Source organism: Malurus melanocephalus, unplaced genomic scaffold (assembly GCF_030028575.1).
Source record: "Malurus melanocephalus ecotype Western Australia unplaced genomic scaffold, MMel_1.1 scaffold_177, whole genome shotgun sequence".
Lineage (NCBI taxonomy): Eukaryota > Metazoa > Chordata > Aves > Passeriformes > Maluridae > Malurus > Malurus melanocephalus.
Window position 1 is genome coordinate 513,296 of NW_026623409.1, and position 72,089 is coordinate 585,384.

The 72,089-nt window shown below is 42.3% G+C and overlaps 1 protein-coding gene across 1 annotated transcript; it reads right to left on the reverse strand.

The window, feature by feature from the left end:
• Positions 1 to 26,362: 26,362 nt before the first annotated feature.
• ABHD5 (abhydrolase domain containing 5, lysophosphatidic acid acyltransferase) lies at positions 26,363 to 54,912 on the reverse strand. The gene is made up of 7 exons (XM_057372685.1): positions 54,764 to 54,912; positions 41,157 to 41,242; positions 40,455 to 40,827; positions 36,839 to 36,993; positions 32,515 to 32,626; positions 31,783 to 31,969; positions 26,363 to 29,780 (listed from the first exon to the last, which is right to left on the reverse strand). Exons 1-7 carry the CDS (start codon positions 54,886 to 54,888, stop codon positions 29,691 to 29,693), a joined length of 1,128 nt encoding a protein of 375 aa, XP_057228668.1. The 5' UTR covers positions 54,889 to 54,912; the 3' UTR covers positions 26,363 to 29,690.
• Positions 54,913 to 72,089: the final 17,177 nt, after the last annotated feature.

Genomic DNA, 72,089 nt, shown 5'->3' on the forward strand with positions numbered 1-72,089 from the left:
AAAATGTCACAACAGAAATGTTAAAAAAGGAAGGCAGCAGAGAGCCCAGACCTTGAAATGCCCTTACATACCATGTGGGGTCAGTGCCTGAGCTCAAAATAAAAATTTCAGTAAAGTTGACCCAGAGATGGAAGTTGTCAGGAGGCGGGAAGAGAGAGGCTGAAGGAATGAGCAGCTGTTGGCTGTGGAAGAGAAGACAAGTCAGGGACCTGTTTATTGAAGGTGTCAGTGCTCTCTGTCTCCTSTGAGGYTATTAGCTCTGATCCACTCCTGACRTACAGTAGGTGCAATTTTATTGCCATTTGAGAGTAATTAATGCCCATTGCTCACTGTTTTAAGCAATTAGGTGAACACATTTGCTTTCATTTACCTCAGATGAAGTATGGTAGGTGAGAATAGTCCTTACAGCAATATTCACCAAGTTTCAYCAGCGTGCTTGTACTCCTGTCCTAATTCCTTCGGCAGGCACAGAGGAAAGAGTCTGGGAAAGGAAATCCCACATTACTATCAGGCCAGATACCAATGTTTTTGCAGACTGCCATTATTATTACTCAAATAAATTTTTTCTCCTTCACCATTGGTGCCAGCAGTGATGTTGATGCAGCAGCCTATGGAAAGGATGGGTTCAGGTCAGCAAAGAGGTTTTGTAAACATGCYGGCAAAAGGGTTTTCCCTCCTCCTCATGCACAAAACCACAGCTGAATCAGTAATTGACTCTTTTTTTAAAGCATCAYCTTACAGCAGCCCCCAGTTGTTACCCTGGCCTGTGAGCTGATCCCTCACAAGCCCTGCTGTCCCGTTCCATCAGAGCAACAGGCAGAGGCATGTTTGTTCCCTTCCCTCCCATCATTGAGATATCATTTACTATTAAGACACAGAGGACCAGAGACCTCAAAGGCGGCGAGGGAAGATTTTCAGCAGAGTGGCTGTCAGTTGYTTTGGTCTAATTAAATGGCTCCTGCCTCCTTGACTGGGTTCCAGTGCAGTGGAGCTTGACTTGTTAAGCATTAGGGAAGTGTCCTGACTGCTCGCTGTTACTGATGCCTCAGCTCCAAAGTGTGACAGYCTGGCTGGAATAAGCTGTAAAAGCCTGTCTGTCGCTGCTTTCCCACCCCTCTTGGTGGGCAGCTGGATGTCCCTGCTGGTGCCTTCACCTGGGAAAGCAGCAACCCACCCCATGGATAAGGGACACCACACTGGGCAGCTGGACAAGGGGCCCACGGAACCATGCCACCCTTGGACCCTCCTTAAGGCACCTTCCAGCTTCTCTGCTTGCTTTCCAGAGGGGACAGTGGGAATAGAATAGCGCTCTGGAGRTGAGGACTGACCTCAGTGTGGTGCCATGAGGTCCTCTCCATGTGACCCCGTGACTCTCAGGCAGGTGCTCTTCCCCTCCTCACCCAGAGACACCCTGYCCCTCCTGGGGCACTTCCCTGCCCTGCCAGTCTCCAAAATTCTAAATATCTGGAAACGGAGCCAAATGAGTCGCTCACGAGTAACTCACCAGTWCCCTCAGCCCATTTTTCTCATGCTAGGACAGTAAGGAACAGGTCACAGTTCGAATCAGTGTGTCTATTAGCCTCAGTCACTTGAACTATTTTCTATTACGGATTATTATTTGTGTCTCGTTAGCAAATTAGCTGGTGTTAATCATCAGAACACGTGCCACCCAATTGGCTGCTCACATCATACGTTCTTCCCTCCCTTCCCTGATTGGATGAATTAAATTTTATTAAACAGCAGCCTTCTTTCTCCCTTGCTTGCAGATGATGCATGAGCATTTGTAGCTACTTGGCAATTCTGTTGTGAGACAATAAAAGAGCTTTTCTAAATGCCAGGAGAGGAAATACAGTGTGAATACTCTTGCAAATATTTACTTGTGCTCTTATTTGCAATATTTTATTGTGTAATGGATTTAATGATGCTATTTATCAAATAATGATGATTGCTGTCTTTAATGAATTCAAATTTAGCTAAGCAATTTCCAGAAATATCTGASAAAATTAAGAGAAAATTCCAGTGTACTAAATGCAAGAGATAGGGGAAACCATTATAAATAATTACAGCTATACAGTGCTCAGATATTGCACAAATCTGTATTTCACAAGCACCTTAGAGGAAAAACAAGCAGAGAGTTACCTYAGATGCCATCCCAAATTAGAAAATGCTGTATCTCCACCTCTTTAATTTGGCAGCACCCAGCCAGGACACAGTGGACCRGCCTTTTCACTGCAGCAAAGACAGCCACATCCAAATATCTGTCGCTTCAAGACAGAGCTTGATGGAAGCTGTGTTTTAGAAACCAGGGATGCTTTCAGGCTTTGGGGTGGTTTTGCAAGCAGGGCTCCCTCATTCCAGCAGCCTTCACAGCTCTGCCCTGGCCCCAATGCCACCCCTTTTTGCCTCATGGGAAAAGAGAAAAGAGGTTCCAGCAGCAGCAGGGATGTCCAAGAGTCCCTCAGGCTTAGTGCATTGGTCGTGGAGCTGTGGYTGATGTTTATTCTGCCCAGACCAAGGAATTGGATGTGGAGACACTATCTTTCCCTGCCTCTTTTCTGCTGTTCATTACACCTTTCCAGCACCCACAGAGAGAATTTCTTGCCATCTGATGCATCTTTATTGGAAAACAAGAACTACAGAAAATGTTGAATTTCATAATTATTAAAGAAAACATGGAAGAGTKTAGAGAAACCTTCCTGAGGTGAGCATCAGCTGTGCTTGTCGTGATTTTCTTTGAAAGATTTTCAAGGATGTGTTCCTGAAATACTGAAGACAAGGTCAGTCTCCAAGTACAATCTCTTTCCCTGGAAGATGAGAACTGGACATCTTCCTGTGTCAAAAACTTGAAAGGCTCTATCCATATAYGTATTGTGTCACTGAGCTGACAGTGGTGGGCTGCAAAAGTCCCTCTAAATCTACAGGATCTAGGCTGGGCATGTGAAAAAGAAGCAATGARGACACATTCTTAGCCTAGCCTGAAGGAAAGCCCAGCGAACGCCAGGGAATGGAATGGGACCATCTCCAAAACACCTGAGTTTCTCTGAAATCAAGCTCACTCTTTCCTCATCTGATGAAAATGGAGGCACTGCCTTATTTCACATTGCTATTTTGACTTGTTTGAATATGCAATGCCAGCCTGTATTTCCAAGACATACAGTAAATATAGATTCTTGGAAAGCCAAGATCCTCTTTACTAGTAGCAAAGCACCCAAATCTTCAAAGCGAGAAATATTTCCTCCAGCTGTCCATGCATGAAGTTGATTTATGACTAGTTTTCTGTTCAAACCACTGTAATTTTGTGAAATGATAGCAGTATTGATTCCGGCAAGAGTTTCACTTTGCTGAAACTACCAGGCCAGAGGGACTAAATGGAGCCTTGGAGCGAATAATATAGCTTTCCACTTTATCAATTTCATCTGTTTTGCTCTCTACCTTCACTTAACAACCTACATCTCTTCTTTCCTTCCTTCTTTTCCCTTTAAGGCACTGGTCTTTTGCTCTGGTTCACAGCTATAAATGATTGAATGTATTTTCTTTACCTGGGAACTCTGAGCAGCATCAAAATACAATCTGAGCAATGAATAGACTGCTTGACATCTCCAAGTGGTTCACATTGCTGTGTGGGAAGCTGATTCCTGGCTCAGAAATTCACTGAACTATGGASGTGAAAGAAGAAAATTATGTTTCAATATTTTTCAATGAAAGAAAATATTTCTAGTTTAGTTTTTATCAAAATAATAAGCAATCATAAATATTGAGAAGAAAAATTAAATTCTTCAGTCTGGGCTAGATTCTGCTCTCAGTTACACTGAGATGAATGAAGATAAACTTTACTGGAGACAATGAAAATATCTTGGCATAAAACTGGTCTGAAGACCWGTTCCACAGATAGGCAAATCCTCACCTATGTAGGAGAAAACACTAAGGGGAGTTGGATGGCATTTCTGGACCTGCAACCTCAACAGTGACCTAATTTAGAGAATAAGKAAGAATTGCAGATGAGTTCCATATACATTCCATCCACACTCCCTGTGTGCAGGTGTGGCTGTKCTTCCATTTCTACTGTCAGAGTGAAAAAACCCAGAAAATACAAATGCTTCAGCGGCACTATTAATTCAGCCATAGGCACAGCGTATATGTCAGCATAAATCTTCAGTAGCCTCGCCAGCTACTGAAACTGCTGCTTCTGCATTTGCTTTCTCTGTACTCACTGACTTAAAGAAATTTCAGAAAACCAGAGGGCTTTAAAGGTGTTAGGAACAAACACCACTCAGGAAAATTAAGAAAAAGATAAATATTCTATTTGTCTTGGCATGCACACAACATAGATTTATTTTTGCAAATGGACCATCCAAACTCTGTAAGTACATAGGAGGTTTCACGGTTTTGAGGCAAGTGTTCAGGAAAAAAAAAACAAAAAAAAACAAACCACCAGAAAATAATGTAAACAGGTTCTAGCACGATCAAATAACACTTTGGATTCAATCACAGAAAACATGGTTTAAAGCAAAGCTGAGRCATCCTGCATTTCTCCCAAACACTGCACACAGCTCGTGGCTCCAGCACGGAGCATGCGGGGTCAGGTTTGGAGGTGGAGGTGGAGGTGGGTTGCTGCCTCTGTGTTGGTGCTAAACAACCCCGTGGCAGCCATAAAAAACTACTGTCTGCAGCCCATCCCCATGGCCCCAGGGAGAGGAAATGGCTCAGCAGCTCCTGATGTGGAGAAAAAAGAGCACATCGTGATGCAGAAGGGAGAATGCTCCAGCTTGAGAACCAAGCCAAGCATGAAATTAATATTTCCTCTATAGTAAAAAAAAAAAAAAAAAAAGTAAAAGGGAAAAAAAAAAAAAGCCTGTAACATAGGAATAAATGTAAACTTGAAAGCCTGGGGACAGACTTTGAATCTCCTTGTGGAAGGAGAATGCTCTGGCTGGTTCGCTTCTCTCCCTGCTGATTAACACAGCGCTGAAGAGATCCAGGATGTGCCACASAGTTAGATTGTGCTACCCAACCTGCTGCTCAGGGAAATCCCTGAAGGTCTTGTACTCTCAGCCCCCTTGGGAAAACTTCACCCATGAGACATGAGTAGTGCCTGTGCAAGTCCTCAAACCCCCAAAAATGGACCCTTGCTGGACCACCAGCTGCCWTAAAGCACTGCAGAAAGGTGGTGGGGTTTCAGAGGGGCTTTTTCTTGGAGAAAATGGAAAATAGTCTTGTGCAGGGTTGTGCATCAATAGATACTTTTGCTTCCATGGTGGGATTTCATTAAATTTATTGCACTTTTTCATCTCTCCACTTCCTTTAAGAAACCACTCCAAAAGGTCTCATGTTTGGAACCATCAGCAGTGTGACTGACCAAAACCAGGATGTGAAACCAAAGCCTGGACTACCCAAGAGGCATACCCATAGGATTTCATCAAAACTGCATCTCGATTTGCCCACAAGAAAGTTGCTCAGGAAATTTTTATTTTATTTGTATTTTTCCTCACCTTCTTTTTTTTTTTTCTATTTTTTTTTTGACATCCACATCTCAGCACTGCCTTGCCCTTTCCTCCTCTCAGGGGTTTCCTGGGGAGGAGCTCTGCCTGCCCTGAGCCCAGCAAAAGGGTTGTCAAGGCTTGAAACAGGCTGCCCAGGGAAGTGGAGGTATTTAAAAGCCGTGTAGATGTGGCACTTGGGGACATGGACCTGGCAATGTCTGGTTAAGAATTGGACTCAATGGTCTTAAACATCTCTTCCAACCTAACCAATTCCATGAGAAAGAGCAAAATTATGGAAAAGGTAGCAAACTCTTTAGCACAAAGTAAAAAGCTAAATAAATTCCTATGGCTTTTCTGGGTTTGAAAAGCTTGTCTTTGGGAAATCTGCTTGAAACGAGGCTTCACCCGCTCTGTTCTTCTGCTTTTGCTGGGTTGAGCTGTCACTGTGTCACCGGTCTGACGTGCATCAATGTTACTTTTCAGTGCATTGTCTTTTTTTTTTTTTTCTGCCTTATGTCTAAGGTTTTGGTCACTTGAACACACCAAAGCACAGTTCTGCTTTGAAAAGCCACAATCTCCTCCAAAGTCATCAGCTGCTCCTCCTCTCAGCTAGAAAYCCAATATGCCTGTTTAAAAGGCAAAATAATTCAGTTTTTCCCCCTGCAACTGCTATTTCTGAGACAGCCTGGCCAGTGCTGCAGGAGATGAACTCTGGTGGCTCTGCAGTGCGAAGTTTTCCAAAGGAAAAGGGTCTGGAAGGAGGAAACAGCTGGGGTAAGGAGCCACTTGTCGTGCTTGGGACCCCACCACGCTTTGATCCTTTTCTCTGGCAGACTGCCGCCCTCCTCCTGCCCTTGGTGCACCCACACRCCTTTAAATTCCACGAAAGCTCTTTGGTTTTGGAGAAAACAATAATTAGAAAGGAAAAGAAAAAAAAAAAAAGAAAAGAAAAAGAAAAAGCAGAGGAAAAATTCCTCCTTGATTGCCGAGGCGCTGATGGCAGGACCCCTCCTTCCCTGCTGAACCACTTAATCAGGGCTGGCCCCCGGCAGCAGCAGGTGCCCACCGAGGCGACCTCGGGAAATCTCCTCATCACCGGCAAATGGCCCTGATGATGGCWCAGCAGGGGCCCAGCGAGGCCGGCTCTCACCGAGGGCAGAGGAGCCTCACTCGCACCGCTGGAGCATCCTTTCTCCAGTGCTGGAATTGCGGAGCCTCCTCTGCCGCTGCCCCAGGGCTCCGGCTGCTGGATGCGCAGCAGTGATGGCACAGCCCACCCAGTGCCTCGGGTTTGAGATGGAGGACTTAGAGCTCCTCGGGGAAAAAAGGGGATTTCTGAGGAAAGGAGGCATCAAGGGGCCACCTGTGACACAAGCTGACCATTTTCCTGGTGTTGCACCTTCCTGCTGACAGCCACGTGTCTGTAAGCCCGGCAGACACTCTCTGCTCATCCTCTGGGAAGTTGTGCTTTCATGTATCGTGCCCATGTAAGGCCTTATTCCAAAGCTGATCAAATCTTTCTATGTTATGGTAGAAACCATAGTTTTGGCATAACCTTAGTGCTTTTCCCTTGGCTTCTGTGCCTACCATGAACACCAATGCCTTCCCATGACCCACAGCCCTCTGCCCCGGGCATCAGCAGTGTTGTGTGGCTGCCCTACCAACTTTACTCCAGGTGACGTGATTACAGCCCCCCCTCTCCTCTGGATAAATGTCTTCAGTTGCTCAGCAACCTCCACACCAGGATTAAATTAACTTTGATTACAATTACAGACAGCACAAATCAGCCTGCACCATCAGAAGAAAGCAGAGCATGGGCTGKTTTTTTTCCTCTGGAGGATTTTCTTCTCAAATGTTGCTGGGGGGGAGAGCTGGAATTGCATCTCACCTCTTCTCCTTCTTTGCTTTGTGTTGAACACAGATGCATCCCAACCCTGATACTCTAAATGTGCAGTGGGATTGAGCACAAAAAAATTCATTTACATGCCTGAAAATATTTCCCTGCTTTGGGAAGGAAAGCAGAGAGGAGACCCTGGTGCTGAAGGCAGCTTTGCTCTTATGCTGAGGCCCCAAAACCTCCTCTGGTCACATAAGAGCTTGGATGTAGATAAAATTAAGGTTTGCTTTTTAGATGACTTAGTAGACGTGCATTTTTTTTTTTTTTATTCTCCCTGGGCAAAGAGGAAGGAGAAGGCAGGGCACAGCAGAAGCTTTTGCTCCTCTCTGTGGTTCCCTGGCCAGGAGACTTCTGCCAATGCAGTAGGTAAGGACATTGTCTGCTGCAGGAATTGGCCAGCAACAAATGACTGTTCCCAAGTGGGAGTGGGGAAGGAAGTGTGGAGGCTCATTACATTTAATGTAATTACTCTGGACTTAGAGCAGGGTATGCGACAAAGGAATTTGGCCTTCTCTKTTTTTTCCTCCCTCCCTGCCTCAATATTCAGCGATATGAGATCCTGGTCATGCCAGTGCATGATCCAAAGAGGCTCTTCACAGCTCTCCTTAAACAGGGRCACCCCTGGCCTTGCACAGGTAGAAGTAGCATGGCAGAATAATTTATAAATAGGCCCAGAATTTGGCCAATTTGCTGCTGTGCAGAGTCTGATGCAAGTGCTCTGCTCTGGCATCCTTTACCCACTGCCCTCCCCTCTCTGCTGGGGAAGAGTCAAAGCTGCTCCTTGGCTTCTGCCCATCCCCTGCACAGCAGACACCGGCCAGCAGTGGGTTCCCTTTGCCGGGGACTCACCACTGCACCACAGCTGGAGAAGCACTGGCCAGGATCACCAGAGGTGGGTGAGGCTTTGATCCATCCACTCCACCCTCCTCAGCTCTCATTTTTGCCTTCCTTGTTTAGCACTGGGGGAGATGGAGGTGGCCCAAAAGCTGCGGCAGTGCAATTCTGCTCCCTCAGGAGCACTCCTCTTCTCAGCTCACTGGGATTGCACTCCTGTCCTGGCACAGATCTCCTGGGTCCCAAGGCTTTTCCATGCATCCAGGCTGGAGCAATGTCCTGCTGAGTTACCCAGGCTGTGGCAGCGGGCAGCCCTTGCACTCTGGGAATGTGCCCGGTCATGGCCCGTCACTGCTGTCTTTCAAAAGTGTCTGCTTTTTCTCTCTCCTGAATGTCCTGATATTTCCTGACACTTTCACCTTCCTCTTCCTTGTGTGCACCCAGGGGAAGGTGTCTTTGACTCACACTCCCGTTTGACCGTGACGCATTTCAGCCCTGCTGCAGCCTGCTCTGACCACTCGCCGGAGTGCAGCGCGTCAGACGCGCCAGAGGTTGCCAGGATTTATCTCTCCAACCGCATTTCTGATGAGGAACCTTTGCATAGTCCGCCTTTCACAGACTTGGTCAAAGAGATCCCTTTGATCCTGTGATTATCTAGGAGTTGCAGGTCCATGCTCATCTTTTCCTAGTCAGGCTGGACTTTCAAATGCCTTAAATGTGGCTCACATCTGTCCCTTCTAGGAAAAGAAAGCTTGAGCTATTGCTTGGTATGTTCGTCTCGAGGGCTCCTGTGACACCCTCAAATTCTTTCTTCAGCAGCGGTGATGGAGGTATCCAAAACCAGACACCCAGGTGTTCTCACTGCCCCTACTGCTCTTCTCAACACCRTTCCTGACCATGGAACCCAAACACAACAACCTACAGCCTCTGGCAAAGGTGCTGTCTGTCCTCTGTTTCCCTTTCAGGAACAAGTGCCCACAGCATCCATTTTTCCTATGCAGATAAATGCCAGTTTCAGCATACGAAGAACTTTAGGTCCATTTAAATACTTATTTGCTAACACAAAAGCAAGTACCCCTGTAATTTAATATGCTTCTGGAAGTAATTGGATAGAAGTCCTTTGTTTCTTTTCCTCCTGTCATCTTGCATTTGTTTAATTTGGCTGTCGTGACATGAAGTGACAGATCCCATGCTCCGTTTTTACAGATAGCAAAATTCTGGAATTCTTCTTTCTGCACTGTTAGAAATTTATGTATTCTCCCCCTTCACTCGTACATCACTATTGTGTCAGATTACTGGCCCCCTTAAGAATAAATGCATTTTAATACAGCTGACCCAGAAACCTCCCAGAGGGGAGATAAAGCGTAGCTTTGAGAACYGGCTGAATTTGCTGTAACTTAGGGAGGAATCAGAGAAGGGTCCAAAGTGGGCAGTGGCCCAGTGCCATGCTTATTTCCCATWAAATGTCCACATTTCCTGCTGCTCGCAGCATTCTGGTCCCAGGGTTGCATCCGCTCCTCCGCTTGGGAAGGAGTTGCTCACACAGAGTTTTCAGTAATGCTTTCCCAGAGATGCGGATTCGAGGGAAGATCAGGCTTTATTCCTGTGCAGGGAAGGCAACAGGGCTGTCCCAGAGATGGGACAGGGATCCTGATGTCACRCACAGCAGGGCAGCAACATCCAAGSACAGGTATTGCTCAGGCACAGCAGCTGCAAGGGTGAGAAGGCAGGGGTCGGAAAGGAGCATTGCAAATAACACCTCGCAGTGCATTTGTCTGGCTGGCAGTGTTCCTGGCACTTCTCTTTAAATAGTATTTCTCAGAAGAAAGGAGAAACAGCAGGAAATTGCAGATTCAACCTTGTGCATGTAAATGCAAAGCTGCAGAGCGCAGGAGAAGAAAATACCATCTTTCCTTTTCTAGAAGTTTTTAGACATTTTTCTCAAATTTCATACAGTGACTCTTGCTCCCTGTCCACTTAGCAAGATATTTAAATGATTTCTGTAAAATGCATTTAAAGCCTGAAGGGCATGCTCAATTCTGAAGACCACAGGCCACTTCCATTCCTCTTGCTTTGAGGTTTCTGAGTCGAATGTTTGGGTCCCTGTGGGCATCTTCAGTTCAAAGGAAATGTCTTCAGATTATAGCCATGGCAAATTGTGTATGGGGGGTGGGAATTTGCGTCACCTTGGATGACTCCAGTTACCCATCATGTTATTCCAACACCTCCCCCACTTGCCAGAACCTACAAGTGACCAAACACAGACCTTTCTGGCAAAACCCCTCGTAACTTATCAGCTGTGTGTTGCACGTTATCCTCAGCAGTTTATAAAGGCCTTGCTGCCATTAACCCGCAGGGTTTCGCTCTGCAGTGGCCCTGGTGAGGACCTTTCCCCATGGGAGTGGCAGATATGGGTGGGTGCTCCACACAGGAACCTGCCCATGCATTCAGTTTGCCACCACAGGCTGTGGGGAGCCTGGGTTTGTGTCTGCAGAAGGGAAGGAACGTCCTGCTGATGGAATTCCCACCCAGCACCGCTGAGGCCATGGGGAAAGTACTTCAAGCCAGCAATGTGTTTTGCACCCACCCTCGAAAGGATCAAACCCTCCCATTTTGCACACACCCAGGAGGAACGAGCCTTTCTGCTGTTTTATTACTGATGTTCAGGGCGTAGGGATGAATCRGAAAGTGGCTGAGTTCATTAGCTTAATCTTTCAGGGAAGCAAAGATTGGGTAGGCTCTTCTAATCCTCCTTTCCCTTCCCTGAGAGGGGTATAAAAGCCAGGAGGAGAAAACAGCTGAGGTTTCATATCTCAGGTTGATTTTGCAGCATGGACAAAAAAAGAAAGCAAGCTACTCCTCTTGTTTGGAACTGAAGAACATTTGCTCTGGAAGCCCTTGAAAGAAAATAAAYACCGTGCAATATGGTGTTGTTTGTACAATCGGTTTTCTGTGAAAAACTTCACTTTAAATAGTTACAAAGATCTGGATAGCGGTGATCACGTATGTGAATTCAGGGATTGTGCAGTAGCCAGGATAATATTTCTACAAATGCCTCGTTAGAGAACAGAGCAGGTGACACAGAAAGATGCATTTCTGAGAGCTGTTCTACTTCAATACAAAAAGACTCACACTCAGGCACATATATATTTATTTATTTAACAACCTGGCTTTAAGACTCGTGATGAGATTAATTTGGCGTGGTAATTGTATATGCTTGAAAACTACGCAGCAATTATGCTTGAAGTTACCAAGAAATTCTATGATGAATTTCCTTAGGATTTTAATTCCGAAAGAGGTAAGGACAAGGTTAACAGAGGCCTAGTTTGAAGAGAGTTGAGCACCAGATAATTATCCTTCAGTGCTGTATAGCATGAATAGCACATGGCATGTGCTGTTGCCATGAATCTTCAGACCTGTTGCAACATAATTATTTCTGTTTTCCAGAATATGAAATTAATTCCGCATCACGGTTTGGGATTCCCTTTTCAAATCCGTGGGTATTTTTTGTCTGTGATCCAGAGAGGGGACCTGGCTGTGCCTTAGGTCACTGCAGGTGACTTACCTTTCCTTACACACCAAGWCACACATTAAGGTGCCAGGTATCAGTCACCCATTTTGGAAATTTTTATGGAAAAGGATTAAAAATGTCTGTTTTCAGAAAACAAAACATTTCAGTTCTTAAAAAAACATGGTGTAAGGGGCTGTTGCCCTCCTGCGTCAGCTGAGCTGAGGGGAACATGGAGGATTGGCACACAGAAGAACACTTTTTTCATCTATAAACATCTACTGTGTGCATTAAAACCAAAGAAGCTATAAATTTCCTCAAACCCTCAGGGTGTACGAGGCTGTGGTCCTGGTAGGAGCTGTATGGGGCAGGGAGTTCTCAGCTCTAGAGGGAGCCAGGCGAGGGTTTCAGCAGCCAGGCTTGGCAGGCTGTGTGCAGCGGGTGGGTGGATGTCCTCAGGCAGTGTCAGTGCCCTGCTGAGCAGGCAGGGCTGGCATTGTCCTCACAGCAAATGACAGGAGGCAGAGCCTGGCTTGTCCCCTGCAGCATCCCCCAATCTTCAGCCCKGTTTGCCCAGTCCAAGGGTTCCATCTCCAGTGCCCAGACAGTGGGATTGAGCGGGGGACAGGTGGGGTCGAACGAAATCTCTGCAGCACTTGAGTTCACAAGTAAATATCTGATTAGAGAAATGTTTGACTTCAATAATAAATGAGCAGAATATCAAGAGACACGAGCACTGGCAAAGTGCATCTACGGCAAGGGCTTTACAGCRGGGGCATTTTTTGGCCCTCCTAAGGTCCTCACGTAAGTGGAAAAACCATGCGTGCAGCTGCTGAGGGTAGGGCATGACTTTCCTTGCTCTTGCTCTAACAATTTGGAGGCACCCATCGGCAAACCCACCCTCATCAATTCTGCATCTTCCTGAAAATGTACTTTTAAGCACCTTAATTGCATTTCAGAGATAACCCTGCAGGCAAAGTGACAGGAAGAGAAACCATATGGAGCAGTTTGGCGGTCAGGCTCTTTGTTTTAAATCAATCAAACATCTGCGGCTAATGTAGCTTTGGGCTGCTCCTCAGGAAACATTAGCCCTATTAGTCTGGGCTGGCAGGAACACAAAATAATATATTTATGGACAAAGCACATGTGCATTACTGTTGGAGAGCAAGCGGAGGAGGAGGAGGAGGAGGAGGAGGAGAAGATCTGTGGTCAGCACTTTGCCTTCTCAGGAGGTCAGTTCCAACAAGCAAAGAGAGGGAACAGAGGGTCCTGTCTCCTTGCTCCAGCCCCATGCCACCCACCTCCCTGCCTAGGAGCAGCCTYGAGGCCTGCTGCCACAATCCCAGAGGGGAAAGACCACCAAAAGAAGCTGCTCTTCATGCCCTCAGTCATGGTTCACCATTTCCCAGGCAACTGAGGTATGTGCAGAAGGACTAGAGAGGTGCTGTCAGGTGGGACGTGTGTCCTGGGGCCTCTCCTTTGCTGGTGCACCTACRAATGTGTCTGTATTTGTCTGCTTAGCAATGTAAATGAAAAAGGAGCAAGAGCTTTGKGATTGCTTCGTAGCCAGTCACTGCCCCTGTATGTGAGGGAATTTGCACTAGAGAAACCTTAAAAGGTGTGAAAATTCTGTATATGATTTTAATCAACTCTCTAAACCCGCTTTTAGGGTTCTTTGTTTCTATTTGCTGCAGGAAAAACAAAAAACCTATGACCCTAACAGGGTAAGTCAGAGCAGCCATGTTTAGGGGAAAGTGCATCACTGACATGTTTTGGTACTGGCAAAACGAAACGTTGTGAATCCTGAAAGCACAAATTGTTGAATTCAAGAAAAAAAAAAAACGAACTTACTCAGAACAAGGAGTTGTGTATTTGTTAGGCTGAGACAAGCCTTAATGACCGAGACCTGCCCCTTAATGACGCTGTGAAGTAACCGCACAACTATGACAATTAAGTTTTCGTTCCAGCACTAGAKGAACCTGTTTTCTAAAATATAGTCTAATTAATCCTCTTCTATTTTTCTCTGATGCTAACAACACTGGGTAGAGTCGTATATGAGGATGCCTTAACTGTGACTTTMCAGCTTTTTAGATGTTTTATCCCAAATTTGCACCTCTACAGACTACAGTGGCAGGGACTGTGGAGAGGAGAATAGCAGAATGTACAATCTGGATGTTATTTTTTTTAATCATGCATCCACGTAAGCGTTTATTGCTAGCGTGTGTGTATCTGTCTGAGGAGTTTCCTCTTTAGCCCAGGCTGAAAATATCAGACTGGTGCAGTGACTGTGAATTGCAAAGAGAACACTGTTACATTCAGGAAATGTAACTACTCTAATCTGGAGAATACCAGCTCTATTTCCATATCTGGTTTTTCATGAGCATGCTCATTTGTAAGCTCTGGCTTTCTTGCAGAGATGCAGAGAAGCGAGGATGGTTTTGTGAAGCAGAGCTGCTGAAGAGTGTACCCGCACACCCTGCAGACCTCCCCGCTGCCTCAGCAGCTCGTGTCCCTCATGTGCCCCTCATCGTCCTCCTGTCCCCATCCTCTCCACACACCTCACAGCCCCAGTGCTTTTCCAAAATGTGTGCCAGCTCCCAGTGCTTTCAGCTGCACTAAGACCATTCCTGCCCCGTAAACATCCCTGTTTATGAGCAGATACCTACTTCCACCTTCTTCTTCTCTACAGGGATGTATGAATTCTGCTAACTCATCAGCCCTGTTCTCCCAGGAAGGATCTCCATCTCCTACAAAATGGGACAATCCCTGGGACAGCCACTACCGCCTTTTCCTTTCCCAAAGAGTGGTAAAATTTCAGTGCCCAAAGGCAGGAGAAGGATTTACCTTTCTTCGAGGGCCCATGAAAGCAACCTGTGTGAAACACTTTGCCTCTAAGGGAAGGCTGGAGAAACATCTACACATTTCCTCTGGCACATTCATGAGATGGCACAAATCTTCAGAATTGCTGCTAGATTTGTCAAAGGACAATTTTCCAAAGTACTTGTATCTCAGGCAGGTTTTCCAATTTATTTGCAAATTATTTGAAAATCCATCTACTCAAAAGAGTAAGTGTTGTAACTGTGCCAGAGACCCACTGCATCCGCACAAGTTCCTTACCACCTTCTCCGAGTGCCAAGAAACATCGCCATTCTCAGTAGCAGCCCCATCGTGCAAAGCACACMAGGCTGGTTTGAATTCTCCCAGCATCACAAGCWAAATGTTTCCTTGAATCATCCAAASCTGRGGGGCTTYRGGRGGAAATCAAAAGGTAGATCAGCCACAAGTAGAAGGAAACTGCTGCTGGTGGAGCTTCTCAATGTGGCTAAGGCTCTCCAGGGAGAGTGGGAAGATTAATTAGTAGGTGTTTTTGGAAGGGAAAAATGATAGAAGAGAGTTTGCTTTGAAAAGATTGTGTACTCCACCCGAAAGCAACACATCATGGTGGGGGAAATACAGGAGGTAGCTGAGGTCTTGCAGCAGAATTCTGGGCATCAGCTGCACCGTGATCCCCTCAGTGGCTCAGCAGAGCAGGGACCTGTGCTCTGTGGGTCACAGAACAGGATGGGGCCCCAGGCAGCACATGAGGTTCAAATGGACCGAATTTCCACAGCTTTCACAGAGGATATTACAATTAGGAGTCATCCTAATCCATGCAGCCAAAGACAATCATCATACATAATATATTTGTCATCATCAGCTATGACAGGGGGAAAGTTTTTGTTTCTTAAAACAGACCTTGTTCGAACTCCTTATCCAGAAAAAGGGTGTGGGAACTTCTCATCAGAAAGGACAGGAACTCAGAGTAAGGATGACAGTCCTCACTCCCAAGGAAAATGCCATTCCGCCTTGTCCTATCACTACAGGCCCTTGTAAAAAGTCCCTATGAAGCTCTCTTATAAGGTACAGAAAGGCTAGGAGGTCTCCTCAGAGCCTCCTTCAGGATGAGCAATCCCAGCTCTCTCCACAGGAGAGGTGCTCGAGGCCATCATCTTCATGGCCTCCTCTGGACTCACCCAGCAGGTTCGTGTCCCTCCTGAGCTGAGGACCCGAATGGATGCAGCACTCCATGTGGGGTCTCACCAGAGCAGAGTAAAGGGACTCACCAAAGAATCACCTCCTGCTTTCGATGCAGCCCAAGATGCAGTTGGCTTTCAGGGCTTTCAAGCTCATGTTGTCAGGTCATGTCTCATCATTCATCCACCACCACTGCCAAGTTCTCCTGAGCATCATCYTTGYTCATGCCCCAGCCTGTGTTGGCAGTGGGTGCAGGGTACCGAGTGATCTTTGGCCTGTGGCCTCCAGGCTGGGCCCCTTTTGCCTTTTCACCTGTTCTTTACTCATTCTGTGAGAAGGCTGCACTCAGATGAGCTGCAGCAGTCCTTCACAAAGAGGCTGTGAGGAGCCTTGCCCAGCCCATGTGGTGGCCGTGTCACCAGATAAGGTGGGCTGATAATGGCTCTTTGCCTCTTCACCCCCAACCAGCACCGACTCTGCAAGCTTTGCAACACCCATTGTCCAGGAGCCATCATCTGTCCCTAATCTTCCTTCTAGGTACCAAATTAACCAATGTTTGTTTTCTTTTGCTTTCAGCAGGTTCTCTAATTATTAACTGTGCAGAGGACTTGTGGTTTAGTGCATGAGTTACTTCCTCTGGCTGGAGGAAGGTGCTCTGCAYGAGCCAGGGGCTTGTTTGCTCCTTGGGGCTCCTGGAAGATAAGGAAGACATTGAACAATGGGAACCCAATCATCTTCCTTTTTCCCCCCATGACCATTAGTTTGATTCATGGTACTTTTTGTTTGTCACTGATGAGTAATGAGCTTTCCATCTTCACTCTAGATCCATGCAGAAATGATAGGTACACATCAYGCAATGTAAAAGATGTGAGGGTTTTAAACCTCGGCCAACAACGTGCTGCTTACAACTTGTGCCTTGGAAATAGTGCCGTGGTAGCAGAGGGGAAAAGTGGGGTTTTTTTTTAATCTACCTTTGATTAGGGACATACATTTTTGGAGTGACAGCCTGCCAGAAATAGTGTTACACAAGCTCTCATCATCTGAACCAGCATCCTGGAATTGCTCATTTTTCTCTCTCAAGGTCGTACTGTTATTATGCAATTGCACAAGGAAGGCAGGGACTAAAGGGGTAAAAAGACAAAGCAGGTTTTGATGCACTCCCAGGAGCACAGGGCCCTTAGGACTGCCCATTTAGGTAAATCTATCTGAAATATTTACCATGTTTTCTCTCAATTTGGCCCTTTTTAGGTGCATCCCCTATGCAGTCTGGGGCTCAGAAGCGCCACCCGGCCCTATATGCTGGGTGTCTTGGGGTTCCACTCTCCCTGTGCCAGGCTGGAGCCGTGCAATGAGGGTGCTGTGCCAACACCCCAACCACCTTCCCACCCACCTGGAGCACGAGGCACATGCCTGTGTCCCACCCTGAGCAGCCATAGCCAGAAAATCCCATGCCAGGTCATCCTGGTGGTCCTTTGAGACCAATCTGCTCCCTCCAGCAATGCCCAGTACAGTGGAGGCTCAGTGCTTTTGGGGCCGCTAGAGGTTAGGGGCAGTGGCATCCCAGCTGGCGGGCAGCTCTCGCTTATGCCCCCCTGACTGACCCCAAGTGCCATCAGGAGAATCTGTGTGCAGGTTAATAGCAGCACTGAAATGCCARTGGTTTTCCAGAGCCTGCCGGAGCTGACTCATAGAACAGAGCTTTGCCAGGGATGACAGAGGGATAGAAATCAGGGCCCTGATGAGCTTCTCCCTCAATTATTTATTTATTTTGTGCACCATCTTCTCCTTCTTGAGGAGAATTCATAAATGAGGGTAATAAATGTGGAATGACAGCTAATCTTAATTGACCAAAGCTTCCCTCAAAAGACTGGGTTGTGCTTGATGTAATATGCCCTAAATGTATAAATATAAGCCAGGAAGTTACACTGGTGGTTTTACATGTCTTTAATTGAATGGGCTTTATGCTGCCAAGCAACAAAATCAAGGTGGGATTCATCTGTGAGGGGGATTTTTCTCCCAAAAAGAGGATCTCTGCAGCTCAGTGGCCTTGCATTGCTGCTCCATCCTGCTGCCTCTTCTTTCCAAACCTGCTAATTTGGGCTCCAGAGTGGCGCCACTCTGTAGTGGTTTCTTTTCTTCTGCCTAATCTAACTTCACCTTTCTGGGCATTCACCACATGCTCAGTGCAGCCACGGTGCTGAGACATTGCCAAGATGTGCCGGGGGGGGGACCCCTGTATTTTCCTGATGATATTTCACCTTGGTGGATTATTTATTTTCTCTCCAAATACAATGCACCAGTGACTGGTTTGTTTTTTGTTGGGTTTTTTTTTTTTCCAGAAAGCGTTTTTCCTCCCAGGAGATGGGTGTTGATAGCAAGATGCCCCCTTTGATTCCATCAGCTCCAGCACATTTCTCTCTGGAAACTGGTGTGGGAATGCCTGGGGGATCTTTGGGGCCAGGAGGAAAGAGGAGGAGGCCAGGCACAGCTGTTCCCTTCAGGACAGGGAGACAGTGCTTGGTACATGCCTGGCAGACCTCTCCTCCAGTCAGAGGGTATCCAATATTTTCCACTGCTCCTRGAAGCCAGGGCTGCTCCCACTCCTGCCTTGGGTTTGCAGCTCCATCTCACTCCCCAGATCTCTTTCTTGTCTGCATGGAGGCGTCTGGAGTGCTGGGGCTGGGACATGTGAAGGATGAGGGCCAGAGGAGAGGGGAAGGTTAGGAASGAAACCTGAAGACAGCAGCATTTTTGCAGCCCTGCCAGGATGCTCCTGCTTGGGGTTTCTTTCCGCACTTCCCGTCTTGGGTAGGTCCCCTCCCCGCCCGTCATGCCAGCTCAGCTGGGCTCGTACTGCGGCACTTTCCTGAGAACATCCCAGAGACTTCAAAACCTCCTCCTCGTCCTGGCAGAATGACTTGCAGCTTTTCCGAAAACTGGCAAGCAGCCTCGGTGCTTTACCATGGGAAGAAGGTTAACTCCTTCCSTCCTTTTCTCCTTCCCTCCCCCCGCAGCCCAGCGCATCATCCTGCGGGTTTGCCTAGGAACTGGCTGTCAGGAACGACGGAGGAGGAAATMGTTTATTTTTAAGAGCATTTAGCCCTCACAGCGTCTTGGCTCGGGGTGTCGGGAACGCAGCCTTGCACCGGCAGCCAGAGGTTTCATCCGTCTGAGGCCATGAGATAAAATCATCGGCACGTGGTTTGTGAAAAGGGCAATTATTGAGGGTTTGGGGGTCACTTGTTTGCAGGGTGTGGAACACTTAGAAATGAGGACAGAAGATTTACCCTTCAGGCACTGCAGGGAGGAGCTGGCAGCGGCTCAAAGGGTGCCCAGCCCCGAAGGAATATTTTAAAGTTTTCCTATTTAGTAGCTCTGCGTAAGAGCAACCCGCAGCATCCGCGCAGCAGGGCTCCTGCCTCCTCTTCCCGGCTTTGCCTTGGGCTTGCAGCGTCACCTCCTTCAAGAATACCTGTTTTCCTGGTTAATTTTCAAAAACATTTCCCCCACCCCCCCCCCCTGCTTTCACAGGAAGCTCTGCAGGTACAAAAACCATGGGAGTTCAAGGCACCACCGCAGCTGCAGACGTGGCCATCCACCCGGCTCCCTGGTTTGTGTCACCCTGGGGTGCTGCCTCCATCCCCCTCTGTCCCTGGGCTCCTCTGGTCCTGGCCACTGCTCGGGTGTAAATAGCCACCCTTTGTCCCTGGCAGAGGCTGGCCGGGATRGTCAGGGTGCATGCAGTGGGAGGGGTGAGGGATGAGGAGGAAGAAAACGAAGARGCTGCCACAGCCAAGGGGTCCAGCCCAGTAAGACAGACTTTAAACTTTTTCCTCTTTTTCTGACATGATTCTCACTCCTGCGATGTCAAGATTTCAGATTACTGGGAGATAAATTTAGAATAGATCTGAAAAGTAATTTAGAAACCTAAAAATAGCCCATGAGCCCGTCTATCCASTGACTGTAAAACCAGAAGGGAGGAGGAAGGAGAAAAATGACTGAGGGGCTGGGGGCAAAAAGGAATAAACAATTGTAAGAGCGGGCAGCCATGACAGAGAGAAATCTCTCTCACATGTGTTCCGTATCACTGGGATCTGGGGATGGACAGGAAGCTATCCCAACTTGTCTCTGTTCACACTGAGAAAATGWGGCAAGCTATTTTGATATTAAAATCGAGAGATGCTGTTTCATGTCGCAGTGGGTAGCCCTGTGTGACTCTCACTGCTTCCCTATCTGCACCCTGTCCCAGCTGGGGCATTCCCAGTACCCGTGACCAAGCAGGATGGGATCCCTGATCTTTCTTTCTTTCCCTGAWAATGTTGTGAATGTGTGAAAACCATTTGCCCTGAATAATTAACCACATACRGAGCTTGTGGGAATCAAATAGCAGAGGGGAATTTTCTTCAGGAGTTTTGGGAAACTGAGTAAACACAGCTTGGCCAGGGTAGGACCTGGAGGTCACTGACAGCCCCTGGCACRGTGAGCCAAGTCCAGGGTGCCACCAGGAAATCCAGCCAGGAGCAAAAGCAGAGGAGGTTGAAGATAAGCAGCAATGTTTAACCAAGGTGTCTGTGCTGGGGAGAAGCTGCCCACAGCCCGGGGCTCCAGTCCATGCTGAAGGAAGCACCAGAGGCATGTGACATAATGCAGGCAGGGCTGGCTGCCCCAGCCAGGGCTRAAATTGGTTTCCTGGTCCCCCATGTGAAAGCAGCCCAGTGGGACCAGAGTACTCGACTGCCATCAGGGCACCAGAGCCCCCAGTGGGAGTGTGGCAGCCCAGGGGGGCGTGAGGAAGGGGCAGCGAAGGCTGCAGATGTTTCCTGCTTGCTGAACACGAACTGCAGAGAGGATATAAATGTTGGTGCTGCGAGCTAAGCCTCGCCTCGTATCATGCCTTGCTTTTATAACCTCTCCTTTTTAATATCCTGTTGAGACAAACAGCCTGAGCAAGCGTGCTGGGGGGATCTGCCGAGCAGCTGAGTGYTTCAGAGCATTTTGGCCTGAAAGGTGCTCTAAGAAATTCAGTATTGCAGGAAGTGCTGGGCTGTTCCAAATTGTTCCTGTCCCAACCCTGAGTCCCTCAGGGGCAACAGAGAGAAGTGACATGGCCAGAGGGCCATGCAGGGACTTTGGCACTTTGGTTTGATGGGAATAGACCATGGAAGGCAGGGATTGCACCAGGACAGGGAGATGATATGACAGGTGCTGGGATGGCTGGTCYAAGGGCTGGTAGGATGCCATGGACATCTCCCATGTGATTTCTCAAGTGCCCCTGGGTATTATAATGCTTTTGTCTAGGGGGAGCTGGCACACAGGCAGTGAAGAATAAGGCACTGGGAAGACGAAACATGGCTTCACATGTGGTGACACTGCTGGCCACAGTGGGCCTGTGTCATAAGCACACTCCTGGCCCCAGCCATGTCACCTCTCCTTCTGTATCTCCCATCAAACAAAGAGGCAATGTTGCTGCAGGTATTTCCCCTTCCCCACTCAGCACATATCCCTGCTCCCAGAGAGTGGTGTTGGATGTCCAGAAGCACATGGGACTGAGGCACAGAGGGGCAAGAGCCTTTCTGTACTTACAGCCACATCCCCTGATGACTGATGCCTGGCACGGTTTTCCCCTTGAACTGTGAATCATGCCCTGCTTCTGTAATTGATGCTCTTGAGGCAGACACATCACCACCCCTCGTGTGGTCTGTCACCACGCTCCCATCTCCAACTGGAATTGGGAATGCAGACAGGGGGGATGGCAATGGCCAAGGTGTCAGCTCTTCTCGCACCGCCAGCACCCAGACTGGGAAGGCCCAGCGGCACAATGCCCATATGGGCTTGGCCATAGCCATAAATCCTCTAAACCGTGGGGTGAACTTTCAGCCTCACAGGTCTGCCCCAGCACCCTTYGGCATCCCAGACAGCCCCATGATCCTGTGGTAGTAGGGCCAAATCCTGCTCCCTGCTATGGTCTGAGCACTGTCCTGAGTGGGGGAGCTGAGGTGGCAGAAGGAATCTCACCTTGTCTCAGCTCCCAAGGTCACCARCCCCACCAGTAAGGTTTGGTGAACSATCCMYTGCCCTCAGCAGGAGCTGGTGCACCCTCAGTGAGGAGCTGGGCTGACTGGGAATGATCAGGGGGCACYTCCTGCTCCCCTCTCCCCAGTTACCCACACAGGTTCTATTTTGGTGCCCGTCTCAGAAAAGTCCCCACCCTTTTAATGAAACATGTAACTCAGAATATTAATTTCTGTCACTTTGGGGGCAACCTATTTTTGCAGGGCACGCTAAGCTTTTTGACTGCTTTCACCACGGGGCAACAGGCCTTGGGTGTTGGATTCCCACAGACCATCTCCACAGGGCGGTCCACCCAGGGGACAGCAGGGTCTGTCCCCACCAGAGCTGCACAGAGCTCGGCGTGGGTCGCTCTGTCCTAACAGTGACATGCAGTGGCGGCAGGCTGCAATGGAGGCTGGAGCTACCCTTGTGCTGGTGCCCGCTACAGCACCTAAAGGGCTGCTGTACCAGTACTTATTGTTTTTTACTAAAGGGTAAAAAACTCTTTTTATCTTGGTGGTGACTTCTGCCCTCGTTTCCCCCCGCATAATTTCCTCCTGGCTCCATCCTGTTACACCTGGGAGCGCACACATTCGGCCGTGGCACAGCCCTGGCTGCGGAGACCTGGCCGAGCAGCAGCAAAGCTGTCACCGCTGCCACCGCTGCCACCGCTGCTCCCAGGGCACCTCCAGCCCGGTGCTGCTGCATCTCCCGGAGCCGAGGCTGGTGCAGACAGGGGGAATCCATGGGACATACGCTCGGTGTCCCACTCAGCCCTTTTCTGGGGCTCTCAACACCTGCCTGTGACGGAGCCGCGGGAAGGAGGGGACCTTGTCCCCCACGCTTGTCCCTCTCCGCAAGTGCTGCGCCCTGCCCAGCCCTGCCCAGCCCAGCACATAGTTCTGCACTGCTTACCTGCTGCTGCTTGCAGATCAAGTAGCTAATGGCTAAGCAGTCCCATTTAAACCCACAATCAAATTACAGGAATAAAATTAGAAGCCAGACTGGAGCCACTTTAAAAGTTGCCCCTTATTTAATAATTCTGTCACAGTTATTTTTTCCTCTTATCACCATTTATTCTCATTGTGGGGTTGTTCTGTAATAACAGAAGAGGTTCATTTGTGCTCCCTCTCCTCTTTCCAATGTCTAGTCTTTCTGTGTGGATTTCATTTCTGCCTTGTGAAAAAGCATTAGGATAAATAAAACAATGGTGCAGTACTACAGAGATCTACGTTAATGGGATGGCACCACACTCACTCCTTCTGCATRTGAAAGGGGTGAATCAAACGGATGGAATCCCTATTTCAGCCCTGCCCCATGCCTTTGGGTATCAATCTGTCAGGTGTGGAAGGAGGAATTGCAGTGCAGCTCTTTCGTTAAAAGCAGCGCCGTGCAGAAGCAGGAGCCCGGAGGAAATGCCGGAGCTGTTTGGGAGCGCCGTGTCCCCTCTAGTGGGGTCTGCGCAGAATTGATGAAGGAGAGGAGGAAAGAGATTCAGCTTCCCAACCGATGGGGAAAGGAGGGGAGAGTCTCCCCTTCCCTCCCTGCTCCTGCCATCCCCACTCCACGCTCCACTCCATGGAGATATTGGGGTGGCAGGGATGTGCAGCTGGGAGACGGCTCGCACTGAAGGAGCCAGGGGAAATACTGCTGTAATGATTTGMCTATTAATTAAGGATGTGACTTGATGAAAGGTCGGATTCATTCACCTGGCTGGATTTTCATCTGTTTCCAGATATTGCTGGGATAAAAATAAATGGATTTTCTCACTAACCCTTCAGCATTTTAGCAAAAGCTATTTTTAGAACCCTCATAATACAAATCTATAGCCATTCTACAATAGCAAACACTACTGTGYGCTTAATAGTTGTCCTCCAAACTGCTGCTGAAATCTGTTTGTATTTAAAAAAAAMCCCAAAATAGTTAATGCATAATTTTGGTGACAACTGCCCCTGTGACACACCTGAATTCTTGTTTTCTGTGAAGAAAGTGGGACCCCAACTAATGGAGTCAGGCAGGCGGTGTCATCAGGAGTCATGGCATGTGTCACTGCCTGGAATCTGCTTCGGGATGATGCACAATGTCCCAGCACAGCCCAATCCTGCCTATGTAGAGCAGGTTTAGCCACTGGCATGGGGGCTGGGGTATGGGAGATCTCCATGAAGGTAATTCAGGTTGGATGCAGCTTTCAGGGTTGAAACTGTATGATCCCAGCGGTTTCTTACAACTCAACCCATTCTGTGATTCTGTGACTCCACAACTTTTGGCCAGGAGATGCATTCCCGACTGGRGGACCTCTTGCATGGCCAGGCCTCTTGCTGAGCACAGAGAGGGGCTGAAAGCCAGGAAGGGTCAGTGCTGGGAGATGAGCCAGCGGGCTCCTCACTTTTCCCTGTGCCTTACCTGYACCCACTGTAACTCTGCAAAGTTCCTTTGTGGAAACAGCCACAGTGGCTTCAGCTGTGAGCAGGCTAACTGCTAGTGGAATGCTTGCACTGTGGTGTTCCAGATGCCCAAGAGTSTCAAAGGTTTCAAAGGTTTCTTCTCCGTTTCTGCAGCTCAGGGAGCTGGACATGGGGAAATAAATTGGGAGTTGGGGTATGCAGCAAGCAAATCTCACAGCAGTACAGTGCTCAGGCCCTGCAAGCCAGGAAACAAACCAGGGTCAAGTGCTGGACAGGGCTCACCATCCCACCACTCTCAGGAATCACCGTGTGCTGGTCTTTCTTCCTCTGTGCGTGGCCCTGCTACCAGAGTCTTCCTTCCAGTATGTTTTCAGAATTATTTTCCTTAACCCTGCACTTATTGAAGCAAGTGGGGTACTCAGGAGGCAGAATGAGCCACAACACGTGGCTGAACAGGGGCTCAGTGTCCAGCAGGACAAGCTGACGGGCATCAAACTCACTCCTGGCAGGCACCAASAAGAATGTGAACCTTGGGTAGAGTAATAATCTCCTTTTCAGAGGAGGTCTCTAGCTGGGAGATTTGCATCCACTGAGCTGTTTAGCCTCCATTTTAGGTTTGAGCTCTGAGTGAATGCAAGAATCTTTATTTAAAGTCAGAGCAGAAAGGCAGGTGGGTATCAGGCAAGCATTTAAATATCACAACGCTACAAAGGAAGTGATAGCCGCACGTTGCTCCACACACAGCTCCAGTCATTTACACATCAAGTAGGTGAATGTGAAAGTGCAGAAATAGACCTGTAAATATATGGAGATCCTGCTTTTACAGCAGTTCATTTTCAGAGCACATCTACTCCTTAGCATACATTTGGGGTCACACTCCACAGCCCTTGCCCCACTTCCCAAAACTAACAGTTTCACTCTGCTAGCTTTTTTTCTACAAGTGAAGCATAAAATTCAAGCAAACACCTAACTTGTAGTGTTGTCACCACTTTCATCTTGCTGCTAATTACTAATGTAAATTATGTACATATCTAAGAATGTCTTCAGTACATTCTTGCTACTTGTGCTTCTTATTTTGAAAGTGTGTGTGGCAAATATTTCCATATTTTATACKTCTACATTCTACTACCCACATCCAAATCTTAAGGTGGGGTATCCCTGTGATCAAAGGCAACGAGGCAAACTGGAACATAGCCAGGGCATCCTGCTCCTCTTGTAAAAGATGAATTTATGATCTTTAGTRACAAGTCTTGCTGTACATCTGGATTTTTCATCTTATCTCAGGCAGTCCAGTGACACCCCCTACCTCATGCTTTGCCATCAGCTCACTTTTGATTTGTGAAAATAGCTTCTCATGATTTCTTGGGGCCGCAGGGGAGGTAATTCTTTAAGTGTCTTGTCCAAGTACCAGCCTGAGGCAATGGTATCCAGCTTGGGAAAAAGCATTTGCATTCTGAGGACAAGCTTTAGTCAAAGGAGGGATASCAAGTGCCCCGTATAGTGTAGATCCAAGCTTTCCAACCAGACTTGCTGCAGCCATCCTCTTTGCCTTGGTAAGCCATGTTACTTGCACACTAGACCCCAAACCTTTCCCTCACCATTTCCTTTATCCTCCTTCAGAGCTGATCCACTGTTGAATGTTCCCACGCCGAGGCTCTTCAGCAGAATTTTGCTGTTTCCAGCCACCTAATTCCTTTCTAGCTCTTACTGTTCCTTGTGGTGCAGGTTGTCTTTCCAGTCACGTGCCTCTGCTCTACACACTGGTCTGTCCATCATCATCTACCTCAAAACCTGAAGGCTCCATCCTTTTCCATGTGCTGCCACTAAYACCAGAAAGCTGTTGCTGCACACACCGATGCCCTGTCCTGATCTTACCAGTCCCACTAAAACACGTCTCCCTTCAGCCACCTGTAGTGCTTCAACCTTTCACAAGTTTCACTTGTGTTTCCTAYAAAACATAAATCCCTCAATGAAGGCTTCAAGGCAACACGGCTGTGCTGCCATGCTCAAAGATTTCAGGATGGGTTAATGGCCAACTGGCCAAAAGAACCCAACAAAATGACAAATACGCAGAGGAGCCCCAAGAAATCACCCATTTAAACAGCAGTTGACTGTGAACCTTAGGCTTCTGCAGGCTCCCATTTTAATGAATGCTAACAAACAGGCATTCCTGAAAATGTCAGCCCATACATTAATTCCAGATATTTTTATTGTATTTAATCGTGTTTTAATCCCTGTAAAAAAGCTGAACTACTGTGATCTGGAAGGGCTGGAAGGGCACCAAGGAACCACCATAAGCAGAAAACAGAAAGCATTTCAGAAAGACTGGCACGTCAGTTGAGCACAGAGTTGCAGCAATGTTAAAAAGATAATTTTTAAAAAGAAAGGCCAGCATTGGTTTAATCCAAGTGAAACCTGATGACATTTCTCTTGTCGGACCTATTTTTCCAAGATCAACACATATGAATTCACATTTTCCATTTCCATTTCACCATCAGATACAAACAGGGACTTCCTTGTGATGGTTGTGAATGTTTTATTATAGAGTCTTATCAACAAGTTCTCTGAAAATCAGTTTTTCAGAACTAAAATCTAATCTGGCAGGGTTCAATAAGTAACAAGATGAACTCAGCCATGGCAAACAARATATTACTAAGTTACTTTAAATAAATTTTATCATCACAACAACCTCAGGAAGAGCATGTCCTGGAGATTTAGGCAGTTAATCTTGGATTTTTATTAACATTTTGGATTCTTTTTGTTATGCTCTAGCCTCTGGTACACAGCCATCCTCATTTTGATGTTAGAATAGGATCGATCTTTGGGTGCCTGTGATTCTTGTCTTATTTTATAGTGCTGTAATAAAAATAGCATCATCAACATTCAGTGCTCACCACAGTACATTTATGCAAGCGGTCATTGCACTGAAACAGAACTTCTGGGGAAACTGAGATTACTTCCAGACAGTAATTGCTCACAAAAGGTCTACCTCACAAGTCTTTTCAGCCGTTCATTTTCTTTCAGCACCTCCTACGACATTTATTAAAGTAATTTGACCAGGTTACGTTGCACGCAAAAGGACATTTAGAATTCCATCTTAACCTTCACAGCAGCATCTAATACTGCCTGCAAGATAATCAAGAATCATTTTCCTTATACATACAATCAACATTCTCAGCTTTCAGCTACCTGTTGACAAACACACATCAGTTTCAGTTAAATACAAGGGAATCTGAGAACATTGAGACATTTGAAAATAAGTATTACTGTATTTTTAATGTATTTTGAATAGTTAACCYCAACTTAATAATAACTCTTGATTTCCAGGCCTTAATTGCACATGGTCTTTACAATGGCAATATCATGTCTTAACATTAATCAAAAATAACATTTAAGATTTTTTTTTTATTTGTGCAAAACATAAGCAATAAGTCTTATTAGTACAATAAGCTGAAAAAACAAGGGACATTTAAAACAATATTCACATTYGGTGTGCAATTTTTATCCCTACCTCCAAGTTTTGATGTGGAATCTACAATTCCCATCAGTAAGTGCTATCTGAAAATAACAATAGTTTGTTTCACCTTGTATTATTTGGAGACGATCCAAAATTTAKTAGGTTTTTATGCATAACTATATCGGCTGTTTAAGTCGATAAATACAAAATAAGACACTGAAAAGGGTGATAAAAAACCAACATGCTGAAGGCATCCACCTAAATGGTAGCATGACTGTTAATTTACAGCTTATACTAAAAAATGGAATTGATAATTTTGATTTTCCATTTTCATCTCAAAATTTTACCAAATAATGCAAAAGTTTGTTTTACAGTTCTGGCATCTGCTAATTGAAAAAGTAATTTCATTCAATATTTTATTTTAATTAAAATCTTTATCTTGCTAGATATYAAGTGCTACCAGTCAAGGCAGTCACAAAAACTGTTTGATGTTTACATAGCACCATATGGATAAATATCTCCTTCAGTAAGAGAGATTATGTTCTGCTGGAGAACACCATCAGATTATTTCCTGAATATTTAGGTAATCTTTGCTTTCCACCTCATAAATATGTGCAACAATTCCTTAATTTGAGAAAAAATGCACATAATTCAAGCTTTAAGATGGTGCTATCATTAATTCAAATTCTCTTCATATAAAAGTATCAACAACTCTTCAGTAGTCAATTTAATATTAAAAAACAGATCAACATTTTTATGTAAACTTGTTAAAAAACAAACGACCACATAATTTGGCTTCAAAGTGACAAAGCATTTTTCTTAATATAATTTACTAGGCATGTGAAGAACTAACATCWAACTATAATTCAAAAAGAAGCAAAGACTGGACTATCTCTGATATTGAAATACTCAATTAAAATATATGAAGAATTTCCAAAATATGTAATTATAATTCATTACAGTGGTATTGTTCATTCCAATAATATTCCTTCCTATAATGAGGCTGCATGTTAAATAAAATACATTAAGCTGTTGTAATTTCCAATTAGAGAACATCAATATTCTGCCACTGCCTCTCCTTCAGCCTGAATTCACTAAAATATGGACTAGACTTTCTAGCTGGGAAATATGCCCAACATCCAGGTGGGTATTTCCTAGCCCTAATCAATATCTTATCATCTTATCCACAACTGTTAGATTTAGACCAGTAACAAATCTTGCAGTAAAGTGTTAAAAGGAGATGGAGTAACTAATGAGCCATCTTCTGTATTGTAAATCACAGAAATCTACACATCAAAATATTTATGGAAGCATGAAGTGCTGGTGACATCATCAACTCTTACAAACTGAGTCTTCTGTAAAAGTTGCACAGATGGAAAAGTATGCCTCGAGATAAATGGAAATAAAATCCAGCAGAAGACAGATTTCCTAATATTGAGCCTCAAATTCTTAAAAACTAACAAACATATTTCAGTGACAGACACTGCTCATTATTTTGGCCCTGTCCCTTTCCCAAAATCAATTTCATAAGCTGTTATCACTCCAATTAAAAAACAAACCCTCTTAAAATATTTTATATGGAGTTCTGGGTTCCAAAAACAAAATACATATGCAGTTTCATATTCTTGCTATGAAACATCAGCTGAAAAGTATGAACATTCATAAACAAACCAAATTGCATTTTGTACATTGTATCTCTATTGATACAATTCTCTGTGTTGGAGAAATCAGCATTTTTAGAGTTCAACATGTGCAAAGTTCAATTAAATTTTGAAGAAAATTCCAGTTTCAAAAGTTACATGTAATTTTGTACCTGACAGGTCAATTTTAAAAAAAAAAAAAAAAGCTGTACAAAGTTAGCTTCAAACCTCTTCATTCCCCTCAAAAATAGGCACTCAGTGGTTTAAGTGTGCAAATGGCTTCTTAGAAGAAACAGTGTGCAAACAGAGCCCGTTCCATTAGCTCTGCATTCTTTAGTGATTTCCTAGAGAGTAATGCTGTTAAATGCTATCTACGGTATGACTTTCTAACGAAGAGGAGACACTCAGTCCACAGAGTCACAGATGTCTTTCACTTTCTCGTTGAAGTCTTCAGGTTGATCAGCATACACGTAATGACCTGCACCGAGGATAGCCTAGAGGATAAAGGGGAAGAAACAGGTCAGTACCATAAAAATGTAATAAACAAATAAATAAATAAACACTGGGACAGGTGAAGAACTTGGCTCTTACACATTACCTAAGTGCTGGCATCATACAGCCTAAAAAAATACTCTAAAAGTAGGAAATACCAAAATCTTCTTTTCCTTGTGAAGAAGCTTTCCTACACAGGAAAAGAAAGTGAAACTACCGCTGATTCAACTGTTCACCTTGTTGGAAAAAAACCCACCACTTTAGTGTGCACCAGTCACTGCAAAACAAACAGTAGATGCTTWGCAGATCAAATTTCTCATGCATCTTGATTTTCTTCACTTTCTACTCCAATAGTCTATTTCTATAATTTGTTATCCTCTGCACAAGTGCTACGAAGTAAACCACTACACCACAGTGTACAGCAAAGATAGTTGAYCTGTTTTCTTTCCATTTTAGTCAGTCCAAGACTAATCTGTATTTCAAACTATTTTCCCCTCCCTTCCTTAAAACACTCTTTTAAGTCTCTAACTGGATCCAATAAAAGTATAGCTATGTTACTGTGTTAAAAAAACCCCAGAAACTTGAAGTAAAAAAAAAATTACTTAGAAATAAACACCTGTAATAAAAGAGAATCTCTGCATKTTATCAAGCATGGCACTGCCAGTCCACATCTCGGCCTCCCTCCTATGGGAGCCCTTTCCCTCCTATGGRTTTTTGAGCATGCCTGCAATTCTCACCACTCCCATTTACCTTTTAGAATCTGTATTTGGCTTGGCAAAATTTTAATCTGGAATATGATAAAATTTTCCATATCCCTTCTAAAAGTCCCTGATTAGAGTGGAAAAAATCTTCCTGAATGGTATAAGCTTACCCCAGCAATATATTGTACACTTTTTAACAGCAGCTTTCTGTTACAACTTCCTGTCTGGTTAAGCAGTTAAGTGACACTATCAGTTTGGACGTCAACATTTATGACACGTTACCTGTGGTCTTTAACACACTTAAAACAGTTGGATAACAATGTAATTTCTCTGTACTAGCTCTGAATTCAGCTGTATCAAGTTCTAAAATTTTATCTGGATGACTTGTTATAGTATACCATCAACATTACGTATCATACACTTCTGTCCAGATTGTTGCAGACATCAGTAAGATGACAGCTGTTGTGTTCAAACTTTTTATCACCTCACAGAATTGTAACATATATGCATATTCAATTATCACAGCTGACTGATGTGAAAATAAGCGAAGAATACTTCCACTTTGTTTTTATAGAAATCAACAACAAAAAAATGCAGAGTGCACATTCACATCAAGTTGTAAGTACATGCATTTTAAATGACAATACCATAYTTCTAAACATAAATGCATCAGGTAGTAAGACAACATAATTTTTTTTTAATGACTTAAAGGAAGATGCTTACAAGAACCTAAGCACCAGGTAAAAATGACTCTCTTATCAGAGAAACAAAWGCATTATATAGACAGATGAAGAGTTTGTGAGAGCCTCCCCACTATCTTATAAATATATGGAGATATTAGGACTGCTGTGGTTTAAAACACAGACAAAAACAGTGACTGCAACACCAAGTTCTATTAGCACATTGTAGAACAAAAGAAAGAATGACCTTGCTCACAGATSTAGTTTGGCTTCTAGTGCTACAGTAGGTTTTGCTCTTAGCCTAGGGACTGAACACTTTTTTCTAGGTTTTCTCTGATCTAACATTTGTTTTCTCTCTCTCTGTTACMGAAAACAGAACTTATTACCTCAGGCTCTAAATCAAAGGGACACCATATCCACAGCTGGTATGAAAAAATACAGAATCACAGAATGGTTTGGGCTGGAARGGATCTTAAAGCTCATCTAGCTTCAACCCCCCTGCCATGGGCAGGGACACCTCCCCTTGGATCAGGTTCCTCAGGGTCCCATCCAACCTGGCTGCATAGATATGGCTTAAACAAATTCACAGAAAAAGCAAACAACTGATTTAAAATCGAACTTACTATTGTCTTCACATAGGAATTTGGTCTCAGAGACTGGATAGTGCTGCCAGAATTGCCATCTATACAGGARCGTGCTCCGTAGACCACTGTGATAGGAATGTCTCGATCCATTTGCGAAATCCGTTGCAGCATTGGCCTTTTTGCCCATCCATAGGGAATCGTCATRTTCTTGAAAGCTGTTTCACCACTTCAAGCCATTCAGGAAAGTAAAAAAAAATAAATTCAGCTGCCATTGGATCTGCTTTTTATCTAAACTGGAGTATCCGTGCCTTTTGGTAGCACAGAGTTGACAAGGCTGCAAATTTTTATAATTAGGCAAAGTAAGTTTTCAAGGTTTACATATAATTTTCAGCAGAGTTTACATATAATTTTCAAAAAGAGCCCCTGTTTTTGCATGACTGAGTGGTAGTAGTTAGAAGAATGAAATGTCTTGTTTTTAAAGAAATTCTTTACACATTAAACTTCTCTATCAATTTTTAAACTAAATTCAGTACCCAAACTCTCACACAATCAACACAAATTGAGAAGAAATATAGAATTAGGATACTTTTTACATTTATCAGTTTCTGCAATTCAGAAAAAGTGTGATGGTACCTTTTTTTCAGTATAATAACTGCCACAATTAAAAAAAATAAAGAATGCACACTGTGGGCATGGCCATTGGAGGGAGTAGCAGGCACTCAGTAAATGAACAACACACTTCAAAACACACGAAGGGAGACTCATACTCACCTGGGTGACTGTACATTGCAGTGATAGATATATTCAGCTACAGTGTTATCATCAAACATTGATGAATATTTGCGCTTGAAATCTGGTCTTAAGCGCTGAACAAGACTTAATCCTGTTAAAAACAGAAAACACTATTAGAGGGGGAATGAGTATAAATCACTTCATCAGATTGCCTAATGCTTTCCATTACAGCCCTCAAAACACATCCTCTTGAAATTCGTGCCTTCTAAGCCTGTATTTTGTTTTACCACTTGCATGTCTTAGGGAAACACAATGGAATTACACTTCACCAGAATGAAATATAAATACTCTAAAGAACTTCATGCTGTTCCCCTTGCTGAATACATAGGGGGAATATTTGAGTAGGGTCACTACAGGAAAAGAAAACTACAGTGGGGACCAGCAAAAGGGTTAAGGAGGGCATCTTTCTGTCACCAGTTTAGTCTCACATGATACCAATGCTTTCTTCTTGCTCTGACAGCACTGGGTAGGCTAAAYGCATCACACCTTTCACAACCAGAAGGCACCGTTGAGAAAGCTGAAGTGTTTTTCTTGCTTAAGTCTGTCCCCTCCTCTTAGAGAACAGTCTGCTTACAAAGCTAGTTCATCTAACTAGCTTGTGGTTAAAAGAAGTCTATGATGACAAACAGGCATAGAAATCTTGACATAAGGCATAAGTACTGGCATAAAYGAAGAGATTTAATGTAGAAAACCACTGTCCTCAAGCTCCCCTAACAGCCAGCAGAGAAGTGTGGCCAGGGGCTAGTTCAGGTCTTCTAAACTTAAGCTTCTTTTCYAAACCATTTCTCTAAGGAAGAAGCCTCTTCTACATTGACCATAYGGATCTTTGGGACAAGAGCCTCACYACAAGGTTAATCASAGTCTAAGAACATTAGTCATCCGTTATATCTGATCTAAACCTACCCTCTTTGAGTTTGAAGCYATTACCCTCTGTCCTATCRTTACACACCCTTGCAAAAAGTTSCTCTCCAGCTTTCTTGTAAGGCCATTTTTAGTACTGGAAGGCTCCTACAAGGTATCCTCAAAACCTTCTCTTCTGAATTTCAACTCTTTCGCCTGCCTTCATAGCAAAGGTGCTCCAGCCCTCTGATRATTTTCATGTCCCTCCTCACAACTATCTCCAACAGGARTATCTCCAACATACATATACTGGGGCCCCAGAGCARGACRCAGAATTCCAGGTGGGGTCTCATGAGAGCAGAGTAGAGGRGGAGAATCACCTCCCTCAATTTGCTGGCCACTCKGCTTTTGATACAGCCCAGGATGGGGCTGGCTTTCTGGGCTGTCAGCACACATTGCTGGGTCATTTTGGGCTTSTCATCAAACAACACACCCAGGTCTTTCTTCTCAGGGCTGTTCTCAATCCATTCTCTGTCCAGAGATGGTTGGGATTGCCCCGACCCAGGTGCAGGACCTTGCACACAGCCTTGCTGAACTTCATGATGTTGGCATGGGCCCACCTCTCAAGCCTGTYCCTGTGGATAGCATCCCTTCCCYRCAGCTTGTTGACCACACAGCTTGGTGCCATCAGCAGATTTGCTGAGGATGAACGTGATCCCAGTCTGTGTTGCTGATACAGATGCAAAACAACGCCAAACCCAACACTGAACCGTGAGGAACAACACTCATCACTGGTTTCCATGTGGACATTGAGCTGACTCTGAGTGTGATCATTCATGGTTGTTTCCCCTATTCCAGACAGCAGAAACTTCATGCTGCTGTTAATCAGGGCAATTATGATGATGTCATTTCTTCCCACCCAACCCCAGGCAAAGGCCTGGTATTATTTATGTAGAGCTTGTCACAGAGCTCTATGCTTTTGTAACCTTGAGATTATTGCAACACACCCTTATGCATGCTTTAAGCAGCTTTAGGAAACTAATACAGTTCAAAAGAAGATAATTTCCTTATGAAACAGTGCTTTAACTACCAAAGCAATGAAGATTTTGTAAAAGTCTGGCAACTGGCTCTGCTCTATTTTCCCTACAGAGAGTACAGYAGCTGGACTTCTGTCTTTTTCTGTGTATTTGCGTTTTTTGAACACAAGTGAACACAGCTGGCTTAGAATAAGAGACTAATTCTGGAAGATTTCTGGAAGGAAAAGACTAATACTGTGTTTTTTTCTGCTATCAGCATAGAGGCCATGGCAGTGGCCATGTTACCAAAGTAAGTGTTACCAAATTTTAGAATTCACTTTCCATTTAATAAGAAGTACTTTGTCTGTGGGTCCAATTCCAAAACAGTTTTCACCTGGGAATTTACAAGGGAGAATGAAACAAGGATTCAAGGCATCTTGGAACAAATTTTGGAATGAAATCRCACTGTGAATCATTGTTGTAATATTTATTGAAGAAATTCTGAATTGTCTGGCTGATGTTTTCCACAATGTCTATAAAAATGCTGTAAGAAATTCTAACACCGAAGACACCAAGTTCCACAAAGAGGCTGTGGTCACAGTTACTTTTCTGTTGTGCTGAGGAATTTTCAGGCATCCAGCTCTAGGAATGGAATTCAGAAATGCAACCTAAGCACCGAACAGCCTATACTGTGAGACTCCTGGGTGACTGTTCCAGTTAAGTGAAGAAAAATATGCAAATCAACTACCCAGAATCCACTCAAAGRAAAAAATACCTCTAGATTCTGTCTCTCTCCCAGGTTTAAGTATTTGCCCGCAGGTCTGATTAAATATCCATGTGATACTATGGTGATATCCTAATGAACCTGTTTCACATTTAAGTGTTTAACTCATACTTTTGAACAAGGGCAATTGCTTTAGACTGAGGTTCAAACAATCATGTTTGCCCATCAGCTTAAGCACATTTGCATGTGGGATGGAACCTGGGCTCAGTTCAGTGTCTTCATCAGGTTAGGTCTCACGCCTACTCACAGAATAGTGTTTCAACCTACCCTTTTCCAAGAACTATGTTTCACCTGTCAAGAACTGAAGTTGATGATGGARAACTTTTTTATGGGTGCAGTGACAAAGGGGTGAAAAGGTTTTTAAAGGCAATGCCCTCCACAGCAACCTTATTATAGGCAAAGCTAGGTTTGGGGACACCTTGCCAAGACAGAGTCTGCCTAGGCAGTATGGTTTTGAATGCACTTATTGCTAAGGGAGACAATTTTAGCTTTGAATTCTTCCAYGTGGATTGATTTATGTATGCACTTGTTATTGGATAGAATACATAAAATCAGTGTGTATCACTCAATATGCTTCAGGTTATTTTGTTAACCAAATTGGAAGTTTACTTAAAAAAAAATCTGTTTGTACAAAACATGTCGCTTGTCTGAAAATCTAGTTTTGTCGCACTACTGAAAAGAAACAAACAAATCAACATTAAAATATATATTCTATAGAAATATATTTAGGAAACAGATGTGGTTTAAATATAAACAAAGTCTAGAAATCTCACAAGGCTTATCTTCAGACTGAATACCAAAAATGATGAGGAGGGAGTTAATTGTAACTTGTGAGGGGCCTGAAGGATACCTTTTTCCAAGCCTCTCCAGAAGACAGTTCTCTAGCACAGAGAGTAACAGACACATAACTTCTTTCTCCTCTAGAAGGACTACAATTAATGACTTTAAAATTTCATTACACTCTTCTCCCTACTCCCCACATGAATTTAAACCATAGTATTTTTGGTCAGCCTCACCTAGTCCTACTATTAGGGTATAGAGAGTTTATCCACCATCTCATCAGTGCTGTTGAAGAAACAGATACACGAACTGCCACCATAATGCAGGACACCAATGAGGACCACAAGATTTACTCGAGTAGTAAGAAAATGGCTARTGGAAAGAACCCAGTTTCAACTTAACTTCTCTACACTCTGGCCAAAAACAAATGCATTTATGAGAGACTGCTTTATAACTTTAAGGGAATTTGGCATTTCCATCTGCTCAACAAACTGGAGTTAGAATGGAAGCTAAATGGACTGTGACTAGAGGAAACAAGAAAAAARCCTTTTCACATTCATGCCTCATTATCAGGGTTCCCCAACAGACATCTGCATAATCCAAGTCACCRTAACTGTAGCTCTAACTACAGTTAGATAACTGTAGATATGTACAGATCATTTACTGTAGCTTGCTGTAAACTATCCTGCTACTATTTCTAATAGCAAGGGTTTGTCCTCTTTCCCAAAGAGTTCAAACTTTCCTCATCACTCCCACTTTCTCCTCCAACCCTTTCTTCTGTGGGTGATACAGACTTGCAAAAAAGCTTATCATAATGTGCTATCTCCTCCGTGTTTATGTTTAACCAAAATAGAAATGGTATTTAAGAGTAGCTAGAACTCACCAAAGGGTCCTGCTATTCTTAGCCCAGCTAATGGATTAAATGGACTCAATATAGCTCCTAGTGCTTTGATCCAGATTGGAATTGGTCTTTCGTGTTCAGCATTGTCAGGCCTCTCTGGAAAACCCCATGGCTCCACTAAGATAAGATGCTTGACCCTGTTGGCAAAAAAGGTTCAGCAGTTTAAAGTACAGTAGCTTTTCTTCAACTGAGCATGATGAAAATGTGCTATCTGTTTTACAGATACATACATACAGCCTACTKTAGCCACTTATTTCACGGAGCCTTATTACCTAGTTTGTGATTCATCAATGGTTTTGCTTTCAATTACTAATTAGAGAATGAATTGCACCTAATCATATGTATTAACACCAGAAACATGAAGCATGCGTCACAAAGAGAAACTCATATTCTGTAGATACTCACCATCACACACATTTGAGAGAAAGGATAGTCTTGTTTCTGTTTTTAAAAATAGCCTAATCTAAATGCTCAGTCAATATTATTTACAGGAGCAGTTTAATTTGACAGAAAAGAGGATAATTGCATCTGTTTCATTAAAGTAAAGTTGCTAGAAGTCTAAGATCTCTGTTCAAAGAAGACACAATTTAACTGAAATATCATCTTACCAAAGTAAAATTTGAACTGAGAAAGGCAGAGCAAAACTAGCAGTTGTCCTCTAAATGTATTGATTTTAGGTCATGAAAGAAAACATCAGAGAGGCCATTTGTAAAATTATCATCCCAAGGAGTATCAGTACGCAAAGCACAGTAGGAGTCTCCAGCAGATATTGATCATTTCATGCAGTGGGTTGCCCTCAAGCAAAAATTCTAATTCATCCTGGTAGATTAGAATTATCCATTTCTGCTTAAACCCATAGTAACACCTACTCTAACTATCCTAGATACTGATAATTTCAGGGAAAAAAAACCCTCTTTCCTACAGTGTCACATATTTAAGATGATTTTCCATGGAAGCTTCCTCATTATTGCTCTCTATAACTACCTGACAGAAGGTTGCAGCAAGGTGGGGGCTGGTCTCTTGTCCCAAGTAGCAAGCAACAGATCATGAGGAAATGGCCTCAAGTTGTGTCAGAAGTTTWGATTGGATATTAGGAAAAATTTCTTCACTGAAAGGGCTGTCAAACATTGGAACAGGCTGTCTTGTTCAATCTGGTCTAGTGGGAGGGCAGGGAGAGTCAGAACTAGATGATCTTTATTGTCCCTTCCAACCTCTACCATTTTATGCTACTATGTCCAAGAAGTGTTTGAGTTCCCATCCTTGGAGGTATTTAGAAGATGTGTGAATGTGGTGCTTAAGGACACAGCTCACTGGTAGACTTGGCAGTGCTGGGTTAAAGGTCAGACCAGATCGTAAAAGGCTTCTCTAACCTAAATCGATCTAGGGKTTTTATATTTCTATCTTTACTTTTTCCTTCATTACTTCCATCCCGGTTAAAGCCATGAGATCAGATATGAACATAGAAGAGTTCATAGTGCCTAAAACAATGCCAGAAGTGATCCCAAAAGCTATTTCTGGACTATGATCAGCTGGGAAACAAAAAACCTGTGCTTGGAATGAAGGGTTGGAAAGGAAACCTCACAGAGATGTTCCCTGCTTCTAGGCTTAGCTATGAGCATACTTTGCACCCTGCAGCAARTACCAACAGTAAGAGAGGACAGGGTGAAATCTATCTGTACAAAGGAAGCAGGAGAGATCAGAGGTAAAGAAGTGCAAGCAATGAGGAGACATTCGGGACAGCCACACATTCTGTGCACAAACTATGGCATGAAGTACAATACAGCAGATGAATGAACAAAATTAAAGTACATTTTGTTTCATGTTTCCTTTCTTAATACTTTCCTTCCCATTTGGCATTTCTCCTTTTGGTAATCAAGCCTAAAACATAACCCAGGATAATGGGTAAAAAAAAATATAACCCAGGGAAGTTGACCATGATAATCATTCTGAAAGTAAACGTCCAGAAATTGCAGTATTTGAAAATCATGGCCCACTTCAATTTGGCAAYACGCTAAATGGGAGTCTTCTTGTTGGATTAGTAACCTCGGATTTTCCATTAATGACTCTAGTACAGTGTAGCAAATTAACGGATCATCTATGCTTGGAGAAACAGATCTACTTTCCTAGCAATATGTATCCAGAATCCCTTAAGCCTCTAATTCATTGTTAGATAACGTGGCTGAAAGCTGTGCTATATTTACCACTTAATTCAGTGCTCTTTTAAGATCCTACCAGTCAATTTGTTATTTTGGTGGTCYTAAGTTTGATTTCAGAGAAACATTAGTAATGTGAGAGCATAAACTGAAACATCCCCAAATTAATTAACCCCAACTTWAGGACAATGAGACATGAAAATAACATATTGCTTTTGATGCAAGTCAGCAGTAGGCAAAACCAATATCGCACCTCACAGGGATATGACAGTGCCATTTATAGATACTTGGGAAAAAGAGGTAAGGAACTTATAAGTGATTCCTACAAAAAGCTAACTATAGCTAGCTAAAAGTTGGTTTATATCTAAAAGGATAATAGGTTTATGTCTCTAAAGCAGAGGATTGCATTTCTTCATTGCAATTCTGGAATTAGAAACACATCTATTTTCACACACCATCTCCAGATACTTGTGTTAACTGTTGTCCACTTAGAAAGAAAATGGCAAAGCATTTTATGGAAAAAATGATGCATGAAATTCAAATATATGAACTTCAAATATATCCAAGTGAGAAACAAAGAGATGGTAAAACCTGACATGAATATAAAAGAATAAGGTAAGTATTTACATTTATAATATATGTAGTATAATATAGAATCTACTATATGGCGTGACAAGTTATGCTTATATACACAGTTCTTCATGGAAGATCACTATGTTTATCCTAAGAAAAGCACTGTTCTTTTTGGGTACAGAATTAMCTTGGTGGGATCCTAGCTCAGCAGGGGATGCATAACCAGACATATAACCAGATATATAAAAGAAACAAACTACTACTTTCAGGGGGAAAAAAAASGTATGAACTGTCGGACACAACATGGTGCAGAAAATGCTGATGAAATACAATTAGAGAACTGCTGCAGCTGAGTTGTCCTGCAAAKAAGAAATATGAAGTGGCATACAGACAATTTAAATCAAAGAGTCACTAAAATAATTTGCACATCATCATGCTGGCACCAGGCTGACTGCAAGCATGTAGGCATAAATTACCTAGGGGAATTCTATTCAGAAGTTTCAATGTTATCCATAGTAGTGGGAAGTTTGGCAGAAACAGGCCTATTTTCCCTTCACAACATGTTTGAGACAAAACATTCACCCATAAATATATTCATTGCTATTTCACCTTGTAACATGGCAAGCAGATACTGAAGAGGCACAGAAAAGTATACCAGAAAATCGTGTTTACCATACCTTGCCTACTTCTATTCATCTGGAAACAAACCAACCAATTAATATTCGGGTCTTAGAATTTAGTATCAYTGCTTTAAATCATCACAGTCATTTATGTAAAGATTGTCAACAAAGAGCCTGATGAAATAAAATCTATGTTAAAATCATTGGTCAAATACAGAAAATCAATTCCTTCATTCCTTTATTTTCACATACCTTGATGGATATTTTAAGGAGTAAGCAGCAGCCAGGAATCCACCTAGGTTGTGTCCAAGCAAAATCATTTTTTCTAGCCCCACCTCCTTTCTCCATTCTTCTATGGATTCCACAAACTGATTTTCTGCTTCCCGAGCATCAGTATCAAAGTGTGGTCTACTGCTATGTCCAAATCCCAAGAGGTCAAAAGCATGAACGGTCCTGTTCTCACAAAGATCTTCAAAGTTGAGAGCCCACAGTCCAACACCTCCTCCAAACCCATGCAGGAGAACAAGCGGAGTTTTATTTGAAAGGTCTGGAGAGAAYGTCAGTGTCCATATTTTATTTCCATTAGATATATACACGTATCGTTTATTGTATGTGCTTGTTATACCTAGAGAAAAAATGAGAGAAAATGATGCTGCTAGACATGCCTGGTGCAATACAAAATATGTTCTGGGGAAACCCCTGTTTTCAACAGAAGCTCCACTCAAAGGAGACAGCCTCTAATTAAATGTCTACATAAGGGGAACAATGAAAATGTAATTTTTAACTTGCTTATTTCATCACAGTGTAAAAGCCATCCTGAAAAACTTCTTTCATTATATTTAATGTAAGTATATTTAATGTATTAAATATATTTTAAATATATTTCAGTATATTTAATGTATTTACAGAAAATCTAGTTGTATCTATGAAACTTGTTTAAAACCAAATACTTACATTTTAGCATTTTGTCTTCAGCCTCTTTAAGGTGTAGCAGTGATGTGGGACACCAAGCAGGAAGCCAGCTGAATAACCATCCGAACCTACAACAGCAATATAGAATAAAAAAGTCTTGAGCTAAGTGGTAATTTTTGGCACTGAYGCTTTGAAGACGTTTCTTTTGCTGCTCTTCGTAAGAGAGCCCACACAAAGTACATGGTGTGAAGAACAGGAATGTGCAGTGGGAGGGAATTCACTTTCTCCTGACTTTTATAAAGTGGCATCACAATCAGGGGCATTTTTYAGAGGGTAAGCAGTTTTTCCACTGTGTCCTCCTATCACAGTATACTAATGTGGAGACATGAGCTCTCATGCCGACCCAGCAAGCTTGGCAGGATGCATAACAATCACTGGAATTTCCAGCCTCCTCTCAAGTTCCTTTGGAAGGCTGCCTGCACACACTTTACCTTGCATGAACCTATTAATTCCAAAAGGAAATAAACTGTGCGTTCACCAGCCTGACCTGAACGGGTTACTCTAAGTTTAAAAAGTGAAAAATAAGCAGGTTTTTCCTAGCAAAGCAAAAACCTAGAACCTTAATTATGAACTTTTAAAGAAAATCCCCGATGAAAACAAAACAGCAATTCCCCCAACAGAAGCTGCTTTTCCAGCTGTCAGTTACTATCTTAGTAGTGCCATCTTGACCATGAGAGCAGGGAAATGACTAAGCTGGCAGCATTGCCTCACCCAGTGCTGCAAAGATTACTACAATTCGGTACAGCTTTTCCTGGGTGCTAATTTTGCCCTTGTTTTTAAGATGAAATCTTATTTTTCTGCCTCTCACCTTGYTTTGAAGAGGCTTAGACTGACTACTACTGCAAAGGCTGCTACTGCAGGACGCCAGASAATTCCTCACAGGGAAGAGGATGTAAACGACCAAATCAACTTTCTCTAGCACTCTTCTCCTACACTAAACTACTTTTCAGTTAGTTATAGAATTTTCAGGACTGAACACTGAGAGTATTAGTTATACAACAACTARTGCTAARAGACTATTAGGTTACTTGTGTCCTGTGTGCACAACACATCAGTAATAAATTAAAGATCTGTCCACACAAGTTCTTTACCCAAGTGATCTTCTCCACACATTTTAAGAGCCGATCTACTCCAGCTGCATAGCTACTTAAATTTATGATATGACATGGAARGTTTTCTGGAGATGTWCAATGCAACTGSAAGTAGCTTTGTTCAGATTCACAGAAACATATTATGGGACAGAAGAAAAAAAATCCCAAATCGTATCTGACCAGAAAGGATTAATCATCCAATCACACAGGCCCACTCCTATTCAGTATTATTTACTCCTCTACACTGATATCTGTAGAAGATCTGTAAATAACCTTCCTGACCCACCAGATCATTGGAACTGTTATAATGAGGGACTGTGGGATTTGCTATCATCATTATMACTGACGGACTGGGAATGGATGGTTGCATGTCCTTCCATGCAATCTAAGAAATGAAGAAATCTAGCATCTTTCAGGAAAATGCGCATCCAAATACTCTGCTTCCACACTAAACAATGCATTTATTTAAGATTTTTAAGAAGTTAAAGCTGGGACAAGCCAAAAGTAGTTTCACCCGCAAGTAACAGTGAAATCTGAGTTTAACAGTAACGCTAATTGCATCCAGTGCTATGAATTACTTTGGTAAATCATTAAACAACAGCTAGGTCACCACTCTTCTGAGTCAAGCTTTCTGTTAGTTATGTGCTCAACTAGGTATTTTCATTCTTAACTCTTAGGTCAGAACCAAAACTAGTCACTATCTCCTCTGAGCTAAAATTATATGTACTGCTTCTTCTCAGAAAAACCACTGATTCCATGAAGAAAAAATACTTGCAAGATTTACTTATTTACAGAACTGTAAAGCTGCAATATGTCAACAAGAAAACAGTACAGAGGTAACACAATGAAATCAAAGTGACATCTACAGATCAGAGTCCCGGGTTTATATTTCCTAGTCCTAGGGAAGCACCTGGATACTTAGGAATATTATTTAGRAAAATGTATCAGAATGGTAAAGTTGCCCACTCTTTCGTTACTTATAAGAACTGTTTACAAATACTGCGATTTTAATTTGGAAGAGACATTGAGTACATGCATAGTTTGACAAACACAGTCAGCAAACTGAAGCTTTTAAAATTAGTTTGCAATTCTGTCCTTTTGTACTTGCTGAACTAAAAGAGTAAGCAGTAAAAGCTTTCAGTCAAAAAAAAGTGAGCACTTTCTAGAAAATTATTTTAGAAAGAAAATATTTAGTTACCTATATTTAGGACTTAATCCTTTATTTCCCTCCTTCCAAAAATGATTTACCACATTGCTAGATGTTTTTCACATATGGAGAATAAACAACTATTTAATCTATTTGAATCATTTTTCTGATAGCTTTGGAAGACTACAGTTGTATCATTTCTTTTGTACATCTGTGCTAAATGTGTCTTCTAAATGTATACAGAAACATCAGTTGCTTACACTGTCTATCATTTTTATGATATGGGATATAAAGCTGTRAGTGCTATATAATGTTAAAAATGAAGCAATGGACCTTTCAAAACAGTGTGCTTACCAGCAATGGAGATGAGTTATGAAGGAAAACTAGAGATTCCAGCAGTAGTTTCCACATTGTAAGTGAGCTACCCCCTGCCAGAAGAGGCAAACCCCACACTGCTCCCATCACCCACACTTCCCTGACACTGTTTCCACCTGTCTTTTTACAGAAAAAAAGACAGGAGTAGAATCTTGTGTTTTGAGGATTTAAGAGATCCACTGGGCTAAGCTGCCTGCTATATCAAAAAGTGTGAAAATAATCTGGCAACTGATTTGTATATATTTTTTTTATAAACCGTACTTATGGGGGTTACACATCAAATTAACAAGAAACATAACCAGTGGAATTTAACCTGTGTATTTTTGGTGGCAAAGTAGTAATATAAACCAGCGTACACATCCATGCTGAAATACCCAATAACCAACAGTAGGGCAAAGCATTGCATAGAATGCTTCCTTCCATCTTCAGTCTGGGGTCAGTTACATTTTTCACATCCGCCTGAAAAAGTCTGGAGTTACAGAAGCTGGAAAAATCAGAGGATAGCAAATGGGGGGCTGTTGACCTGCCAGGCATTCAAAGAAGTCACTCTTTTTGCCAACAGACCTCCTCACATACTTCCACTCTTCATAGAGCACAACTGGGGAAGGAGACCAGAAGGTAAGGGAAAGGAGACACCCACGGAATGACCTCAGATATAGAGAAAGTTAAGGTGATCAGTGTGAGACTAGAAGATTAGTGGAGACCATCAGTAGCCTAYGTTGATGATCAAATGCAGCAATAAATAATGCAAACACAAGGGACACAGGCACAAATATCTGAMAAGGTGGAGCTGCAACAACCATGTGCAGGGGCCAAGCCACCAGGCAGAATCTAACACATTGGCTGGYTGGAGCAAGCAGTCTCTACCCTGGTTGCACGCATAAAAAAGGATAAAGATAAGTAATCCTTACTATATTCTGACACTTAATGAGTGGATAAACATTGTGTTAGGTGTAGCTATGGATAATAYTGCTTTTCCTTAGCTGCTTGAATGTTAATTTGAATCAAGAACCTGCTGTCACAGCATCGCTTCAATTGCTGAAAGGTAACTTTAAAAAGAACTGAGAATCAAGTAGAGGCAGAGGTCACCCATCCACCCATCCACCTCCCCTACTTAGATCAAATCCAATGAATTATGTGGCAAATTGGTCATAACACAGTTATCTTTTTGTCATCTCCATTAACCCTATCCAGCTTGATGAGAATGGATCCCATTCAAGATCAACTTGCAAGACAACTAAAAGATGTGCAGCCACTTACAAATTTGACACACCCATAAAAAGTTTGTGAAAGTTTAAATAATGCTGAAGAAATCAAAATATCTATTTTAACACAGAGGTATGTACTGAAACAGCTGAACAGTCTATCTGATTCCTGGCTTGTAAAGCAGATTTAAGAAATGGAAGCTCTACCACATAAGGATATTCAGAAGTTGCTTTTAACTCTTGTCCAGAAGACAGAATTGTACAGAAATGGGGATAATTCTCTCAGTTTTCAAGCTTACAATTTACTTACATTAGAGTTATACGAATGCATGGCTTACAAGATGCATTAAGTTTGAAAYCATTCAATGGAGGCATCTCCCCGCACACACCAGCATTGTAGAYCTAAATGTCATAATCTGTGGAAAGCCTGTGTGGCAAAACAATAAACCAAAAAACCTGGGGTTTTCAAACAGGTTGCAAAAAGGCAACAACAGAACTCCACTAAACCAGAGTAAACGAATACAATACCATTTGCTACATGATGACCAGCCAAAAATTGATCACCCAGGATCGTGCAGAAATTTTTTTTTAAGTGTTGAATATAAAATCAGCTTTTCATTARGAATTTTGAAGTTAGTATCGTAATCAAAACACCCAGTATAGACCAAAAACCATGCAGCAGTGACAGGGGCATGGAAGATAGTTTTTCCTGTCACAAAGAATTATTTGGACTTAAAAATTACATCAGAAGCCAGAGCTTTCTTATACAACAAATACACAACTTGCAAACAAGGGATTATGGGAAAGTAACTGAATGCACAAGCAACAGAGCTGCGCATCTTTATCTGTCTTGCTCTCAGGAAACAAATGCATTTAATGTTTGTAACCGAAMTCTTGCAGACAATATTGTAAACTACTGGGATTTCAGCTAGGGAGCAAGCTTAAAAACTTAAAAAGCTGAAACACTGAGTGAACTCACTGGTAAACTACTTCAAGCTTTAGCCATTACCCTTAAATCTTACTAGAATTAAGCTGATCTCTCAAAACCCCTAACCCTCTCCTCTTCTGACTCTCAGAATTAACTTCAGCACCAAGGGGAATGGCATTGGGATTTCTAGGGTCATTCAGCTGGCAATGCAGTTTTAAGCACCCAGAAATTCATGCCAACTCCAAATTAAGAGAACCTTACACTGTAACAGAAAAGAAAAAGGGTAAGCTAATGGAAAGACAGCTCAGATTCTACCTTCTTGTTTCTACATAAAATATTTTTGAATTAATGTGCTAACAAAGGAATTCAGAATTTACARTATGTTGAAATCCAAATATAAGCAACACAAGGCTCACTCTTCAAAGGTCCCACATAAACCTCATCCCATAAAAACAGCATGTTACTTCACAACTCATTCAGCCTTTCAGTTGTTATAGAAATACTAAAATGGGCAGAAAAGGAGGAGTGAAAAGAAGCTTCAGGTAKTCATAAATGGGAAAGGGGTCAGCATATCAAATTTATGGGAAAGTGCCAATTTTAAAAATAAAAACTGTTTTATTATAAAGCTCTATGAACACTTTACAGTTAACATAGGATGGATACTCAAGTATAACAGATGCCCTTTTACCATTTTCATTATCTCCTTTTTATGCATGCTTTCTGCATTTTCCTCAGCATCAGCAGTAGCCTACACAAAGCTTAAGATGTACGTAGGATGGTTGCTTTCATCATCAACACCACTAATTTTTCAGAGCAAACTATATCTGGTTTCTAAATTTCAAGTTTATGGGTAATAACCTGAAACAAGAAAAAGCAAAAGAAACAGTCAAGGATGACACAATCAAATAGAATTTTCTGTGCCAAAATGYCAGAGAAAAGTAACAGGCTTACATCTGGCTCATTTCTATCCATGATAAAGTTAAGTTGTAATAAAATTTTCCTTTCCCATCTCATTAATTTATTAGCCTGCAATACAAGAATATTGAGTGCTGCTTACATGACTGATTACAACAAGAATCAATGCTTCTTTTTTTAACAGCCATGGCAAAAAACCCYAATATGTAAAGAAAAATATTTTAGTAATCACTGTATCCAAGATCCATCTTGGTGGCYGCTCTCTGTGGCAAATTTGTGAAATTAACGTTTAAAAACCACTATATTTTAAACCAGATAATTATAGAGACCCAGGTACAGAAAACCCAGAAAGTTCACCAGCAGACCTATGAAGTAACAAGACGGAAAAACAGACGGTGAATCAAGGTGGAGGATACCAATCTTTTAAGTCAGAGCTGCCACTGACAGACAGTAACATATAATCATGACATCAAGTCTGCATTTAACTASGCAGGGATATTTCTGCAACAAGGCTCAGGATATTGTTTCAKGAGAACCTTAAGAGCATACCCAATTTTAGGAGTCCTCGTAATCCTTCATTCCTGTCCCTAAAGTGCAGYRTGTTMTTTAATGTTTCTGTCTTGTGAGAACAGTGAATATAGTMAGAATCATTCAGGCATACACAGTTACTGTTGTTGTAAAGGCTGTATWCCCAGGGACAAAGCTTTTGCACGTACAGTAGAAGTCAGATGTAGCAACCACAACAATTTGAATGAGATGTTCCCAGGACAAAACACTCTGGCAGTTGCAGACAAACACCAGGAGAAGAGAAACAKTCCATGTTTCACTTTCATTGCAAGACTAAAAATGTTGCAATTGTCAGGAAAAGACCTTGAAGTGCATACTAAAGAGGCAAGACCCAGAAGCAAGTGTAAGGATGTGGTATGGGAGCAAAAAAACCTCAGTGCTCTAAGAAGTGCTTACCATTTTCGTGAGGAGACAGAAAATAGATGAAATCATTGTCAACAGGTTAAAAAGGGATACATTTTTTTTTCCCAGATGACATTATAACCCTGCCCATAAAGTTCTGTTTAGATGAGTTTTGAGCCAAGATGTTCTGTGCAATTAGATGTTGTGAAACTCTTGGATACTTCAGTAACAATACAGAATGTTTTGAAAAMCTCTGAATAATATTTCTAGGAAGTGTAGCATACACCAGCCCCATTCCAACACAAAACCCATGATAGGTTATTGCAGAATACTGCTCTACATTAGGGCAGAGGTGAAAACAATGCATTCCTTATGTGCTTACTGCATCATGAACTCTGTGTTCAGAACATTCAACATCAAAATTAATATAGAAATTCACAAGCACATTTTGTTACTGTTTTTATCAAAATTAATTATCATTTGCCAAAAAATCACCTGAAAATGTACCTCACAAATGAGAATCCATAACCAATGAGAATTTTCTGGCTATTTTAGAGATATTGAAGTTTACCATGCTTATTTTAATTCAWCTGAGCAACCTGAATGTCCAGGAAATGGAGAGGACCTACAGTTTTGCCCCCTAACAATACTGGACCTCAGACACAGGTACATCTTGCTGTATAGCTTGCATCATTGCAGCCTCCTCCACATTTTCTTCTGTGTCTCCCAGCACTGCCTTTTTTTTTCTTAACCTTTTTCTATGCTTTTACAATTTCTTCCATCCTCCTCCTAGCTATACCCAAAGGTGTCCATTTCAGGAAAGGTGCTTTTTCAGTATGTACCACAAGAATGAAGTTTATCTGTGGACTGTGACCCACGCCTGCAATCTGCAATGCTCATACTGCTGCAAAGTAGCTGTACTAGCACCCAACTCATTGTTTCAAATTCTTAAAATTAAAAAAAAAAAAAAAATCCAGAGAAAAAGTATGGAATAAGACAGAATACAGAGATAATGATGCAGAGAAGAAAGGTTCGGGAAGCTGCACAGCCCTGCTAGAACTATTCAACCTTGTGACAGAGATCACATGTGTAACACCCAAGTTAGGTACCACAGAGGTCTTACCTCTGCCTCCTCCACAGTAAACTCATGTCTGATAGAACCTTGCAATTCCACCCCTTTCATTTGTTTTTACAAACAACACACTGCATATTGCACTAAGAATTCGTGAAGAAAAGCATAATTAAAATTAAGGAAATTAAAATTTCTTCTTTCTCAGATGTTATTTGACTTTCTACTGCTTCTATTTTATTCATACATCAACTGATGTACTSCTGCTGCCTTTCAGATATTGCATGMTTTCAACCTTGCTTAATCCTTGYCAGCCTTCTCATACCTACCAYGCCAGCAGCCCACATTTCAGCCTGTCCCCAGGTTCCATCAAACTGGACAAGAGCAAAGCACACAGGCACCTCTTGCTAACCCAAACCATTGCCCACCCACACTTTATCCTGCTTATCTTTTGGTTGAATTCCATTGTACTTCATGCACAATTTAGACTGCAACTTATTTAGGAGGTGAATGCTTGCAGTTTTACCTAAGGACATTGTAAGAACACAGATATAAGACTAACTAAAGCACATGACCATTTCCCTCAGCTTTGAGCATGCTATACACAAAGCCCACTTGTACACAAGTACGAATACACAGTGAAGGCTGTTTCACTGCAAGTCATTACAGCAGCTTCTATGATCTGTTCCTTTATCATAGTCACCTAACATCACAAAGAGTTATCTACATCAAAATGCAAGAACTGGAAYTCAACATTTTGGGCTATCTAYCCTCATTTATGTTTTTTGGAAAATSTAAGAGATGCCCAATCCTTTTGATAACAYACTATTTTCTGTACATGCTTACATCACAAATGCTTTAGATGTCAAGAAAGTGCAAGTAGTCTTAAAATTAGTTAAGAAGTTAAATGGGTCTAAAAAGCCATCACACCAAAAGAGCCCATATGGAATGGTAAAGATACAATTAATAAGCTTTTGGTGTCACTATGACACTAAATGCAACCAAGAAAAAAATTCTGCAATAGTCTGCTAGAGCACTAACCCACCCCATTTCTGTATTTGCCCCATTGCCACACCCTTGTCTTCCTCATTTTAGTATATGAGCCTTTTCAAAGGCAACAGACACTCTTGAACCTTTTTTTAGAGAATGCATTTTTATGCCTGTGTCTTCTCCCCTCTTTCCAGTAGCCTCCTATCATCCTGAGTGCTCTATTACAACACACTCAGAGCACCTTCCTCCTCTGCCAACCCTCGCCGTGTTTTCTTGCTGCCGCTTAAAATCCTCCTTTTACACTCTTAACCTTATTCCAGACTGACCTCATTCCCCTACACAGCTTCACTGACTCACAAATCTCTCTTCTCCACTGACCTCTCTCCTGCTGCTCAGCCTCTCATCTGGATCKTTCAGAGCCAATGTAAATGCAGACACTCACCTTTCCTCCCATGCCCTCTTCTCCCTGGCTGTCAATGCAAATAGTGTACAAAAATCTAYCCCAAAAGAATTTCAGAATTGCAAGTAAACACTCAGAAGTTATGAAACATGAAAATCAAAATTTCCTTAGCAAGCAATCTTAAGACACTATAAAAAAGAAAAGTGGTTTTAATAATTTTATCAGTTGGGAGAGTTGTTCAGAGTCTCCCATGAAACCTCTGAACAGTCAGAGAACCCCCAGCACAGACACTGTCCCTTTCTCTAACTGGGCCTATCAGTGCCCAGTAGGCTCCAAAACACTTCCCATATACCCAAATGCATGCAATACTAGCTAAAATTTGTGTTCTCCAATGACCCATAGTCAYCAGCACTAAAGCAGCCCCATTGCTGCTCTGGATTTACAGCTGCATTGTAATTTCCACTGAGTTCATGACTCCCCTCACTCACAGGTACCCTAATTCTACTTTGGTAACTTCTGAAGAAAAGTCTTTGCTTGATATTTGGAAAGCGGAGTTATRAGCATCTTTTTCCTGCCCCTAGAATGATAGCTGTTATATTATTTTGCCATCTTTCTCTCTCCCTTTAGTGTGCATTAGGAGAGGTGAGAGATTTTCGTCATGAACTCAGACCTTCCCTTCCCAAATTCATACAGGTACTGGAAATCATTAGAAACAACCCTATAAATGCCTGAAGAKCTGCTCATACAMAYATCTTCTGATGAGCTCATGTGTGTAACACAAAAGGCATTAAATACTGAAGCTAAGACTGACACAACCCTGCCACCCARAAAGACAAAATCAGAAAAGAGGAAGGAAACATCCTTTAACCTTTTCCCACGTATGCTTTTCACACTGCACTTATATCTCCATTCTCAAAAATGCAAGTTGTAGTTATGAAACCTGTGCTATAGGAAAGAAGAAAAGTAAGCAGGACCCTGCTTTCAGCAGCCTGCCCACTCAGTTTGCTTTAAAACCTAGATGATGTAACCAGCAAAAAAAAACCCAACAAATAAAAATTCAGAGTTGAGAGTGTCTCTTCATGCTGTAAGACTGTGAACCATCATACTAAGGAGAATAGACAGGCTCTATCAAGCCTAATAAACTATTCCTCTTTTATTAATCAAACAGCTCACTTCAACATTGTAATAYAAACAAGCTTGAAGGACAACACAAAAATAATTGTGAACACTATTGTTGCAGTGTATGTTTTTACCTTCACACCAAGCCATTATTCTGTGAGACTACAGGCCACTCACAAGCAATTTGATGTAGGCTTGTAAGTGGAGATCCCTCTAAGTTTTGTTTTAAAGCAAGCTGTTTCACTTATCTCAGAGGAGGAAAAAAAATCCCCAGTATTGCAGTTCAGTGATTTCTTTTCTGTRTATATATATATAYAYACATTTATYAGGTGCTATTCCTAATTATATTAMAAGCTTTAAACAGTCCTGCTGCATSCAGAGYGAGTAAGTGAATTCAGYACTGGCAATAGGCTCACGCTRGACTGCTGCACAGGCAGAAGGCTCCATCTAAAACTCACACAGAGGAGGTCCTAGGCTGTCAGCAGGTTTGGAAATCACTAGCAGGTGACATGTTAACCAAGCAACTACCATCACTGTGACTACTAAAACACTTATTTAATTAATCTTCTAATTCAAAGTTAGGACAGATCCATGAATATTTTTCAGCTGAGATCTTCCAGAAAGTAACTGAACCACTGCCATTCTGTTTTCACCATGCTTTACACACGTATCAAATGCAACAAAGCGAGTGTGTTGCATAACAAGTTGAGTCACACCATTGTTTTCAAAGCAGATAAACTTTGCATTTATTCTTTGTATGCACCTGTCACTAACAATTGAATCTAGAGRTTTGATGGTATATTGCAACTTCCTATCACTGCCACAGCATCCTAAATGGAAAAAAATATTGAACATATTTCTCCTGTTTATAGATTTCTCCTGGGTACTAGCTTTGTTCAACTTCAAAAGATGAAAAAATGCTAATTTTAATTAGTGCTAGAAACTGACCAATAAAAGCACTAAGATTTCAACACAAATGCACTTGCTGAATTCATGGAAAAGGATRATGATTTTGTTCTGAGAAGTCTTTCGTAAACTAGGAGGCGTASTCTTAAAAATAGCACATCAATGTCTAATCGCTTAGAAGTTCTGAAAATCAACACCTTCTAAAAGCKGTCCAGCTGTGTAAACCACATGAGAAACTTGCAATAATCCTCTTGAAAATTCAGCCTAACCCTGTGTGCAGATCAACGAGTGTTAGGATCCTGCAATCCTGACAGGCAACTCGAGTTGAGGGTGCTTGGCACCGTCTCAGCAGCACTCAGCACTCTGTGTGATCAAACCAGACAGCTAATACAGTTCAGGCTAATGCGCCGAATGAACATAGAAACAAAACAGGCTGAGGCAGAGCTATTTTAAGACTTACTTAGAAAACCTGTAAACCAGCAACAAGAAGCTTTACAAACTACTTGTATTTAAGGGTGTGAATAGGCCAGAAAGAACACAAAACCAAGAAAGGGACTCGTAGTTTCAAGTGGGTAATGTTGCAAAAGGCAGAGGTTGTGTGGGGGAAAGATTTTGAACAGCTATTTTAAGTTTGAGAAAAGGAAGAGAGCACAGAGTTACAGAGTAGACAAAACTGTTTAGTGCTTTGAAAGAGAAGCTTTTGGAGTTTGCATCTGAAAAGAGAATGCTGTGTATATATAGTGATAAAGGCATAACAGGGAGTTTGGAAAAGATGGAGACCAGATCTGGTTAGATGGAGGTGTCAGAGCAGGTAAAYATGTAAGATGAAATACCAAAATCCCAAGCTGGAAAAAAGACTAAAAGAGAACAAGACTGAGGATGCTGGTAGTTTTGAAAGACAATAAAACAGACAMATCATATGAGAACATGCAAATAGCAACATCCTTAATTAAGAAGTCACAAATGCATGGTATTTTCATGCAAGTAGCTGAAGAATTTTAATGATTTTAACGATTTCTCAAAAWAACACAAAACTTAATTATGCATGAAGGGAGATGCAGAAGAAATGGCAAGGAATGAGTTTTTGAGGGCTAGGCAACCAACAATGGGATATACCACCTGATATCTAAAGCATACAGAAAGAGGAAAAATTCATGTAAACAATGCATACAAAGTGTATTTACACAACTGACAGAASGAATAAACCACATGTATGACTAATGCACAGCTAGATATATTCTGATAAAGAACTGTTTGGACTATAACCATAAAACATGATGGAACAAACTGAGGGAAGTGATCCTAAGGAGTACATTTGGTAAACAAACCCAGAGATAGGATGACTGTATTATTCTGCAGACAGCATACTTGGGGGAAATGGAAAGGTGTAAGAATGGGTCTRCAATGGAAGCTGAAGTGTAASAAACAGCAAATCATACAGTGAGAAGGTGTACATRAGTAAATAACATGTGAATTGAAGAACAGACCATCGTTTAGTAACTTGTATATAACCATTTCAACGTACACAGACAAAAGATACAATGCATAATTTCAGGCAGAAGAATGATTAATAGTTATAATAAAGTCATAGTTCAAAGATGTGAATGGTTACTAAAGAAGTATTAGATACACGTTAAGAACAGGGGCAGGATAAATTATGTCATTGGAGTTACTTCAGTATATGTGAATGTTTTGGGACAGTGGAAGGAAAAATAAGTTAGAAGAGATAGCACACAGTACGGAAAAGTTAGAGCAATAGCATAATTTATAGATGTGCTCTCATCTCCTACTTATATCAAGTACAGAATGATGACACAGAGAGGCTGACAAGTGTACTGTCAGCTCTGCATCGAGGTGAACGTACAGAATGGATAGAACGAGAAGACAGGGTATCTGTATGCACAGATAAAGCTGCAGAGGCACTCAGGAGCATAGGCCAGCGGTGTATACAGACGTGTGACCTCTGGGGCGCAAAGGGAAGGGTGGATGACAGTCGGAGCGCGTTCATACGCCAGAGCAAAGCGGCAGAGAAACACGCAGGGTCACACCCGCAGCAGGTGTGCAATGACAACAGCTGGCCAGCCACGGCGGAGCCCCAGGGCAGAAGGCGAAGCAGCGAGGGCACAGCGCTCGGAGGAGCCGGTGGCAAACCCTGCCGGGAGCCTGCCCGTGCCAGGAGGCGGGAAGCCATGGCAGGTAGGCGGGCTGTGCGGCAGGAAAACATGGCAGGCAGTGTGCCCGCACGCCRGGAGCGCCCGAGCGGCGATGCCGAAGCGCGGCGGGGCTGGAGCGGAGCGCGGAGCCCGGCGGGCGCTCGGGGAGGCGGGAGCCCATTCAGCCCCCGGCACAGGGACCGRCCGCCGCCGCCGCCTCCCCACAGCCCCGAGGCGCCGCGGGCAGACGGGCCGGCAGCAGGAGGCGGACGAGCAGCGCCCGTGGAGGCAGGCCACGGCCCGGGCGCCCCGAAAGGCTTCCTCCCGCCGCCCAGGATACCCGCGGAGAGCAAGGGGGTCACCCCGCGGCCGCTCCACTCACCCTTCGCTGGGGGCCTCCTCCTCGGCCATGGCGGCAGCGCGGCGGCCCGGAGCTGACAGCGGCGGAGGGGTGGCGGTGGCCGGCAGCGCAGCGAGGGACAGCGCGACAGCCGCGGCACCGGCCATCACGGGCTCCTCCCTCTCATACTCCCTCCCTCCTGCCCGCCCGCAGCCTGCGTCATCCCCGCGGAGCCACTCACACCGCGGAGCTCCGCCGCGCAGGGCCCCACGGTGCCCGGAGCCCCTCTGGCGATCCCCGGGGCGCTGTGTGGGCGTCGGGCGGGTGCGGGGCATGGGCCCCCACAGAGAGGAGCGGGTCCCGGGCGCTCCCTAGGCTCCTGCCAGCGGCACGGCTGGAGCAAGGCTCCCGTTGGCAGAACCCGCGTCCGCCTGATCCGGGATGGCGGCACAGATGACGCCCGAGCAGCAGGGCCGCTGCTTTCTGGGCGGACAGAGGGGCGTCTCTGCCCCGTGAGCGTGGGGGGCACCGTGCATGTGTGTGCATTCTGTACTGTGCTCTCTAAACTGTGTGCAGTGTGGTGGCATAGTCTGTGCACATTGTACACACTGTGAATACTGTGTACGTATCTACCGAGAGGCTGTGTTCCACTCTGCTTCCCCACCAGCGCACAGGGGGGACGCAACTCTGGGCAGTGGCATCGGAGAGCGGGCAAAGCCCCCGTGCCAGCACACAGCTGACAAAGCAGGAGGGGTAGCAGGACACGAACGAAAGCGTCAGCTCGTCTACAAACAGATCCTTGGCCAACTCTCTCTAAGCAAGGCCTGCAAAGCAGGCGACAGGGCTAGTAAGCGCTGGTTGTTCCAGTTTGTAATGTTTGTTTTTTCATATAAGAAGCAAATTAGAAGTTCTGGACACAAATATTATCTGTACCTAAGACGATTCCAAGTAGAATACCTRTTGCAATTGTCGTTTTCAAATGTTTTGAAAGACTTAAGTGCAGCCATGCCTATGGAGAGGAGAATGCTGGGACATGCTTGCTTTAAGACAGCATCTGGTCTCACAATGTTTGTTGTGTTATCGTTCAGCTGCATAARAATTGCATTTGTATTGGACAATCAACAAACCTTAACTGAAACAAATCAGCAAAGTTCAGCAAGTGGAAGGAGTGGCAAGATTTTAAGTCTTGTGTTTCTTCTGAATTTAGTCACGAGCTATAAAGCTGYTTTTAGAAATACAGATGGAATGATGATTACTATTTCTTCAGGTTTCTGAAATCCTTTGATAAAAGGTATAGGGTGAATTTGGTAATAGYTGGAATAATTCTCAGCTAAAACCATTCTGCAATTTAACAACAGCGATTGTTGAAATTTCACAATCTCAGCTAAAGTTTGTTTGGCTGTGTCACAAGGGTTTGGCAATCTGATATTTTTCTCAGGAGAGTGCATTTATTTTTATTATTCCTCTKAAAGTGTTTATTTACAAGAAAAGTGACTGTCAGTGAATGTCAAAATATAGGATTACTGGCAAATGTTTGCAATGATGGTCTCTGGAATTTGCAGACAGCCTGAAACAGTATCTTTGAATGCTATGATTTTATTCTTAATTTCAGTGGAATAGTAAGTTATAAAACCTTATAAATGAAATTTACATTCTACTCATGGAATGTTAAAATGTTCAGACGCAATGATCACAATGATTCAGTGATGCTCACACAAGCACTGATTGGATGCACTTGTTTAAGAATACAATTGTACAAGCAGCCCACTCCCACTTAGCGGTCCTTCTTTCCCTTAYTGAGAGAGAAGACTGTTTCTTCAGAGCTGATTTGATTGTGTGGATAAATCAGCCKTATTTCTGAGCATGAAGAAATGACTGCAATAATGCTGATAGAAGAGAGCTGAACACTGCAACTCATGTTGCAGTGTCAATGAATGAAGGACAGCTATATTATTATTAGATAGTTTAAATKAATATTTCCATTTTTGTATTTCATAAAAAATTTCTGGACACTGAAAATGTCTCAAAGGAAATGGTCCCTGCCACTGTTTAATTTCTCACTTCTCTGCACTGTTTTTTAGCAGGGCTTGTATCTGGCTCTCATAATTGAATTAATTCAGTACCATTCTGTTTGATAAGTGGTTAGTTTCCCATGAGTAAGCTACTTCTCCAAACTGCATCAGTTGCCATTTGCAGCTTGCTAAAATCAGTCTGAGCAAACAAACTGCAGAGGGGATTGAGCAGGCCAAGTATTATAGACTAAGATTGCTTAAACTTGTTTGTATGAAAGTAAGGTCCTTTATTATGCCTGACCTTATTTTGACATTTTGTTGGGCCTCAGAATAGCAAGGAGAAGGCAGAGTAAAACTGACTGTTTCTGCAAATGAACCTGTTTGTGATGGCATGAGGGCATTGAAGCTGTCATCGAATACCCCTGGGAGCTCCTGTCCATGCATTGCTGTCACAGGAGGACTGACTTCCACTGCTGTACTTCTTCAGAGGAGAAGCTGTTTGTTTGTCAGCTGCCTCAGGGACTGGAGGTGCAGAYGTGCACCTTAGCTGTGGCTAAGACTGAGTGGAAGCCCAAATAGGACTGGAAGATTCATGATGTAAATGATGAACTCTGCCCAGAGTCCTGTTTTCTGTGTTTCTTTGGGGAGGGGGAGGATTTCTGACATTAACTGAGCCTCTTCTGCCTGCTTCTGGACYTCAGTACTATGGCAGCTGGATGTTTCAGCCTTTGTTAAGTCATTGAAGAAACAAAAAGTGATAACTGTGTCAGGTTTTGGTGGAGACTGGAGATTCATACTGTTGGGCCCTTGTAGACCCCAGTGGTCTACAGGGCCATGGCAGCCCTGGGCAACTTGTTCAACTTTTGATTTGTCTTACTGCTTTGTGGACTCTTGTATCAGTGCTTCCCTCCAAACTGGAGTGGCAGTTTGAGACCAGTGTCAGCATGCTTGTTGTGTTCCTAGTGTGTCTGCTCCATATTGTCCTTTTTCCTAGACATATGTGGGCTTAAGAAGAGTTTTAAATGAGTGTAGGTCGACCGAGAATTGTTCAAATACTTGGAGATCCTCCTTCACATTCACTTTGCCAACATCTTCCAACCAACATTTCTCTGCTGTGGTAAGCATAAGGAGGCTATTTCTACAAATACCCAGACTTTTGAGCAGTGAGGGATGTTGGTGATGTGGGAGGCCCTCCTTGAAGCCAGGCTAGTGTTTCGCGATGGTGCTTGTGCCCAAGGCCTGCCCTGCATGGGAACGCAGTCTTGTCCTTTCACAGTCTCAGCCTCTTGTTCTGTCACATCCTTGCTGTGGAGGAGGCTAAGTTTTTTTGTGTGCCCCTTCCAGGACTCATGTCTGATCCTGCTCTCGGAATAGGCTGTCTGTGAACTGGGACATCGATGACATGGTGGCTACGACTGTAAGGGGACAGTTCTGGAGTGAATGTCTGGGGCAAACTGGAGTCYCTGTGAATTTTGGCACTTGAACATAAGAGGTAATTGAAGAGAATTGTCAGAAAAGTTTTGCTGGTTACTTCACAATGGTCATGTGATGGGAGTGAAGAACAGAGCAGTCCTGACTGAGCTGCTGTTCACACCATCTCAGAGTGGGTTTGCCTTCAGAGCCCCCATCTGCCCTACAGGCAACATTTTGAAACCGTGCCCACGGCAATTGCGGTAGCAAGTTGAGTAACTGCGAGCAAGAGTCAGCCACCAAGAGGCCAGGAGAAGTTGAAGTGTTCCAAGGAACGACTGAACTGCAAAGAGGGGGCCTAGATACATATTTATGAATATATCAGTGTAATCAACAGCTGAGGCTGTTGCTAGGCAGAGCTTCCATCTTGTCATGCTTGGCCATTCCAGAGTTTGTGACTCACACGTGACTAACCTAAAATCTCCTCTTAGACACAGGAGTGGCTGAGGGGGGTCAATGTTTTCATGTTTTCAGGTGGGTGAAAGGGTAATCCCGCCAAGGGTGCTGTGGCTTTGTCTGTCTGGGTCATSCATACTTGCTGTGAAGGACCCATGACAATGAGACATTTGCTGCACGAGACAGGGTGTGTAATTTAAGCAGTGTCCATATGCCACAATCTTCTGTTTCCTCTTCACCTGTGAATGTGAATACCTATATGAACACAAGGCTGGAGACAATTGTGCCTTCCAGATTTTCCGGAGAAGTCTGCATAGAGCAATAAGGCAATTCTAGCTTTGATTACAGCCACTAAGAAACAAGTAGCTGAAAAGGTCAAAGTATGCATTAGTTGAGACTGTCCATGACATAGCAGAGTGATGAGAGATTAGTGATCTTCAGGACAAGAACAAGGAGTATGATCAACATGAACCCCATGAAAGTCAGGAAGGCAGTCTTCAATGAACTTGGAGTTAGGAAACCAGCTTGGCTAAATCACTTAAACTGGAGAAACAACCTAYAGAAACAGAGAAATTAAGTTAGTTGGTGTTGGTTGTTAGGGCTGAGAACAGAAGTACAACAGAAGCACATGGCAATAAAATCAGAAAGACAAGCATGAGATGAAATGYRACTASCAAGCAATATAAACCTCCCTCATTRCTCCAGAAGCCCATTAATTGTGTGAAGTAGAAAGTTTACTCCAGCTGTAAAGTAAAAAAAACCTGAAAGGTGTCAGGAATGTAGTAWCTTTTAGATTTCACTGTCAAAGGTCAGTAAAATTAGGAAACTAATGCACTGGCCAGGTGTGTTTTCAGTTAAGAAAATGGTAGAACATTTATTCTATATATATATAATTCTCTCTCTATCTATGTTCTAGTGTATTTAAAGCTCTTGCTAACAGAATCCTAGTGTCATAATCAAYGTATTTGAGTTATGGATGTTAGGTAGGATAGAGGGAAGCTGTAAAGTGACAAGCCACGTAGAGAGAAGAAGGAAGAAAAAAAGAGAAAGTATGACATTATTAAGCAAATTAATATAATTTTCTAGAAAAATAGTGAAAAATATTTGTACATTCCTGAAAAATAATACAGGGATGAGTAACTGGTAACAAGAACTCACATCTCAAAAATCTGATTGCCCTTACAACAACATGATATTCCTCATGGATAGAGAAAAGCTCTAGATTCAGTATGTCTTGATTTTCAGGGAACTTTTTACATGCTTCCCATAAAGAAATTTAATCTTTCATGTTAGTCTGCAGCAGTGTTGGAAAACCAGAGTTACAGAGTGGTTTTCTATCAAAATGGAAATGTGTATCAAGTTGGATTGCACAGATTCAGAATCTGGTGACCTGGAAGTATGCTTATAAAAGGGAAAATGCTTATTGAATTTACACATGTATCAGGCTGGGAGGGGTAGGTATGCTGGAGGGCAGGGACAAAATAAAATTGTCTTCAGTTAGAAATACAAAAACAATGGGAAGTTATTYAGGAAAAACAGATGCAGCCCTAGGCAAGAATAATCAGCTGGTAGGGGAAACTGATTACATAGAAATTCTGTACAGTAGTAACTCAGGCTTTCAGTGGTCACAGACTGGGTGACCATGGCTTCTTGTTAAAAAAAAAAAAAAAAAAAAAAAAAAAAAAGTGTTCTGCTACAATGTACTATGAGGATTAGTTTGCAAGAGCTGGCAAGGAATTCTGTTTCACTTAACAGTTGTAAAACTAGCTTTGAATGCAGCACATGAAGAATGATGTGGACCACCTAAAGAGCAACCAGAATGTTAAGGGATCTAGAGGAAATAGTGAACTATTTCAGTCTGGTTAATTTGGAAAGAATAAGAGTAGAATGACAACAGTCCGCAAGTATACAAGAAGTTACTGATGAGATGGGAATAACGTCTTTTTTTTGTCCACCAGGAGCAGAAATTGCAACCAGGATATTTTAGGTTAAACTTTAGGACAAATATTTTTCAGGGGTAGAATACTGAAAAAAGGTTGCCAGTGGTATGATCACAGGCTGTCATTGTCACTTTAAGARCAGGCTGTGTGCATCTCCTYAATGTTATAGAATCACAGAAAGRTTTGAGTTGGAAGGGACCTTTAAAKGTTGTCTAGTCCAATCCCACTGCAGTGAGCAGGGAACCTTCACTAGRCCAGTTTGCTCAAAGCCYTGTCAASCTGAACTTGAGCATCCTCAGCATCTCTGAGAAACCTGTTCCAGTATCTCACTACTTCATCATAAGAAAGTTCATCCTTATATAAAACCTAAATCTTCCATTTTTAAGTATAAAAATGTTGTCCTTTTTCCTGTCAYTACAGGCTTTGGTAAAAAGTGGATCCTGTACACCAGTATACCCATTGTCCCTTCTCATGTCCTGAAGCCCATGCCATTCCATTAGATACTAGTTGAACGTTTCAAACCAAAAAAATTGTCCTCACAATCCTGCTCCTAGTTAAATTAATTTACCCATGAAACACAGCRCAACTTCTCTGGTGTAATCCTGATCTCGTCTTCACCCTGTTGGTTGTAAATAAAAGCTTGTGCAATGTTTTGGAGTTTTCCTTGTGTCATAAAACCACATCTCATTTTTTTTTTTTAAACTGTAAAGCATATGTTGTAATACTCAACTGGTCAGCAATCTCCAAGCATCTGCCATGAGTAAATACGGGACGCCTCCTGTGGGTATTGTACTTGGTATCTGGTAAGCTCTGAACCTAGGAATTTCCAGTTATTTCTCTTGTGAAATAATTTCTTATTGCAGGCTTTTTTTTTTTGTTAAAAGTATTATTTTAGTACCTCTGTACTTGAAATACAAKAAATGTTTTGAACCAGATTCATCACAACAGCTCATAGTTTTTTGTCCATGTTAGTTTTGTCCCAGTCATTTATGTATACAGCATGAATAAAGAATAATTTAATTTATTTACCTTTGCTGGTAAAATCTTCTGCTTTGTGTGTGTGAAGAGAAYATTAACAGCAATATTTAAAGTCAGTCAACATGTTTTGTTATAATTTAATTGTTTTTTCTTCTTTTAMGAGAAACTGTCCTTTTTTATCATTCTCTTTTGATAGTAAAGTATTAGGGCTCAATAAGGCAAAAAAGGATATAGCTGTTACTTGTGCTGTTTCTAGCTGGTAGAAAATAGCAGTAGTAAGTARTAGAGTAGAAAATACTTTTCTCCTTGGAGTTTGGCCTTTTCAACATAAAGATCATTTTTGTAAGGCAATGTCAGGATGAGTAACTGCTTAAGCTCAGTTTAAAGTACGTTTTCCCTCTCTAATTTGTAGCCTCTGTTGCTGGCCAGATTCGGTCTTGTGACTTTTATTTTATTTTTTTTTTAATTAGGAAATGTTGTGACAGAGAACCCAGTTATGTCTATTTTGCCCTGTTTTATTTTACAAGAGATGTTCACGAAGTCCTATTTCCTTGAAAAAAGAAAGAATCAAACTACACAAAGCATAATGTCTGCTTACAGTTTGTTCTTTCAACTTTCTCTTGCTGACGTGTAACTGCTGCTTCTCTTGCCCTCCATGGCTTTTTTTTTTTTTTTCTCTTTGTTTACTGGGTGCTGATGACAGACAGATATGCACTGTACTTCCTAAATATACTCAACCTTTGCATTCACATTCAAACCACAGTGCTACCCTTTATACCACATATCTTAGTTCCCACCCCAGGCTTGTCATGTTTGTCTGGATTTCAGCCACTATTTTTTGCTATGTCAGATACTGATAAATAAAGGCAAATTTAACGTCGTTAGATAATCCTATTCTGCCCATTGTTTTCAGCAGTGCCCACAGAGCAAAGTCAGTGGCTGCTCCCAGACACAGCAAACCTAGAGGATGAATTTATATTAAAAATAAGATATGTATTTATGTAATCATAGTGTTCACATTGCTGCAGTACATGGTAGCATATATGCTGCATTTGTTTGGGGTTTTTTTCCTTCTGAATGAAAATATGCTATCACTTCTGAGAGGAATGAACTCTTTCTCTCACTGGTATTTCCCACAGGATCTCAGGGGAGGGCTGGCTTTGGAACTGCTGCTTCCCACAGCAGCRGAATGGTGCTGAACTGTTGCTGTGGGAAGCAAGCATCCCCAGAGCACAGCTTCTGCAAAGTCTTAAGATAAGGAGGAGGAAAGGACAAGAGACTCAGCCCTTTCCTTTCCTGGCTGCTGTCAGTTTCTGCGTTCTTCCTGAATCCTAATTTAGCTGTCCTGCAGCTGCTATCACAGCTGCATGATCTATCTGCCTTTGTGTCGGGCAGGGAGTGCCCATGAGTTCAGACCTTGTCCAAAGGTGAAAAAACTTGCAATTCACCAGTAGAAGAAAGGACTCTTGTGAGTGGCAAAGCTGGTGCATCTGAAGTGGCAGAAACTCCACTATTACAAAAAATTCCCTCCATGGGTGTTCAAGGATTTAACAAGACAGTCTCTGAAATGGAGTAAAAAACTTTCAGGGAGGAAAAGAGCACAATTTTTTTGTAGCAGGTTGTGGAACAGTGTGATTCTTTCAGTGTTACCACACTTGTGGCTCAAGACAGCTAGCTGTCACACCTCCAGGTAAGCTCCTTGGTGAACAAGTTCTTCAGCTGGACTGACAAGGCTCTGATGGGATGCCAACAGCAGCTGTGGTCACACCTTTTCATTAAATCATGTGTGTGRTTCTGTGTAATGTAGGAGAGCTCTGTCATTGACCTAATTAGGATGAAAAGCAAATCGTAGTGGCTGCCTGCAAGATCTTGTGATGTCAGTAAAAGTTTTACCATTGTACTTTTGTACCAGCTTGAACACATCTCAACTTCAGTCTGCTTGTGCAGAGACTCAATTAACTAGACCTCTTATCAAGCTTCTGSAGTAAAACTGATTAAAAATAAAATACTGTACCAAAATCTGCTCTGAGTTATTTCATGTTTCATACAAATTTAACTCAGCTAATTATCATGGAATTTCTTTTCAGCTGTACTGTTGGAACCAAGGGCACATCTTTTGTCTCATGTGTCTCCCAGCTTCCRGAATCTCTTAATTTTTTTGTTTTTCTTTACATGATTGCATTAAACCTTCTTTATCTATTCTGCTGAATATACATTTGATTACTAAATTTAGTGCTTCTCTTCACATGACCTATTTCTTTTGAATCTTAGTGTTGTTGCTTGGATACGCTCTTGTACGTGAGGCACTTGGTTTCATCTTGCTTTTTTCTGTGCTTTGGGCAATACAAATGAATTGTTATTGAATATTTTTCATGTTTTTAAATGTAGTTTGTTTGTCTGGCACAACTGGTTTCAGCAGAATGTCTGTCCTTGATTGCAGATCTGTGGGTTTAGGTATAGTATACCCTGTGTAACATTGAACAGTTTACTATTCTTGCATTTCTTTACAATCAGTTACAAAAACACAAGTAAAGGCCAATCACTGTGTAATTTATGAGACTAATAATAGTTAGAGATAAACAGATATTTTTGTAGTGCTGTAGCTGCTAGTTATTTCCTGGAACACCTYGCATGAATTCATCTTTTTGTTTTAGTCACAGGATAGAGAAAGTAAGTATACAGAAGGAATAAACTCAGACGTTTTAATTGGGACTGAAGTATTCTTACTCCTGTATGGAGTTTTGCTTATGCCATTTTGAAAAAAAAGTATAGTAGGCTAGGACAAGAGAAAGTTGAAGGAAGAGTGGCAGAGACTTTCAGAGGTGARGAATAACTATTGTGTATGGAGAAGTTCAATAGAATTCTTGACCTAGAAGAGTAATGATGGAAAGCAGTACAAGAAAAATCTTTAAAGTAATGGTTGGTGTGGAAAGGTAAACAWGAAGCAAGCATTCACAAAACCTCACATTACAAGAATTAGGAACATCATGGAATAGAAGAATCATGGTACAGATGAAAAAAATTCATCAGGAAGTATTTTTTCATGTGACAAAAATAGTGGAATGTGGTGCTGTTGAAGACTGAGGAGGCAAAACTGTAGATAAGGGAGTACACAGGGTGATGGGAGGTGTTTGTTGATTGGCATTGAAGATAGCAGCCAGAGACAAATCCCATCTCAATCTTTTGGTCACTGATTGCTGAAAGCTGAAAAAAACCAGAAGGTTCAGAGCAAGTTGCTATATTTTTGTGTGGCTTGTATTCTGATTTATATAATGTACTGTCTGGCCTGTGCTGCTGCATATTCACTGCTACTTGTAATCATGCTATTTGGATTAAACATAGCACACATTTACTTCCCTATGTTACAGGGATTATATGCCTATCTTGATTTTGTTGTGTATGGTGTTTGGTCATGTAGAGCAATTCTGAGAAGAAAGGGGAAACTTTTAAAATTTATTCTTGTCAAAACGTTCCATACATTTACTACTGTGTGGCTAAGTAATCATACTAATGTGTTCCTTTAATACTGTGCATTTTCTTTGTGGGCACACCCAAAGTTTCATTATCGTTTGTACTGCTGGAGAAATAATAGAAAGATGTGTGTATTAAGGTGTTACTGTACTCTGTGTGAAAGAAAAATTAATGCTTATGCTTGCTAATCAAAATGAGAAAAATGTATGCAATCATGTCCTTGATAGGTAACTTCTTGTTAGAGAACTGTTTKCTTTTGAGGCTGATGCAGAACACTCATCTCTCAAGAAGACAAATAAAGTGCTAGTTAGAGAAGCAAAACGCTAAATAAGCCACTTAAATATAACTGTCTAGTGCCATTTTCACTGTGTGCTGTATCTCTCCTGTCCTCCCACTGCTGCTGCAGAGCTGTGCAGGTCTATCTTCAGTCTTGTGGTGTCTCYGCCAGCCCTCTGCAGATATCTTCGATACCCAAGGGTGTGTCAAGTGGCASTAGATCATGCAGATAATCTCTCTGAGTGGCAGCTGAAAGGTCACCTGGGGAGCTCCCGCTGACACTCCTTCAGGTAACAGGAGCATGGAGGAATCTATCTGGGGAACCAATTCCTCACCTAGATGTGTCAGAACACTGATGTGCAGCCCCAAAAATATAAACATTTATACTTCAGTTRCATGGGCTGAACTTAGTGGAGTCAAGACAAATAAATCACATTAAAATATCATGTATGTATGAGTTATGTAAGAACAGACTGCACACTGTATGGAGCACAGTACTAGGWACATGAATTCCATTTTTACTTCATTTTGGTATCTGGTATGGAAGACACTTTAGTAAAAGTCAGTTGAATGCTAAGGTATTGTTTCTTCTGGTCTTTTAATAAGCTATCATTTTTAAAAAAATTTCCTCTTTATTCAAATACGTTCAAATCATGTTGAATTTGTCCTATACCAATCATGTACATTTAAAATAACAAATAAATGTATGTGGCTTTTGAAATTAAAAACTCCCAAATGTGAAGTACCTTTATTACCTACTGTATCCCTCAGAAAACTGAATGATGTCACAGTGAATAAATCAGTAATTAAATGTAATCACCCCATGATAAACAAATAAAAACCAAAATACCATAATTACAGATCTATAAACCATAATCAAGGAAGTTAGTAATATATAAAATAATCTGSAAAATGTCCATTAAAAATTATACTGTGCAAATAATATTCCATCTTACCATAAGAGCTCTGTATTTTTTAAACCAATGTTAACATTTTTGGGAAACCTAAACATACTGTTTTTCTTCATATTTATCATAAAACAATACTTTGGTCATGCAGCAAAGTCCCATGAGTATATTGAGATMTCCTGAAAGACCATTTAACTAAATGGGGCACAAGTATTGTCCACTGAAGGCAAAACACCTTTCACCTTTGAATTTAAGGTCCTCCCCAAAAACAAAAAAAAAAAACAAAAAAACCCCCAACAAAACAGGGAAGGATGTGTGTTTGATTACTTTTCTAATGATTAAGGAAAAAATTAAATGTATCTGGTAATTCATTACTGCTTATCAACAGGTGCCTAAGCAAAGGATATGTAAAACCCAAGAGTATTGGCAACATGTTTTTCTTCTGGCGGGGTGATGCTGATATCTATCATATTCCAGTATGCCAGGTCAGTGCTGCCAAGTGGATCATCTCCTTCAGTGTGGGATACTGTTACTGACACCATCTAATACWGCCAGTACCCATCCTAATTCTGCCATCTACCAATCTCCTTGCTTTTAAGAACACTAAATGCCCAGAATATTTTAGATCAGAGTGTTTCAAACGTAGGTTAGTGTGAGTTTTGAACTTCTCTGAATTGGTAAAGTTCTGCAGCTGCACACTTKCTCAGCCATTTCAGAGTACACAACCATACTAAGGTGGAACTTAGCCCAGGACAGCCTGTTTTACCAGTTGTTGCACAGATCCATATTYCCAGACATACAAAGATCCTCATTTCAGCAGTCCTGCCTGTCTGACATGTGGAAAACATCTCTCTGAACATACTCCTACATACCACTAAGAGCAGCCTTTCAGCCCTTTCCACCAGCCCTTTTAAGTGCATGAGGGGGTGATTTAATGYGTTACTTGTGCACTTACACTGGCATAGTGACTTCTTGTGGACACCTGAAACCACCTCACTTAGTCTGGAGGTGGGATTTCAGTTCAGACAAGCCAGTTCAGCTGAGGGACAGGACCAGCCCTGCTTCTTACTCTTACTTTTGTTAGCAAGGTGTCAGCTTCAGAGTGACAGCATAAATGAGTGCTGACAGTCACTCAGTATTTCCCAGMATTTCCAGAGTGTCTGGAAGAGCAGTAAAGTTCTCTCAGTTAAGTGAGAAATAATCATGCTGTTGCAGGTGTGGGTTTCATAAAGGAATAGATGAATCCTCCCACACCTCCGCACTGGCCAACTGAAGTCCAGGGAATTGGTGCTATTTGTGCAGCACTGCAGCTTCTCTCAGAGCCAGGCACTAGGGAAGAAGCTGTGGCTGTCTCTCCGAGMCAAGAAAGGCACATCTCTGCCTGCACTGCTGCTCCACGCTGTTGTGTGTGCCTGCCCTGGGGGCTTGTCTACCTTACATGCCTCTAGGGCAGTGTGTYCTTGCCACACAGCTCAGTATGTCCAGGGTGTGCACCTCCAATGTAGGGCCCTACGCAGAAGAGAGAAGGCTTCATCTGCTGACTTTGTGTGGAGCCTCCATKCACCCCAGTGCTGCAGGAACATATAAAACTTTATGTTCCCATGAGTTCCGGGGCCTTGCATGCAATACTAGTGAGACGCAGTGTGACTCACATGCAGCTTTAAATACACCCACACACACCTAGGCTGGACTGACTGAGATTGTCTGTACCCAGATACCTGACACCCTCATTAAATCTGAAGTGAACACAAACTCCTGGTTATATAACATAATAACAAAGTAAAACATTATTTTTCCTGAAAAGGGAAGAAACCCCAAATGGAGCTTGCATTCCATACTCTGTTTTTAATACATGACTTCAGATCCCCCAGGTAAAAGGTTTTTAAGGGCAACATTAATTGTTAATCTTTTCTTGACTTGTATTTGACATTTGACATTATGAATGGAGAATTCTTTAATTTAATGTTTTGCTTMGTTTATTTCACTGTAGTACCAGCACAAGGGAGCACTCCCTTCTGCAACTTAAAACAGGGCTAATACTACACTCTTCTGCCATTCCCTCTTGACAAACACTAGACATCTGCTTCAGAAGCAACTGAGAACAGAAATAGAATTTCTGTTTTCTACCACATTGCATGTCTAATTGCTGATTGGAGATTATTTTTACTAAAATAAAATCTTCTTAAAATTAGGGTTGCTATATCTGAGTGTTCTTCAAATCAGATTATAGAATTATAGACTGCAAAAATAAAAGAGAAATTCAAAGACCTTGATAAAATCAAGGTTTTTCTRTACAGACTCATAGTACTAAATTTGAAGTGAACCACTTGATACTAAGAAAGATAATAATACTTGTCTCTAATCAGCTGGAATTTTTATAAAATATCTTTAACATTACAAATATTTTGTATCTGGTATTTCTGAATGTATGACTATAGCAGACAGGTCAGGTTAAACATTTTTTCAGATTCACTTTGAGTGCYTTGTGTTCCCCTGAACTGCCAGAAGATAGCATATATCTTTATTACCCTATACTCTGAACATTTGATGACAGCACCGGGACCCACGTGAACGCAGGTGWTGAAAAACTGTACCAGACTTTGCCTTCAAGGAACTAGCTGGATACCAAAAGTACATGCTGAACTAGATCAGCACATGCAGTCTTTTAACAATAGCATATGCACACCTCCTAGTTCTGTCAGTGCTTTTCTCATCAGTATGCTGTAGAAGAGATCACAGCAAAAGACTTTCTCTTTTGACTCATCCCATTTTTTAATAGCTAATCTTACTTCAGTGATTACTGAAATGTTTCAGTGAATATTTCTAATGGTGCTACTTTCATCAGTTCAAGTTTTTTTTCTTAGTGTTGTTGGTTTCTAAGGGGGCAAGGTCCATAATTTCATGACATCCAATGATCGCATTTATATTTTGATAAAAAAGAAAATGAGTGATTKATTCAAAGCCTGCAATTTTTATTTCTCCTTTGAAGTCTTTGATGAATAAATGCCTGTATGCATCAATCTGGGGTCATTGGAAAATGAAGGCGAAGGTATATGTCTGGGTAGGTAGATGTAGGATGTAAAACTAGACTMACATCAGTAATAATGACAAGTTTGGACCCTTAGAAATAGCAATTAATAGGATATCTGTAACATAATGGATTTAACTAGTTGTGTCATTTTCCAAGCAATGGTGAGAACAGTCAAAAAAACAGGCGTACAATTCATGCTAGGGGTTAGTAGTTAAACAAAGAACTTATACACAAACTTGCAACAGTATCTTTCAATGCAACAATGTACACTGCATGAAGGGAAAACAGATCTCAGAGTCTTTAGATTTAAAAGTGTTGGACAGCTGTCAAATCTATGATTGCTTTGCCAGCAGTATGCCAGTGCTACAGCCCTTGCCTAACTACATAAGTGCATGTATTTCCCTAGAGAAATCAGTTTATGACAGTGTGAAGAATCAGCTAGAAAAACCTGCAGAACTCATCCTTTCATAGTCAAGAGCTCCATAAAAGAACAGTTTCCAAGTTATGCTTCAAGTTACTTAAAAATTAGAGTAAAATTGATTGAATAGAGGTGTGGCATTTGCAATCAATATAGATAATTTCATGAAGTTGTCCATAAGAACACACAAAATAGTTCCCAAAGCACAATTAAAAMCATCATGTGCRTRTGTKATGTAGTTTGAAATGGCTAATGATSTTCCTTCTCTCTSATTTTGGTTTGCSTTAAAGCTTCATGCTGTGGTYGTCCAACAGCTGAATTCAGACACAAGAGGTGAAAGAAAACTGGAATCATTAACTTCTTCAGCCCTCCTACAGCAATTCCCATTCATAATTCAGAGCCCTCAGCACAGGACTATAAGGGGATTTATCATGTCGTTATCTTCAGTGAGTGTTACTTTGAAGGTAGTGGCTGGAAGGACTTTTACTGAATAACAAATCCCTGAACTTGACTTGCCCAAACCTTGTTCAAGCTCYTTCAGCTTTTTAGAATAATCTTCCTTCATATCCTAAATCCAGGCAGAGTTATTATTAAAACATATATTTGAAGAACACAGAAGGCTGAAAGGCTACATCAGATAGTAAAATCAGGGACTGCCTTTGTGAGGCACAGCCCCAGGCATGGCATCATGGCTACTGATGAATCCAGAATGCACATTTTGTTRGAATGTGTTAAATTATGCTATCTAGTAAATCATAGTAATTAACCAATTGACTGTGCAGTACTGTTTCCAGCCATGCACTAAACCAATAAACCAAGTATGTTCTGCCCAGGTGGAATGACAGACACTGTTCTCTATAATACTGAATATGGAATGAAAGAAAATTAGCTTTAAATTTAAATATACAAAATGTACAGGGTCGTCCCCCCCTCCCCTCCCCCCCATTTTTGCAGGACATGTTAAATGCAGCCTTTACAATTGATGAAGTCTCCAGATGAGAGAGAAAAAAAAAGGTGTTGCATGTCAGTCACTGAATGGAGGCAGTACAACTAAATGTATTGAAAATTCCAATGATGAGTTGCTTCTGAATAGACCAGTGGTCATAGGATATAGGATGCTATTCCACAGCAGGTGGATGGTGAAGTCTAGTAAACTACATTCTTTTAGGAATGAGGGCATAGCTCATAGAAACAGAAGGCCATATAGATTAATCAGAATCACTGTAACCTCAGTAACCTCATGGCTCCATTATTCTAAATGCAGCAAAATTCACCCTTTTTGCTCCTGACACAATCACAATGATGTTAGCTGGACCCCAGTGGTCAATTGTGAAGTCATTATATGAATTTCTATATTRTTTTGATAAATTCAGGGAGGCTTTGTAAACTAAGATCCYAGCTCACYACTTGGGACATCCCAAACATTGACMCGTGYACCTCAAAAGAAAAWCAGAAAGGATGCMTTGTTYTCARGTGCYTGGGATGAAGTTTTGAAACACTTCCTTCATGTACAGTAAAATTACTGACTTTATTAACTTTCCCAAAACATAAAGATCACTTGGCTTGCTGGATCTCCTTCATCATCCCCCAGTTGAGCAGGCTATTCTAATACTGAGGAAATATACATAGAATTATTTAGGTTGAAAAATACCTCAGATAATTGAGTCAAACTGTKAAACCAGCAATGCAGAGCCCCTCACTAAACCATGTCCCCAAGGACCACATCTACACGACTTTTAAATACCTCCGGGGATGGTGACTCAACCACTTCCTGGGGGAAGTCTATTCCAAGCCTTGACAAATCTTTCAGTGAAGAAGTTTTCCTCACATCCAATCTAAACCTCCTGTGCTGCAACTTGAGGCCATTTCCTCTTGTCCTACTGCTAGTTGCCTGGGAGAAAAGGCCAACCCCCACCTGGCTATACACTGCTCTTGGTTGCAGGGAGCGATAAGGTCTCCTCTGAGTCGCCTTTTCTCCAGGCTAAACAATCTCTGATCCCTCAGCCACTCCTTGTAAGACTTGTGCTCTAGTCCTTGCTTCATTGCCCTTCTCTGGACTTGCTCCAACACCTCAATATCTTTTTTGGAGTGAGTGGCTTAAAACTGGACACAAGTGCTGCCTTACCMGTGCAAAGCCCAGGGGGAGATCACTGCCCAATTCCTGCTAGTCACACTATTTCTGAAACAGGCTAGGATGCTGTTGGCCTTGATAAGTTAAAATTAATTTTTCTTCACATATGAATGATGAATAACATCTTATGCATGTTTTATCTTTTACTTGCTGCTCCTGGGTAATAATTTGAAAAGGCTTGTGTCACTTCTTCCAGGCTTAGGCAGGACAATCCTCTTTTTATGTTGTTTCCATTTTGTTTGACAGGACAGGGCATTTTGTTCCTTGATGATCTTTTTTGGAAATAGATACCTAAGTTAAAACTAATGTTTCTAATGGATAGATGGACACAATGTAA